Source organism: Dromaius novaehollandiae, chromosome 22, assembly GCF_036370855.1.
Source record: "Dromaius novaehollandiae isolate bDroNov1 chromosome 22, bDroNov1.hap1, whole genome shotgun sequence".
In the NCBI taxonomy this organism is placed as follows: Eukaryota; Metazoa; Chordata; class Aves; order Casuariiformes; family Dromaiidae; genus Dromaius; species Dromaius novaehollandiae.
The window spans coordinates 3,732,224-3,804,312 of NC_088119.1; the positions used below are offsets into that span (position 1 = coordinate 3,732,224).

The following is a 72,089-nucleotide window of genomic DNA, read 5'->3' on the forward strand; positions in this document are numbered from 1 at the left end:
GGGGGTTGGTATTTTCTGTGCATGGGAGTACATGCATGTGCTTCTCCATATGGAGTGTGGCTGACGTGGTTTGACCTGCCTGGTCCCTGCAGCAGGTGTGCTTGCTGAGGCAAGGAGGTATTATGCAAGGGATAGTGGATGTCCTTGCAGGTGCTTTGCTGGAGATAGAAGTCCCTGCCACTGGTTTGAGAAGTGTCTGATGGGGCAATTCACCTCCTGCTGAGCAGAGCAACCCTACAGGTCTGATAACCTCATGTTCTGCAGGCTTTGCTAGGAAGCAGAGAGCTGAGCTTCCCAGAATGGTGCTGCAGAAGGGAGCAGTGACAGCTGTGACAAGGGGCACACTGTATGCAAGGAAGCATGTCAGGGTGGGACAGGAGAAAGCGTGGGGGCGGGTGTGTGGGTGCCTATGCCTGGAGTGCCTGACAGACTGCCAGAGGTAAGGAGGTGTATGCCTTTTTTGGTGAGCTGAAACTCTCATTAAGAGAAGTGTCTACCTGCAGATGTGCAGGATGCCTCTGCATGGATGCCTGCCTGAATGCATAGTTCCACTGGACTTGGAGTATGTTTCTCTTGTGAGAATGTGTTGTATGAACGTAGACCACAGACATTTAGGTAGACAGATAGATGTACAAGCATAAATGCAGAAGATATAGAAAAAAAAAAGTGGTCTATGATTTTGATCCCTGGTCAAGTTTCTGTCTTGTTCTTATGCATCTGAGCCAATATCTAGGAGTAGATCTGAAGAGTGGAATTTCTTCATTAGCAGCTTCTGTTTTTCACTATGTGCCTTGAAACATACTTAAAGATATTCCTTTGCTCCTCAGATCTCAATTTAGAGTTGAGAAGATTTGTTTTCAACAGGTTTTGGAGGTTCAGTGCTGCATGCTGGAGGACTTCTTTTCTGAGTAACAAAATTGACTTTTGTATCTTCAGTCCAGATGCAGAATACTTAAAAAATCATGCACTTCAACTAATTATGGAGTGCTGAACAATTTGATAGCTGAACTATAATTGTTTACTCTAGAGAAGGTAAAATCTATCAGTGTCAGTGATGACATTCAAAAGGCAGGAGGCAACATTCTGTGGCAATGCCTTTTTCTGAAGCTTTTTAGGATGCTAAACAGTTTAGGGTGCTGTGGGGAAAGCAATACGGTTTAGAAAAAGATTCCCTTGATTCAGGAACTTATGCTGCTTTGTTCAGCAGCCTTCCATTATCTGTCTTTTTTTTTTTTTTTTTTTTTTTTTTTTTAATAAACCACAGATATAGAGTAACTCTTACCTGCATTAATGCTTAATGCTTTTGTAACTTTCTAGTTGGTAAACACTTCATTATCAGCTCAGTAACATTGTGAGTCAGCAGGATGCATATCTACTGCTTAGTGGAAAGAGGAAAAGAGCTTTGAATAGAATCCTATTTAAATAGAAGCTACTTTTCTAATAATTTAACTGCATACAAGTTAAAGAGTCTTTCATCCAGTGCTTTTACTGGAAACATATCTGTTTTCCTTTCAATGCCATCAGGGACATGTTAGAAACGTGCTAGATTGTGCTAAACTTCATAACAGCATTTACCGTGGGCAGAAGGATGAGTTAAGGTCTATATGCTTGTGGGACAGCAATGAATATGTTTTGGAAGTGCTAACTGCTCTATGCTTTTACTTTCTTTTGCCCTGGTCTTATCTATTATTTTAACTTGCTAGTTAGATATAATATTCTTAAACCCTGAAGTTATCTCCCAAAGAGCTAGGATACTTATTCACATTGACCTATAAAACATTAATTTGGTTACAGATGTATATTAGCTGTTGTCTCATTAGGTGTCATTTTTCTGCTTGTGTATAGTATTGGCATTGCACAGTGCATGAAGTCGCCACATTTTTCCACCAGACTCTTGAAAGTCTATTACTGGGAAGCACCGCCTGACTCATTTTCCCATTAGACAGAGAATTCCTTTCGGGTATTTGACAAAGAGACAGTACACCGAGCCCCATTTCCACTGGGACGTGTAATGACTTGTAACTGTTTGTGGTGGTGATGGGTGGGGGAGTATTTGAAAATCAGTCCTTAAGCACAGAATACAAAGAACTCCATGTATGACCTAAGCCTGCATGCTCACAACATCTGCCATTGACGACAAGTAATGCATCTTATTTACAATTCTGATCTCAGTGATCATTGCCTACTCTTTACCAAAGCATCTTAGCCTTTGTAGAATTTCTGTTGTAATGTGCACAAAATAAGGAAATAATATTGCTGAGATCCTAAATCTGAAGCCCAGTTTCTCTCTTGGTTAGGTGTCTGGAGTGGTATCTCTGAACCTGTTGCAGAAAATTACAAAATGACTTCGAAAAACCCATTTCCACCATCCTTTTAAAACCGCTCCAAGAGACTCCAGGTAGCATTCAAAACATGTAAATTGTTTGTTTTTATGCAAAACACATTAAGGTAAAAAGAAGTTATTTAAAAATTTTGACTGTGCAAAAACAGTCTTCTAGTGTCATAAAGAGGATACTGCAATAGTGTCCTGCTGTGAGGCCTGGCCAACTGCAGCAAAGATTGTCAGGCAGATGGTAAGAAGTAGAAAGGACAGGACAGCCAGTGCTTTCTAATCTGGCAGTTCCTACCCCCAGTCTACTTAGCTGTGATATTTATTTTGCCAATGAGAAGTTGTCCAGGCAAGTGCTCTACTTACATTATCTGCTGTCCCACCTCTTCTTTCTGAGGGAAATTCCACAATGAAATGACTCCAAATCACCACAAATCATGCCTTTAGTGGTGGCCATGTAAGCTCACAGCCAGTCTTCTACAGATACAGAAGGATATATGAGTACCAGCCAGAGAGATCCTCCACTCTGCTGAGAAGCTGGCAATTTAATTCAATCAGATAGAAAAGTTTAGTAAATGTCTATCATGGTGGCCTTTAGGCTCAGCCTATCATATCTAATGCTATGACACTCTACTTGTCTGGCAGCATGCTGGAATATAACTCTCACAAATTGAATGGGTTATTCTTTGTAGGCTTTGTTTAGCAAAAGTCACCTGGAAGTGGTCTGTGGTGTATTTCTACCTAGGGGATTGAAGATAGGAGAAACTGAGAAAGAGTTGAGAAGACCGAAGAGGAAGTACAGACCTCAGGGTGACGTAAGAGGCTCAAATAGAAGTCACTTTATAGTTCTGCAGCCCTCTAAATACATTATTGCCACTGCTGATGGTAAAATACAGGCTTTGTATTAACCATGGAAGGCTTTGGACTAGGACTTACAAACCTTACTCTGTCCGGACTTGTTCTGGCCTACATGGTGTTGTGTTTTAACGTCTTTAGCTATAACAACAAGTGTCTAACAATCAGGCGACTATTATGCAACTTGTTAGTTTTAGCTAGCATTATGCAGTTGTGTAGTAGTATAATAATTTTGATGTACTTCTGCAAATAATAGGTAGCAATAACAAGCGGTTTTTCTGTGTAGAGTGATCTGTCTATGACACTAGAATGATGATGTAGTGTATTGGAGTACAATGGGATGATAGCAGAGGCCTTGAAAATACAAGAATAGGATGATACCAGAGGCTCTAGAACTATGAATAAATCACCAGTGGTCACTAAAGTAAAGCAACCTTGGGAACTCAGTAAAACTATTTTTAAAGTAACAGAACAAAACCCAAATATCCAGCATACATAAAACACAGCATATATAGTATATTTGGATGAAATCTTGAATTGTGGACCCTTAAAAAAAGAGCAAAGTGCAGTGCATGTTAGCATAAAAAAGTAACACTCAAGCAGACTTTGAAGTGAGGAGAAGAGAAACACCATCATCAATATCAATGATGTCCTCCACCTGCTGATCCCCCACCCACCCTCCAACCTATTCCTGAGGAAATCTGGTACAGCAGAAGGGTTCGTTTTACACCAGAGAAAGATACAAGGTAGTAGGAGTGTCTGTGTGTCTGTGGCAATGTTATCTGTTTTATTATTGAGAGTTTTCAGTGGAATTTTCTTTTGTGTTCTTCCCTGTTTTTTCTGTAATGGTTAGATCTGGACTAATAATAATTATTTGGTTATAATGTTAAGATTTTAATTACACTAATAATAAATTATTGGTTCCACATATAAAATGTGTTTCTGTAGCCCACATAAACTTCATGTGTTGTACTGTAACAGGGAACAGTGTAGAATCACCTGTAACTATGTCCACAAAGGTGGTAGAAAATGGACTTGTAGGTGGATGCAATGACAGAACTCACACACCATAATGAACATCAATTATTTCTCATATGTGGAATGCTGTGATTGAGGAAAAGTCACAGAAAATAAAAGTGAATGTTGATGTAAAAAAGAAAACAGATTCCCATTGCATGTAGAGTTTTCTAATTGGCAATCCATCTTATTTGTATCTAAGAACAGATTCCATCCTCACTTGCATCCCCCCCAATATTATACTGTACATGAAGCTGCAGATCAACACAGTGGTACTTGTGCAATGAACACTTGCACTGAACATTTCACATTTTATTAATTTTGATAAGCTTTTCAGCCACGTAAATGTAGCCATGTATACAGAGTTCCATAGTGCACTTCATTAAAAAATAATAATGTAATAGCAATGATTAAAAAATCCATCTCTTCAGTTGCGAATATGACTATGCTGTCCTTTGCATCATTGCTTCTTGTGGCAGATCTTGTCCATAATCATCCATCTGAAAATCTCCCCGATTGGTCTTTCTTTTAGTGAAGACTCTAAATATAATTTTAGTAGCTATTTCACCATGGCAGTTGCAGTTTTGTTCTATATTTTGGCTGTAGCAACAGAATGAACTACTAAAGCTGGCAAAGACAGGGGGAATTACTAGTTTCTTCTGTTGTGCAAGAAGTTTAGTGATCATTCAGTTAGGATGTCTTGCCTACCTGTTCCCAGGTAGAAGCCAGACTAGGTTGGCCTAGGCTAAGAAATTTGGATTGAATATTCTGCAAGGGAGACAGATAACAGGCTTCCATTTGGCCTTCTTGCATCCTAACTTGAGCTGCAACTTTTGAGCTGAAGAAGCTCAAATATAACCAACAGATAACATAACCAACAGATTTTGGTAGGTGGGGGGGTTGCAGGGGTGCCCTGTGTTGGAAAAAGGCCAAGAGCTGCCCTGTGCCATTCACACCTGGTACCAGTTGGCTCTGAAACAGACGGAAACAACCCACTGCATGCCCAAAAGGGCCACAAAGATGACAGGACTGGAGCATCTGTCACAGGAGGAGAGGCTAAGAGAGCTGGGACTTTTTAGCCTAGAGAAGAGAAAGGGAGATCTTATCAATGTGTATAAGTATCTGATGGGGGAGTAAGGAAGATGGAGCCAGACTTTTCTCCATGCTGCCCAGTGACAGGACAAGAGGAAGTGGACACAAACTGAAACACAGGAAATTTTTTCTGAACATAAGAAAGCACTTTTTTATTGTGAAGGTGGTTGAACACTGGAACAGGTTTTTCAGAGAGGCTGTGGTATCTTCATCTTTGGAGATACTCAAAACTTGACTGGACCTGGTTCTGGACAACCTGCTCTAGGTGACTCTGAACTGGAAGGTTGTTCTAGATGATCTCCAGAGGTGTCTTCCAACCTCCACTATGCTGTGATTCTGTGAAAACTTCAACCAATCAGAGGAGCATATGGTACCTCTGCTCAAATGTATTTAAGGGCAGTAGCCATTAAGGGCAGGAGACACAGGACCAGACAATGAGGATGCACAAAAGGAAAGATCCAAGGATAGAAGGAGGAGACACGTGAGGATGCACATGAGGAGACACAAAAGGAGACACAGAAGATGTGAGGACACTCAAAAGGAAAGACATGAGGAGGCACAAGAGAAGACACAGGAGGAGATATAAGAAGACATACAGAAGGAGATGGAGGAGGCACTCCAAGCCAGAGGAGTGACACCTCTGAGGAGACTGAGGCCTGTGGATAAGCCATGCCAGAACAGAGACACACTTGAAGGGACTTCAACCTATGGAGGACCCATGCTGAAGCAGGGACACCCTTGAAGGGATTGCAGCCCTTGGAGGAACCCATGTCAGAGCAAAGGATCGGTAAGAAGCAACGAGAAGTAGAGGAAAAGAGTAAGAAGCAAGGAGTAATAGAGAGAAACCAATAGGCACTGACCCCAAATTCCTGCATTGCCCATCACCTCACCGAAGGGACTGGAGGGCCTGATTGTAACCTGCAGTGACAACAAGGAGACTAGGAAGGGAGAGAAGAGGTGTTGGACTGAAGTTGATCCTGGGGAAGGGGGAGCAAAGTCACTTGATTGTTTGTCTTCTCATTTTTTCTCAATACCCAAATCAGTAATTAAAAGTTTATGTCAATTGGCAATAAATTAAATTAAGTGAAATTCTCTGAGTCAAGACTGTTTTGCCCATGACAAGTGATGGTGAACACTCATGAAGTTCTTTCATGGGATACCTTAGAGATTATAAGTGATTTACAGGAACATAGAATAATTTAGGATAATAAGTTCCAAGATTTATTCTGGGACACCTATCTCTCTCACAAGCAAAGTAAAATATCGGGAAGATGTCTATTTGTCAAGCTAGTGGAGGAAAGCATATCATTTTGTTTTTTCTGTGGAATCTTGAACCAAAGAGGAAAGGGAACTCTTCTGTATGAATGGCTTCCGTCACTGTAGGAGATGTTCTAATATTGTAGGGTGGGGCTAGGTAGAATTGTCAGGAGGGCATTAAAGAAATAGAGAAAAATGAAAAAAAAATGGAATGAACATTCATTTAGCATAAAAATCAAGATGCCAATAACAAAATCAAGATACCATGAGATAGAAGAAATTCTTTATTTGTTTATGTTAGAAGTTGTTAGGCATGTTAGTAGCGTGAGGAATAAAAAGAGAGTTTGAACTGCTAGTTTATGAGCACAGATTTGATCTAGTTGGTATTACTGAGGTTAGAGAAGGGAGATGGAACGATTTCAGCAGCTGGAATGTAAAAGGATAAAGGGGACAGGAAGATGTCACAATGTCTGTGTGGCCAATGGAGTTGAATAAGCATTTTTAAATGTATAGTCAAACACAGAAAGTGTTATAGCAAGAAATGGAGCTCCAACTATTATTATCTATTCCATTCTATTCTATCATCTATTCTATTATAGTATTATCTATACCTATTATCTATCTCCAGCTAGTATTATCTGTTACTAGGCAGAGGTGGACAAATTGCCAGTATTAATGCTAAGAAGGTAGAAATGCTCAATGATATATCTTTTCTATGGTTGAAAAGAGGCTGGCTTGATTTATTTATACCATGATGATGAAAGAAATCCTATTCCAAGAATATCTCAGAAATATGTGAAAGGACCTAAAATTAAACATTTTAAAATTATCTAGCAAAGGTAATTTGCCTCCAGGAGTTTTGAAGGAGCAGATTGAATGGTTCTTCAAATAAATCTGTAAATTGTTAGGAAATTCACGAGACTTAGAAGCAAACTAGAATGCTAATATTTAAAAAGGTTGAACAAGAGGACGGAGGACTTTGTCATGTTGATACTGATCAAGGACAGAATGAGGTCCAAGACTTTACAAGTAGTTAATAAAATTAATGCCAATCAGCATGTGTCAAGCAGATGAAAGACTTTATCAAACTGATAGTTTGAAACAATAAGTTTGGATATGATAGAAATCATAGTGTTGATATATTTTTGTAAATGATTTAATTTTACACAGGCTTAATTAACGGAATATTAGAAGCTTGATCCCAATAGATTGACTTAGTCCTCCTGAAATAAATGCATGCAGTCTTAGTACAGCAGTAACACAATTTAAGCAACTCAGACAACACCTGGAGCTTCAGGGGCCTTCTGACATGGAAGTAGCTCAGCCAGCAGCTGAACAGGAGATATGAAAGAGATGTGTAACTTTAGACAAAAAAAACCTATGTCTCTGTATCAGTAAACTAAGCAGTACCAGCCTTGGGCTCTGGATTGTAATTGCCCATACTATTAAACTGCCACCAGGGAATAGAGACTACGATATAGCTACACACATTCCCCAACAGTGGAAGTCTTCATGTGACTGTCATTTCTAGGAACTATCCTGATGAATGTACCTCTTAGCAGCTGCAACACCAGATTTACCTCAGGTAGAAGCACGTGTTGTCAAGATCTCAAAAGGGGGATTAAATAGTTACTCAAATTCATAATGCTGAGCAGTCTGAGGGCCTGAGAGGTTTGTTTAGCTCTGCTGTTCCTGCCTGTCTGCCAGCCACTGCTACTGTGACACAGCAAGGACAGCACACCAGCATAAAGTTATTAAGCAGAGTCTTCCATCTCTACAGCAGCTCCAAGCAGCGAAGCAACTGGGGGTGGTGTCCCTTAGAGTTTTCTCAAAGTCCTTATTGTGCCAGCACGTATCTTTTGCCATGTTGTAGTCTAGCACTATTTTGTTTTTACCCTTCTCTCTGAACTGCTTACCACTTCCAGTTAAGCTAGGTAATCATGGTCAGGCATGAGAGACAGTATGAGCCCTTGTGTTGAAATCATACTCAGTAGCACACTCCTGTTACGAGTTTAGAAGTATACTCAAGTGCTTCTCTGGCCAAGTTGTTTCTCTCACATGAGGATCTTTCCTCATGCAGGTCATCGTTTCTGCCTTAAGCTGGTGACTACTCGGTGCTCTGTGTCGGCCATGTGTTTGTCATGCACAGCTGATAAGAGATAATAAGGCAAGGACACAGCTGGGAAAAACAAGACATTTTAATAAAGAGTTAATAGCCAGCACTTGCTTTCGTATCAATATATTACATCTGGGTCTTGATTTTGGCGCTCAAGTCCAATTTCCCTCATTTATCAAAGACTTATGATGCAATAGAGAATTTTTTGAGTGAATGAAAAGGGTGTACAACAGAAGTTTGAAGACAATCAACCTGACCATACACAGTGCTTTTTGGTAGGAATCAATGACCTGATTCTGGAGCAAGACCTGGATGTCTGAATATATATACAGGAAGTTTCTCAACTAGATAATGGCCCAAGCCTACATAATTGATTGATGGATATAAAATGGTCTACTGAAGGCAATTCCTGTTCTGCAACCACATTAACTGTCAAAGATAGACTTTGCTATTATATGTGGATAAAGAAATCAGAATTATTATCTTCCTCTGATAAATTATTTCTTCTGGTAAATTGTGTACCCTCATTCTGGCATAATCAGTTCTAATCAGTTCATAATCGGTTGTCGGGATAAACATTCAAGAGACAGTGTCCTCTACAAACTTGAAAACTTCTTTTTCGGCATCAGTCGGAGTCAGATGAGGTGCAGCTGACAAGGAGTCCAGGAGTGCCTTTGTTTCATTTGGATAGACTGGAATCTGCTTTGATCAGCTTGTTTTCCTAAAGATCACAGTCTGGCATCCAGACTGGTCTGTGATATAGATGGGAAGATGTTTGGTACTTATTACACCAGCAATGAAGACAATCTGCCATGGAAAGATCCTAAGCATTTGTTATTTTGTTGCTGCTGCTTTTGTCTCCTGTTGGCATTATTGCATGTAGACAATTATAGTGTCAGCAGTTTTGGTGTTATTCCTATCATCTACTGACTGTTGCACGACTGTGACTTGTTGTCGAAAAAGAAGTTGTAGAGTATCCTTCATGATGAGGTTGACAGTGGGATGAGCGTCACCTTTCATTGTCTACCTGTGCTCTTCACTTATCAAGCTGATAGATCAGTGGCATCATGCAATGATATGAGCTAATTCTGGTACCAGAAGCTACATAGCCATGCTGCATGGAGCACTAATTTACTCTCAAGCAAAACTGTTCAGGATATATATTCCCTGGAGTATTTTCATGGTCACTGTATTCCAAACATCATCATCGTTTAGATGGCACTTATGGTCCTAGATGCATTGTATTGCATTTGGCAGTATTAAAATTCACTTACCAAGCAGTCTTGATTGTACTGTACTGCTGAATTGCACACATTATTTTTACTTCTCCAGCAATTTTTGTATCATCTGCAAATTTTACTAGCAATTATTTTATATTTTATTCCAGATCCAGAATTATCACTAGAATATTAAAACAGAAGTGATTCAAGAAGAGATACCTATGAGAAGCCCATTAGAAAGCAAAAATCCATTCAATGCCAGAATAAGCATAAATTCATATTCATGTGTATTTTGAGATCTGTTGTACCAGTTTTTAGTCTTTAAAGTATTAGCCACATTCACTTTGTACAATGCCAACTTTTATTATTAACATATCATGTGGGACTAAATTAGTTGCATTACAGACAAATATTTTGGTAAGTTTTAAACCTGGAATACTGTTTGGTAGAAGACAGCCTTTTGGTCTAAGCAGGTATTTTAACTTTAACCAATTCATGAAGCCACTGTCTTCTGCAGAGAGTAGTACAACCTCAATGAAATAAGAGATAAAGGTTCTCTAATCTTGGTCAAGCCTAGCTCTCTTCTTTCAGACCTTCTTCGATGCTCCCATGGTCTTCTGGTTGTGCCATTATCCCCATCACGAGTAAAGTGGGAAATCCTTAGCACAGCGTCACTCACACCTAGTAGCCTGACTCACCTCCTGGCACAGAAGTAAGTGACATAGAACAGTGCAGCCTTTTTTAAGGTTATGGGCAAAGGAACTTGAATATTTCATCCTACCTCTAAGGAGGCATACATACATTGTATGAGCCAAAGTGCTGGGGACTTGGAGTGGGGTAGAAACTGGGACCCTGTTGGCTATGCTGTGGTATTCTTCTCAGGGGATGGAAGGGTCCAGAAGGGCTGCTGCACCCTGATGTGTTTTTATCGAGGTAAATATATTAATGTCTCTAACTAGCTTTACTTTAAAAATCATCAGCTAGAGAAATGAAAGAAAAATAATATTCATTATTCAGCAAAAGTAAAAATAAGTTCAAGGTTGTAATCACTTTCCTCAAATTTCTTCTAATCTAAACATAGAAACATGCTTGTTAATACTTTGTTTTCAATGATCATATTTCTTCTATTTTGGAACTGCTATATAGATCAAATAATTGAACTAGTGCAATATGTCTTAGAACAGAAAAAAGCTATTTTAAAATTGCTTCTATATCAAGTTATTTTAATATTGATAAACTTCTCCTAAAAGGCATGCATGCCATGTAAAGTGTTTTCCCAGTATGGTTTAGTTACTTTATAAGGCAAACTTGTAATCACGTAAAAAGGCCGATTTGAAAACTGTTTTCCAAGAAAATGTGTTTTTTAGTCTTAATTACAATCATAATCAACCATCCTTGATTTGAGGATTGATGGTGCAATAAACCAAATTTCTACACAATTATTAATTTTGCTGCTTAATAAAGCCTGATTTCTGTCCATTGTTCTGTGACCTTTATCTGTTCTTTTCAATATTTTCCCCCTCCTTTTCTTCTATTTTAGCTTCATTTTCTTTTGCTGATACGATCCATGCCATATCAGTGTTCTGCAGTGTCTGTGGGTAGATTGTTGGGATTTTGCTGCCTATAGATTTTTCTCTTCTTTTATTTACACAAACACATTTTTAATTCTTCTAGTTTCTGACTATACCTTCTTCAGAGTTGACAGTTGCCGCATGTGTCACTATTATCCATTCAATTACCTTCCAAAGTCTGATCTTTGATTTCAGCCTGACCACTAATTTTCCAGGCTAATACTTTTGTTAGCTCTGTTATTGCTGTACTTCTTTTGCTTCTTCTAGGTTGGAGTCTTCTGACACTTTCAATGCTTTTTTTGATTTCTTTTCTTCTCTAATCTTCTCCAGAATGACTTTCAACAAGATCTGGCACAAATATGATAGAAAAAAAACTATTTTGTATTTACATTTTCTTTCTGTGGGAAAGTATGTTGATTTTGACTAGTCATCAGATTACTGTGCGGTTTTCTGTATGCTTGTACATAGCAATCAGGGAAGTGATAGCAAATGAACACAAAATATGGTACGCATGGAAGGCATTAGATTTCTTGCTATTTTCCCAGTCATTTGATTCTTTTTCCCACTTACAGCAATGTAAAATTTCCTCTGCTACTGCACACTGCTAATACCTACTCTATTTCCCTGAGATCGGTTTTACTCGCTGTACATGTGGGGTTATGTTAGAAATCTGTTGTTTCACAAACCTTTCTGATGTTTTAATAGCATGTTTAGCACAAGTCACTCTCTCTCTTATGGCCATGGTGTTTAGCATGAATTTCTATGAATGTCACATATGCAAAGCTGTTCTTTCTTCTCCTGTCAGTCTGACCTCCAAACACTCCAGTTTTTCTAGAGAGGTTACAAGAATCTCCAGCCTCGCGTGTTTTTCTAACAGATACCATACTTCCTTGGCATCTGTCTTGAACTGTGCTGGCTCATTCAGTGGCAAGCATAAAATACCATTTTGATATGGAGAGACACTCCATACAATTTAATCAAAAGCAGATTCAAGCATCAAAATATACAGTGGATTGAAAAATGCAAGGTGTAAGAGAAAAAAACTGTATAAAGACCCCCAAAAGCATCTTATACCCAGTTTTTATCCTTTTTTTGTGCAAGCTATCCCAAATGTAAAATTCTAATAAGGTAGCGAATAGAATTATATCCCACTCGTATTACTCCCTTTTATCATTTGTTAGCAGAGCAGTGTTGCCACGTGATTGGCTTTTTTCTGTGTACTAGATTAAAGATATGTCTTTCATATCTGAAAACTATATTACCTACATACATTCTGTATGAAACTGAGTATTTATGAAATAATATTAGCTTAAGTGTCTGGTTTTGTGTAATTAGTGTCATCAAACATTCCAAATGAGCATGTTACTCCAGTGTAACTCTACTAATGAATCTGTATTATGAGTTTAAACTTTCACTATGAAAAAACAAACTTATTAAAGCAAGTGCAGCTTTTTCTTGGGGAAGAAAGAAGTGGAGTCTGATTTATTTCCTTAGCTGAACAGAAAGTAGTTTGGAAATTAATTGTATTGCATTATCAAGTTATTTCAGCTTTGAACCTTTGTTTTACATGAGAAATAAAGAAGGCAAAAAGACAGATAAAGATTTAGCAACAAACAGTTGTCAAAAACTGTCCCATCATTTTGAAAATAACTACTCTGTTTTGAAGTTTATGATCAATACTTTGTCATATATCTTGCAGTGGAAAAAATATTATCCCACAACAAACCTCTCTTCCATTGACATTATCTCTTAATTATATCAGAACAAGAAGGAAGGTGGATTAGCAGACACATTTGAAGTGACTGAGTTCTTTTTCTTGTAAGTTTTATTCTAGATAAATGAAAGCTATTAGTTTGTTTCAGAAATAATTGTGTGTCAAGGACAGAAGAATTTGTAGCAGTCTGTCATCAATCCTTTGTCTCAGAATCAATAAAAATATGGAGCTAGAACCTGTATAATGAACTGTTAGAGGCAGTCGTGAACTGAAGAGCCACAGTAACAGGAAGCAGGAATTGAATCTGAGATCTCTGGATCTAAAGCTTGAACTAAACATATCTGCATGGGCATGTGATTAAGATCTTGGTTTGAATGTGCCACCTTGGCATGCCAGGAAATGCTCCAGATATGTGCACATGGTAGTAATTTTGGTAGTACTTAGATCCCCTTTTAACCTCCTGACATGTACAAAATAAGTTGGAGGCATGCCAAGCACTGCTGTCACCACAGCAAGGCCTAAGCAAGGCTGGTGCAGTAAAGTTTACTATCTCAAATATCTTTCTCAGTTTATAAATTATTTTGTTTTAATATGAAGACTTTATATTGATGTTTAATGATCAGACTTCTTTTCTGACTATGTCCAGGAGATCCCAAACTATGAGAAGTGTCTGCTGGCCTCTGGGAGATATTTCATTATCCTTGGAACAGCTTCCAGAAGAGTCCTGCACCTGCTGGCCAGCATCTGGAAGCTGAAAGTTAGTTTAGTGATTATGAACAATGAACTACTGTGAGCTATTAGCTGCCTTCTCTTGAAGACCTGTAAAGAGAAGGGTTTTAGGTGGAGCAGAAGCCTGATTAACATTGTCATTTATGCACTAGCATATTGGCTAGCAATGGATCTACCATTTCTGAGTGCAGAAGAAGAGTGGCTATTCTCTAGACAGTGCCAAACCCAACTGGAGGTTAATAAAGCATCACAGTTGCTTTATGATTGTTGTAGAAGTCTCCAGAGCTGTAACTGACTTACTATACCTTGTCTGTTCCTGTTTGTTATAATAGCAGAGTTCCAGACATTGAATTATCCAGTTGTACCAGAGCAGTTGATAGCAGCCATTTGCCAAGTAATTCTCTACTGAGCAGTTTTCCAGAACAGGCAAACAGGAGGTGATATTTTTCCCTGAGTTGCACCTGAGTGTTTCCCAGCTGGCATGCTGAATTTCCTGCATGATTTGATCTGCTGCTCTCTTCTTTGCTCTCCTCTGCATGAACATTGGGTGTCTTGATATGCTGGGTAATTGGCTGTGGTGTTGTAAAGGAACAAACAAGAGTAAATAGGAAGTATCCACAGAGAATATTTTACCACTGAAGTGCTGCTGCTGTCCCAGCGTCTGGATCTGATGCAATGCAAGCTATTTTTCCCAAACTCTTCCCAGATATATTGGGCAATATTAACAGCTTTTAGTACCCAATCAGACACAAAAAAAACCCTCCTCATGCTAGAGAGAGGTGTCTGTCTCTCTGCTAGTATCTGTTTCTCCCATTAGACACAAATATTTGAATAAGTACTGAAAGTTCTCTTTTGTGGAATCTGGTCTTCCCTGGAGTAGGAAGAAGCAAAAAGAAAGGTGGATTTCTTGTGAAAGAAGAGAGTCTGATATGAATAATTTCTTGCAGATAATCCAGTAGCCCAATCCAGCAGCAAATGAAATCACTTCCAGCAATCAAATTACACCAACCAGGTAGGAACCACTAAAAAGAGAGAAGTTAAAGTGTACCATGCTATATAGCAAACGAACATTTCTCACTGTGGAAAGTACTGGGCTGGATTTAAATTCATTCTTGAGAATTTAATACATCCGTGGGTGGAAACTTGAATGACTCTGGAAGGACCATTACCAAAAAATCAGTGTAAGTCATTGCTAATTGCAGGGTATTTCACACAGTGTAGCTATTAGGTCTCTCACATTTCCATCTGTTGTTTGTTTAATGTGGCCTGTTGTGTTTGTGCTAAGAGATTAGCAGGTTAACTAGAATGTTAATGTGAGTTGTAGCAGAGCCCAGAGAAAAAGGTGGAAGCTGAGTGTGTGAATGTTAGAAGGAAAATTTACAAAATTTATACAAAATTTACAAATGCTGAAGGAAGCATCCATTGCCTGTGGCTTGCAAAGCGCACTGAGTAGGCAAGGAATACACAGGCATCCCTCATCCACAGAAAGGGTGCTGGGCAGCTAGCCATTTCATTTTCCATTGCCATCTACCTGCCAAACTCTCCTTCCCTGCCTTTTCAGAGAAAACATGCTGTGTGGAAACATCCTGCTGACATACAGTAGCAATAGCCCAACACATCCTTCCCTGATTTTCTGTTTTGTCCTTTTGTAACTGTGTTTTTTTTTAATCTGAGGACAAAGAGAAGCCCCAGAACAGACTAACCCCAAATATTATTTGTAGTTGGCAGCTGCAGTGGGCTCATGGAGAAGTGGAGAAAGGACATGGACTATTGATAGAACCACAGAAAAGAGTAATTGCTACTTAGCAATAGTGATTCATGTATATGCTGCCTTCTTTTCAAGTAAATCCTGTGAGATAAGTTTTTTATTTTTATTTTTATTTTTATTTCTAACCTACCCATCCAAATTGCATTTTTTCACAGCTATGTGGTTCATTCCGGGGGCAGTGATATCTCAGCTGTGATTTATCAAGGCAAATAAGTTCTTCAAAGCTGTAAACAGAATGTGAACTAATTGATGTAAATTTCCAGAAGAAAGTAAAGGAACTACAGGGAATGCATTCTGTGACAAGGTAGAATCACAATGCTGCTTTGATTTAGGTCTGTGACTTCACCAGAGTTGTCTTTGATTTTGGGGAATGTGGCCATATAAAATTCTAGTTTACCATTCCTTAACTGTGATCATCTACTTTCTTTGATGAAAATTTTCAAACAGAAGAATGTAATTCCCCCTTTTTTAGTGCACTTTTAATCAAAACAGTAGCTTCTTCCTTTTCCTCGGTTATTTCTCTGCCTTCATCTGGAAAGTAGTATCAGATAGTATTGGCCAATAACTTATTTTGAAAGTGTTTTTCAGGGATGCAGTATGGGAAACTTTTCAGAGTACAAGCTAAGCATTGCATTTCTAGATACAGATTTTGTTTCTTTAGAAGAAAGGTAAAGAGTGAAGACATATATAAAGTCTGTAAGAGATGACAGAACAAGGTCAGGAGTGTAAAGAATTATGAGAACAATAAGAATCAATTGTTTGTGACTTTTACAGAATTACAGGATTATGAAAAGGTCTTGAGATCTATTTTATTGTCCTCAACTATGTTTGTTCTTTGTAAAGAAGTTTGTCCAATATATTTTAAAGACAGCAAAGGATGAAGACACCACCATATTCTCTCTTACATTAGAATATTTTTCTTAATGTTTGTCTTAACTCTGTCTGTCAGGTATCAGTCTCATTACAACTGTAGTTCCTTCTTTTATATTACATCCTCAGTGGTTCTGAGGAACAGTGTATTTGCTAGCTTGTTTTTGTTAGCTGTCTGTGAACTTGATGATTATCTACTCTATCTTCTCTTCTTCTTTGTAACCAACCCTATTAAGTCCTCCTTTTGTCACAAGTCATGTTTTGTAGCTCCCAGACCTTTGCTTTTCATAGCAGAGGATTTCAGCTGAGGCCTTGCAGAGGCTGAGGAGAATGGAAGGTATATGGCCCACAGCCTGCAGGCTCTAGTGGTGTTTACACAGACACACACACAGAATTACTGAGGTTGGAAAGGACCTCTGGAAATCATCTAGTCCAACCCCCCTGCTCAATCAGGGTCACCTAAAGCACGTTGCCTCTTGTCCTATTGCTGGGCACCACTAAGAGTCTGGCTCCATCCTCCTTTCACCCTCCCTTCAGATACTTATACACACTGATAAATTCCCTGGCCTCCCAGGGCTGAGTAGAGGGATAGGATCACCTCCCTTGACTTGCTGGCAATGCTTTACTCCAAGGATACCTTGCAGGCTGACCAGGACTCCCAGGTCCTTATCCGTAGAGCTGCTTTCCAGCAGGTCAGCCCCCAGCCTGTCCTCGTGCATGGGGTTATTCCTCCATACGTGCAGGACCCTGCACTTCCCTGTACTGAACTTCAGGAGGTTCCTCTTCACCCATTTCTCCAGCCTGTTGAATGGCAGCACAGCCCTCTGGTGTATCAGCCACTCTTCCCAGTTCTGTATCATCAGCAAACTTGCTGAGGGTGCACTCTGCCCCTTCATCCAGGTCACTGATGAATAAGTTGAACAGGACTGGATGCAGCCTAGACCTCTGGGGGACATCACTAGCTAGAGGCCTCCAACTAGACTTCGTGCCACTGATCACAACCCTCAGAGCTCTGCCATTCAGACATTTCTCAATACACTTCACTGTCCACTCATCTAGCCTGCACTTCTTGAACTTGCCTGTGAGGATGTTATAGGAAACAGTGTCAAAAGCCTTACATGACCCTGCGTGGAGTCTGCGTTTTCCAAAGCAAACAGATGCTGTTTGATTCATGCTCAGCAAGTCCTACACTCTAATCCAGGAGAGATTTTCTTTCTAATTGTGCAGATAATCTTGATTATGCAAAATTATATTTATGTTATGCTTGTGATATTTGTGATAGAGATTCCTGTATATCTCATGTTCATTTGGGTTGGGGATGGACTCGCACTTCTAGACTCCAACTTCTATCTTAGTCAGTACCCAAAGATATGATTTATGAAGAAGTTTCTTATTCCTATAGCAGTAAGAGAAAATGTATCCTTACGCTTTTGGTTTGGTACCTATCATCATCCAATAAATACCCTTTTCCTTCTCCAGTCCTTTCCACGCCAAATACATGCTTCCCTGCAGGTCTAAAGCAGAACTTAAGTGGAATCATCCTCCTTAGGGGAATCTTTCTTATGGCTTCATGCAAATCTTCCATGCATGATGACTGCTGCTGCAACCACGCTGGGAATTACCCACTGCAGTGATGTCTGCAGGCTCTTCATTAGGCTTCATTCTTATATTCAGTGCTGTCAGGTTCACAGAAGTGGTAAAAATGGAAACCTGTTGTGCTCATGAGGGTAGCATTATCTCTGTAATCAGTTCTGCTTGCATGCAAAACTGAACGTTCCTGATTTAGATCTGCTATTTAATGAAGATGTGTTTCCAAGAAATGCAACAGTTAGTGATTCAATGGATAGTGAGGCAATTTTTTCCCATAAGAACTAATGTAAAAAGGGAGGATACATGCGGAGATTTGAGAAATACATGCATTTTAGGTACGTAGGAACAGACTACAACCTGAGATTTTTGCCATTTATATCCTGAGAACACTGCCCCCAAAAATGAAATCTCAGCAGTGCAAATGCAGAAAAAAGGCAAAAGGGATACTGCTGCGTAGCCACACACAGGTGGTCTGCACAGTTGTGTCTTACACAGCACTTTACTGAAATATTAAAAATACTGTACTTTAGGCTACTATATCTGTATTCTTACATTTATTTTAACTTAGAGTCCACAAGTGATGGAAGGATGAAGGACATAAAAACAGAGTAATAATAGTGCTTAGCAGAGTAGGGTATTAAATGATCTACAGAGGATCTCTGTAACGAGAGATAGAGAAGAGATGGATAACCAGGTGTTACTGAAGTAGTCAAGCCCCATGTCTTGTTAAAACTTTCTCTTGGCATCATATCCTGCTTTCACTGCTGCCCAGTGGTTTAATTGGTTCTGAAATGGTATCAAAGATGTGTTGGCTTCTCTTAGCTGTACTGAAATCATGCTCAGTTCTATATTCTTTAAAAAAATGCATAAAGGACCATGGATTCTGTCTTTATGGAGATGTCTTTATTTCTCTCCTAATTAGTGTAACATATTGGCTAGGAAAGTAAAGAGAGATGAAAGCTTAGATCTCCAAATTTATGTGGTGGTCATAGGCATAAAATGGGAATGATTTGGAAAAGCGTTATGGACAGCTAGAGAGTGGAGTGATGACTAAGACTGAGCAGATGTAGGGATTTTTTTTTTTTTTGCCCTGCAGGCTGTACAGAATGATTGCAGGAGATGTGAATCTGCAATACAATTCTGGCCTGATCTGTCTGGGTGATATGGCAGATCATGCACTGGATTCTCTAGTCCACGTCCTCTGCCTTGCTAGTGTCCACACTAAAAATCAGATTCAACCACTAGCGATTTTGTGTGGACCCAAGATACCATAAAGCACATTCATGAACCCAGTATCACACTAAACTTCTTGTGCAGTTATGTCCAAGATAAACTCTGGTTTTACTGTGATTTAGACTTCAGAGAAATAGAGTCGTGTGTTCTGACTTTTAGAGGTCCATCCTGATTCAAATACTCATGTAGAGCACCAATGTAAGATTTTTGGCTGGCATACGTAGTTTAAATTCCCTCCCTCCTGTAACCCTGCTACAGTGGCTACAGGATTGTCTTGTCTTGCATTCCTGGATTGGATTTTTCTGTCTCTCAGTTCTGGATTTGAAGAAAATAGCTACTACTTTTAGAGGAATGCCATCAGCCTTGTGTTAAAAGTGATATCTATACATGAGAATAAAATATTTCCAACTTCTATTCCATATTTTATTTAAAAGCTGGCCCTCCTGATCATGAGGGTTCATATAGCGCCTTATGCATTAGGAATCTCTCTTTTTTGCCTTTTCTGGATTTGACCAATAATCTCTCTTCAATTCTTTCTAGATGCAAGAAAAGTCTAAATTTTGGATTCTGACAAATGGTGACTGACAATAGAGAAAAAAAGGAGTAAAAAGGTTTTAAAAGAGAAGATACATCTTGTGGGAAGAGAAGATACATATTGTGGGAAGTAAGTATAAAGTTCATTACATGTTTTGGGAGGGGAGTAGAACAAAATCTGTTCTACTTGTTAAGGATAAAAAATAATGGTTTTGTACAGTGCAGTTTTAGCTATGGTATTTGTATAAAATCATGATACATTCTTCATTCATTATTAGTTGTACAAGGCAGAAGTACAACTTCTTATTGAAATAGTGATGTGTTGGGAACGCTACATTCAAAAAATTACCTGAGAGTCTGTAAGAGGGTGGAAGAAACTGCTTATTGAGCAAATAATTGATTTACTTATAAGGTAGTAAACAATAAAGTTGTGTTAACTAGTAAAGCTGTGTATATACCTCTTTCACCCTTCTCTTTTTCAATATGAACCCTAATTGTATGATTACTGGGTATAGTTAAGTGCCCATACTGGCATGGGGATCCTAACACACTGTTGCAAAGCCTACAGTCCTTATGTGATTTTGTGGGTAATATAATGTGTATATTGGACTTGTTCCAGCTTTGGACTCAGTCCAAGATGCCAAGGTCCAGTCCCTGTGTCCAGAGGGGTTCAGTAGTCCATACTTCCAGACCAAATGTTTTATAATAAATAAGTCAATTTGGGAATGGGGAGACTGGTGGGAATGAGGAGAGGTGAGGGAAATTCCAGGATTGTTTCCCCTCCCCAAAGCAGTGTATTTTAGGTATATTTTCAAAAGGGTACACTACTGCAGTATGGATTTTTTTTTCTTTGATTGTTTTTAGTAATAGTAGTACAACAAAGCATAAACTGCTTCAGTTCGTCAGCTGCAGTTCATCTTAATGTGGAACTGGTGACTGGGAGATGGATGCAAAGAGGAAAAAACATGTTGGGGCTGGTCAGGCGCAAGAAGACATTATCCACTCTGTCAGCTTTTGTGGAGAGAGATAATAATAGATCACTTGGAGTTGTTACTGCAATTCACAAACCTATGCCCAACTTCCCCACAGACAGGAGGACATGATTCCTATATTTGTTATGTGGCTTAATACAGAAGCTTTCAAGCCATTCAGTGCAGAGTCTCTGTGAAATGAGACTACATAAAAAATGATCTATATACTAAGAACAAAACTCCAGCCTGTTCCTGATACAGAAATAGTATGTAGAAAGTATCTAGACTGGACATGCTCAGATGTGTTATTCTACTTAGTGGAGCCTTGAACAATTTCCCAAAATCTGTTTGTGAGAGACCGACTTCTTTTACTTCTTTACTTGTTGCTCCAGTAATAAATGAGATGGCTTCTGTCTCTGTGGGGTAGTTTGCACCCCATTCAACATCAGCCATCCCACAGTAATCGGAAGTTGAAACTGAATCAAACTTGGAGTCAATATATGTGCTCTTCCAGTGGCGTGGTGAAAGTCTACATGAGAAGGACTTATACTGCTATAATTTTTGGACTGATAACTGATATATTTCACACACTTGCTCTTTTTTATACATTTCTTGTGTTACTTGGCTTTTCTTTAAATATGTACTTGAATAGTTCATAGAAAATTAATGGATTTTGCAATGTTGTTTCAGTGGAGTCCTGAAAAATCTGTTGTGCTTTGTCACACTCAAAGTCTTGTCTACAGGTGAAGAGGCAGCTCACCTTTTATATATATACAAATGTGAAGCCCTTCCCTTGCTCCTGTGGGTTCGAAGGTTGGTGGTTTCATTCTGAGGTTATGGTGAGTTGTCAGCATCCGGAGTCCTATGCCAGGAGGAACATAATGTTCGTGTTGACGGTTTTTTATTCTTCACTCTAGAATCCACTTGGCCTCATTTTTGTGTTTGCTAGCACACTTTCACACCTTTTCTCACTCTTCACTGGTCTGCAGCTCCGTGCTTCATCCATGTTTACTGTATATGGTGCCTTTTACGTATGTTAGATACAGCTACTTTTTTCTCTTTGTTACCCATAAAAATCAGTTTTGCCCAGCTGCAGGTCTGCATTTTTTTTATCTGACCATGAACAAGTTGTTCATAGCCATGGGATCTCCAGTGCTAAGCCAGTGCCTCATCTCTTATCATCCCACAGCTTTACTTCATTATGCGACATCCTGTGTCTCCAGTTCTCAAGGCCCCTGCTGTCATACCAGCCTGTATCTCTTTACACTACATCATTATGTTAGAGTCATAAATATCTCATTCTGCATAGAATAACTGCTTGTTACTGCTATCTAAAACTGTGATTGTACCATACAAAGATAAACAAAAGTAAAACAAATTGCCACAAACACCTGGTCAATTAGTGAAATTGCTGTCACAGCTAAACGAAGTGAAGTAAAGCTGCAGGCAGGTCAAGAAAAGTTCAGGCCGAGCAAGCCTGACCAGCCTCAGTCATGAGGTCTTGCAGACTCGGTACAAAGCTTATGGCCTGTTGCTAGCAATACCATATTACAGGGCTACACAGCTACAGCTCTGCAAGCTGGTTAGGAGCTGCTTGGCAGCTTGTCTTGTAAGTCATAAGGGAATGGTTGTCTTTGAGTCAGCTAGCCTATAGTCATCAAAAAGAGGGTTCAAATGGTACTGGAGTCATAGGGAAAAATATGGGTGTAGTTTCTGAGGAAAGCTGGTTTTCCTCTGCAAGAGAAGATAGAAGGAAAGATTCCTTTTTAAAAGAAAAAAGAAAAAGTTTGTGGGAAGTGACTCCCAAAAAGGGCTGACAAGTTCTGATTGCACAATGGCAACAGTAAAGGTCATGGTTGCTTAGGAGGACTGCTCTTCTGTGGCTCTTAACTTTGGGATGTCTTCCAAGTATTTTCACAGGTAGCAGCAGTGCAAAGGATGAGAGGTTTGATGCTATAGGCAGTTGGTGAATTAGGGTTCAAGCTTGAGCAAAGCCGACACTCTCAGATACTCTTCACCTTCTCACTTCCCAACCTGAGAGGTCACCCATCAGCTCCCATTTAGACTCAAAACCAATCACATATGCAAGGTCAATAGTTCAGTTTAAACCCTCCCACAATAGCAAGAACTGTGCTCTTCATGGCAGGAGTATTATCTCCACCTAACAATAGCAGCAATCAATTTATATCTAAAAGGCTATTTCTGTTTCTAGTTCTATTTTTGTTTTCTACTTACTTCCTTTTATCTTTCTCGCAAGAATACTCTTCAGCTTTGTAGGGAAATCAAAAAAACACACAGTATTTCCATTCCTTAAATAGTCTATCTAGACTTACAATGTTCTTTTCTCCTCTCTGTCTTCCCTAAATGCTCGTAATAGTCCCAGTGGCTGATCAGGAAGATAGAGGTGACACACTAGGCTTTCCAGCAGCACTACTGTCCTATTCAGGCAGGACCTGGCAAAGCAAGTCTTTTGTTCCTCGTATACTACTGGAATTCCTGTATCACTCAGAAAAATCAATTTTCTTCCTCTTCAGTACTTTGAGATCTTATATTAAAGCATTCCAGTTTAGGAAGTTACTGCAGTCTCAGAAATTTTGGAATAATTCTGTGCTGTTTTTATCAAAAACATACTGATCAAAACTATACATTTGTCAGAGTTGTTGCCCTCCTACATGTGAGAAATATCAAAGTAGAATGTGAAGCCATTGCTAAATGCTTTACCTAGACAAGGGTAAGGAACCTAAAGGTATTTCAGATTTAGAGATTCATTGTTTCATAACAGCTTGCTGCTGAGAACTGGGGAGGTGAGAACCACAGAAACGACAACATGCTTGTTGAGCGACTTCAGTAAAGTGATTTTTTTTTTTTAATTCTACCACTGTTATATTGTTCACTGCAAGTATATTGAATACTTGAGAAAATTTACTTCCAAAATTCAAAATAGGAGGCAAAGGTCAATCTAAAACCATATCTTACTTAAAGGACTTGCTGTTTAAATAACAGCAAAATAGAAAATTCAGCAATAAAGCTACCAGGTTTCCAAGACGACGAATAGCAATCACAGTCTTTAAACACCATGCCCTGCTGTGAAGTTCCACTCAATATTACTGGTATGGTGTCAGAACTGAACACAGTCAATAATGTGAATCTAAATGTACAAAACATGCATACTGAAGAAGAATTAACCTATAGTGGTATTGGCATACATGAACTTACACCATCTTTTTCCTTGTACCTTTCAAACTCCTACGTACCTGGAATGAAATTTTGAATTCTCTAACTGTAGGAAAGATGCATCTGTACATTTTTGTCATATTCTTATTAAGTTTAGAACCCCTTTCCCCTTGTTTCACAGACAATACACAAAACAAAGCAAATTCATTCAGAGGGCATTATGGACATTTTGCTTGATTCTGTCTCTTAAGAGTTTGTAATGAAATTATCTGTTTACCTTTCAGCTATTGGATATTACTTACTAAGACAAAGAAGTGAGTTTTAGGTCAGATTACATATATTCCCAAGAATTGTATTGCTAGAGAGAAAAGGTGCTATATCCTGTTTAGTCTGAAGGTGAGATAGAGGTATTTTTACTTAATATAGCCAAATGTCTAACTAATCAGTTGAAGAGAAGAGAAAATAGAGACTGGGACTATGACCAAGACTGTCCATGATTTAGACCATTCAACTTTACTATAGTAACATGTGGCCAGAAAATTGATGGGACGCCTGGCACATCATGTATGACTTTATAATTATATAGGGGCATTACTCATACTCATACCATGGTTCCTGTATGGCTGGAAAATAGGTTGGTTTGTGAAACAGAGCTTGCACATTAAAAACAAACAGCGAATCCCCCATCAGAAGAGGGACATTTCTCTGTTTTGCCAGTTTCTTATACTGTGTCCCGTTTAGAAATGACTTCAAGCAGCAAGAGGTTTAAATGCCTCAAGTCAACATAAACCTGTCTGAGGAAAGCAGAATTTTCAGTTACTTCTCTTTGCTCAAAAAGAAGAGGAAAGGGAAAAACTAGAACTGAGGTTGAAAAGGCTGTTACAAGGAGATGTAATACATTCATTGTATCTGTGAAACTTTTAGAAATAATTTTTGACTAGCAGCTATGGCATAGATTGCTAAGGCACTGAACTAGATAGCTTTTAATTTCTTCTTGTCTTCGGTGTTGATTTTAGATCACCAAACACTGATTTGAAAGAAAAAAGATATAAGATAGTATTTTAAATATGATCTTTTGATTTCAGTTGTGAAGTAAGAACCCAACTTCGGTTTATATATAGATAACGTTCTTTTTATCTTAATGATATGCAGTGCAAAAAGTCCTGCAATATTTTAGACAACCAATCTAAAGCTTTGAAAATATCTTCATACACCACTGTGGCGGACAGATGAGTGAACTGTTGCCTTAAACATCTCTTGGTACATAAGGTGCAAGCAAACCATAACCCTGAACAAGCCATCTGTTCCCGGCAGAAACAGGACTGAGCTGCGACCCCTGAAACGATCTCCCTGCGACCACCTGGGACACATCAAGCCTGCGCCGAACCAGGGCACAATCGGGCAGAGACTTTGGGACCTGGACTGTAAATTATTGCTGCTTAGCACAACTTTTATAAAACTTGCTTAGCATGAGTAGCTAAATTCGCTGAAGCCTTAGGCCGCACTCCCTAGTTCAGTGAGAAAGGGCCCCAGAGCTGGTGCAGACTGGAAAGATAAGGGAGTTACAAGCAGTTTGCATTCCTATGCGTCACACTCCAGGAGGGAGGATGTCAAGGCTTTGAAATAAGGCCTGCTTGGGTGCCAGGACCCTGGGAAACAAAGCCTCCCCTCACTGCTGAAACAGTGTTAATTGGGGGGGGGGGGGGTCTGGATTATATCCTCCTCATAAGGACCTTGGAAGATAACACCTACTGTCACTGCTGGGGCAGTGCTAATTGCTGGAACAACACCTGTTTCTCAGGGCCCTGAGAAAGAAGGGCAGAACCTGAGGAATCAAAACACATTTGTCAGCAGAAACCGCAACAGTAAAGATAAGGGAGAAAAGCAGCCTGCCTGGGAACAACGAGGAGACCCAATAGGGAGCAGGAGACCCCAGACCCCAAAATTACTATTGGTCTGAACTACCGCGTGAGGGGTGGGAAACTTCATTTGAAAAAGCTATAATTGCCCAGGGATTTCTTTGTTCGGGGTCCCTCTTCGGGGGCACCCAACTCGAGCTGTAACTACTGCATGCATGTCATTATTTAATTTGCCTTGATTTGGCTCCGAACTTTTCAGCGGGAACCTAGGGTCAGACTCTGCTTGAGTTGTAATTACTGCACACGCATCGCTAAAATTTACACCCAGCGTGAAGAGGACCAGCGGGACGCCACTGGATCCACGGGTGGTGATATCTCTTTCTCTCTCCCCCTTTCCTCGCTCTCTCTTTCTCTCTCTCCTCCCCTTTGCCTTTCCCCACCTTTTCTCCCCACTCCGTGTAAAATAAAGTTAAAAAGTTGTACGATATTTGACCGGTTTTAGCATCTTAATCTCGTCCTTGGGATCGTAACAACCCCCCCCCCCCCCCCCCCCCGATACTGGATCGGGACACATAGCACATTTTTTACTAATACCTGGAATAGAGTTAGCACCTTATATTTCTGGTAATAGCTTCCATTATGATTGATTCAAAACCATTCTTGACAGCTCTGTTCGAGCTTGGTCTCAAGTCCTCAAAGTCTGGTCTGAATCAGTTGTATTCACATCATCAGTATGCACAGAAAAAGGTCTTCCTTCAAGTGTATGAATTGCCACATACTTCATTAAACACAAAATCTGAAAAGAAAGCCTATATGTAGGGAGCATGGAAGATCAGGAACTGTAGTCTCAAGTATAAACACAAACAGACATTTAAAATGGCAATGGTGTTATGCACTTAGCTGATAGTTTCTTTTTTTAAAAAGAAGAGTTTACATTTCTTATAGAGTATTAAACATTTTGAATCATTGTGATATTCTGAGCATGGAACAGATGTCCTGGGCACAATTTTTTTTATTTATTTTATTCTTTTTTTTACCTAGAGAGATTTCTCACTGATAATCTTAGATATTTAACTCAAATGCATAAGCTGTTTCTCGAGCCTCTTTCAAAATCAATGGAAAGATTATAAATGGAGTAAAAATGTTTAGTTAAGTAATCCAGAAGGTTTCAGGAGAGCATTGATGATAATCTCCTGACACAGATGATAGAGGAACCAATGAGGAGAGGTGCTCTGCTGGACCTTGTACTAACAAAAAAGGAAGGGCTGGTTGGAGATGTGAAGGTTGGGGGCAGCCTTGGCTGCAGTGATCATGGGATAGATGGTAGAGTTCAGGATTCTGTGAGGAGACAGCAGGGCAGTAAGTAGGATCACAACCCTGGACTTCAGGAGAGGAGACTTTGGCCTCTGCAGGCACCTGCTTGGAAGAATCCCATGGGTTAGGGCCCTAGAAGGAAGAGGAGTCCAATAGAGATGGTTAACATTCAAGGATCACTTCCTCCAAGCTCAAGAACAGTGCATCCCAATGAGCAAGAAGTCAAGAAAAGGGGGCAGGAGACCTGCATAGATGAACAAGGAGCTCCTGGCAACAATCAAACCGAAGAAGGACGTGTACAGAAGGCAGAAGCAGGGACAGGTAACCTGGGAGCATTATAGGAACATTGTCAGAGCACGCAGGGAGGGCGCTAGAAAGGCCAAGGCCCATTTGGAGTTGAATCTGGCAAGGGATGCCAAGGACACCAAGAAGGGCTTTTTTAGACGCCTCAGTAACAAAACGAAGGCTAGAAAAAATGGGGGCCCGCTACTGAATGGGGCAGGGGCCCTGGTGACACAGGATACAGAGAAGGCAGAGTTCCTGAATGCCTTCTTTGCTTCAGTCCTTACTGCTAAGACCAGCCCTCAGGAATCGCAGGCCCTGGAGACAAGAGAGGAAAGTCTGGAGGAAAGAAGACTTTCCCTTGGTCGAGGAGGATCAGGTTAGAGATCATTTAGGAAGCTGACATCCACAATTCCATGGGCCCTGCAGGGATATACCCACCCCATGAGTGAAGAGAGAGCTGGTGGATGTCACTGCTAGGCCACTCTCAATCATATTTGAAAGGACATGGAGAACAGGAGAAGTGCCTGAGGACTGGAAGAAAGCTAATGCCACTCAAGTCTTCAGAAAGGGCAAGAAGGAGGACCCAGGGAACTACAGGCCAGTCAGCCTCATCTCGATGCCTGGGAAGGTGATGGAACAGCTCATGCTGGAGACCATCTCTAAGCATGTGAAGGATAAAAAGGTGACTGGGAGCAGTCAGCATGGATTCACAAAGGGGAAATCATGCTTAACTAAGCTGATAGCCTTCTCCGATGGAATGACTGGCTGGGTAGATGAAGGGAGAGTAGTGGATGTTGTCTGCCTTGACTTCAGGAAGGCTTTTGACACTGTCTCCCATAACATCCTCCTAGAGGAACTGATGAATTACAGGCTAGATGAGCATACAGTGAGGTGAACTGTGAACTGGCTGAACGTCAGAGCTCAGAGAGTTCTGATCAGTGGCACAGTCTAGTTGGAGGCCTGTAGCTAGTGGTGTCCCCCAGGGGTCAAGTCTGGGTTCAGTACTGTTCTTCATCAATGACCTGGAGGCAGGGACAGAGTGCACCCTCAGCAAGTTTGCAGTTGATACAAAACTGGAGGAAGTGGCTGATACCCCAGAGGTCTGTGCTGCCATTCTGAGGGACCTCAACAGGCTGGAGAGATGGGCAGAGAGGAACCTCATGAAGCTTAACAAAGGGAGTGCAGAGTCCTGCACCTAGGGAGGAATAACCCCATGCACCATTCTAGGCTGGTGTTTGGCCAGCTGGAGAGCAGCTCTGTGGAGAAGGACCTGGAGGTCCTGGGGGACCACAGGTTGACCATGATCCAGGAATGTGCCCTTGTGGCCACGGTGGCCAATGGTATCCTGGCCTGCAGTAGGAAGAGTGTTGCCAACATATCAAAGGGAGGTGATTCTTCCCCTCTACTCAGCCCTGGTGAGGCTACCCCTGGAGTACTGGGTCCAGTTCTGGGCTCCCCAGTACAAGAGAGACATGACACTGCTAGAGAGAGTCCAGCAGAAGGCTACAAAAATGCTGGGCCTGTTCAGCCTGGAGAAGAGAAGACGGAGAGGGGATCTTATCAGTGCGTATAAGTATCTGAAGGGAGATATGCAAAAAGCCGTTTGGACGCAGTCCTGGACAACGTGCTCTAGGTGACCCTGCTTGATCAGGGGGATTGGACTAGTTGATCTCCAGAGGTCCCTTCCCATCTCAACAATTCTGTGATTTTGTGATTCTCTAACTTGGCCTTGGTTTTAGTTTTGAGCCATGAAAAAACTTTAATATTTCTGAATCCAAGGCAAATGCTACCTGAATAAAACTGTGAAGTGATATATCTTGTCTGTTGTGCCTGAATTTCCTCTTGAAAATCATTTTGCATGTCCCAGAAAGAAGTCTGACTGCAAACTTTGTTGGGTCCATTAAGGTCGTTCAGGGTTCCAGGGCCCTCATTTGACCAAGGGTCTGAGTTTAATGACATTGTAGTCATACCACAGTATTAACTATTTACATTATACTTCCTCTATTGATATGTGAGAAAATTTCTCTTCTTTGGAGGATTTTCCATTTCATCATTAAATGTACATCTAAAAGAGTTACGTTTTTAAGTTTAATCATCTGTATTGATGCCTTTTTCTTTCCAGAGAGAATAAGGGAATCTCAGAGAAAATAGATCAGATGCAGACATCTGCATTTTACATGCCTCATACTATCCTGCCCACCATTTTCTGGTCCTAGTAATCGAACAAAGGCAAAGGAAATCTGAAGTTCAGTTTCTATTTTTGCCAAACCTTCCCTTTAAAACTGGAGCAGTCATTTGGCTAAAGATTTCTAAGAAAGGTAAGAGCATAAAACTGCAGAGGAAAAAAAAAAGTAGACATAGGTCAAACTTAGATTTATCAAGCTCCAATTCAATGAATATAATTGGGTGTGTGAGTAGTACAGTTTCACTTGAGAGTGAATCAAGGTCTAGAGCTCCTGATTTTAGTTCATCAGCACTGTTAACTGGCCTTCGTGAGTGAAGTCTCTTCAAGTCTTTAATTGAATACTTAGATGTTTCTTGTGCAAGCAAAGGTCTTCCTCAGGGCAAATCTCACTTCTTTATTTCTGAGGCAATATATGAGTGGATTCAGAAGTGGTACTACTACTGTGTACAAGACTGATACCAACTTGTTAGCATTGTAGGTATACATAACCTTCGGATGGGCATAAGTGAACAGGGTGGTAGAGTAGAACAACACCACTGCAGTCAAGTGGGAGCTGCAGGTAGAAAATGCCTTTTGCCTCCCCTGAGAAGAAGGGATCTTCAACACAGTGAACATGATGCAAATATATGAGGTGACTACAGTACACAGTGGCACCATGATGACCATCAGAGCCAAGATGAAGTCCGCTAGCTCAGCCAAAGAGGAATCACTGCAGGAGATATTCAGTAGAGGTGAAATATCACAGAAATAGTGATTGATTTTGTCTACATTGCAGAACCAGAGCTGACCTCAGCTTGATGAAAGAGGTGATCAAACCGCACATCCAACAGGCAGCTGTCAGGTGAACACGGAATTGATGGTTCATGATGAGTGGATACCGGAGAGGACTGCATATGGCCAAGAAGCGGTCATAGGCCATAACAGCTAAGAGAATGTACTCAGTACAAACAAAAGTCACAAAGAAATATAGCTGTGTCATGCAACCCTGGAATGATATGCGTTTGTCTGGAGAGAGGAAATCTACTAGCATCTTTGGCTCAATGACAGAAACATACCAGATCTCTAAGAAAGACAACTTTCCCAGGAAGAAATACATGGGTTTCTGCAGACTACGGTTAGTTCGGATGATGAAAATGATAATGATATTTTCCAATACAGTTAATGAATAAGCAAGAAAGAAAGCAGAGAAGAGGAGCAGTTGCAGTTCGGCAGAGGTGGGAAATCCCAGGAGAATGAGATACAAAACACTGGTTTCATTCCTGTCACCCATTCTGTAGGGGAAGGATGCACCTTATCCACCTGCAACAAATTAATATGATAAATCCTAACCTAACGTTTAAATTCTAATTGGTTTAAATTCATAACTATATGTTACACCACCACTTAAAGCCCTATAAAAACTCAGAGATTTTGTTGCTAGGCTTTTAGAAATTAATTAGATGAAATTCATCTGCTCAGTTCAGAAATTTTGAGTATAAAAATCTAATCATACTTTTAGCTTATAGTTCATGGCTATTATTCATCTCCTATTCATCTCATTCATCTATTATTCATCCCCTATATTCATCTCATCTGGGACGCATGTCTAAAATAACCCAGATGAATCATGCTATCATATTGTCCATCCTCTCCATAGACTATAAAGAAATACTAGGTCACAAGCTTACATGTAGACATTTATATTATCAGTCTCTTAGTTTCTACATCTGTATTTTGCTAAAATTATGCTAGGTCTATCCCATGAACTGTGAGGTAAATGCCAAGTACTGGAAGTATGTATACAACTGATTTAAAAAAGACTCCAAACACATCTGCCAGACCCTATCAGTGGTTTCCAAGCCTAGCTCTGAACAGATGTATACCTACATACAGCTTATTGACATTCAAAGGTACAACAGAGCATCCCAGATGTAGCATAATTGCAAGTTAATTATAGTTCTGCATCTGGTTTGTTTGTAGCTAACTCAGATCACCTCTTCAAAAGTAAGAATGCCTCAATCTATGTTATTAAAAACAAAACAGTTCTCAACCTTCTGTAGTGGGAGTTCAGGGTAGAATCCACTGCCTTAGCTGATCCTAGAGAGTATGACCCATAGAGAACAGATGAAGCATCGACTGTTGTGCCAGTTGCATGACTTATGCCAATACATAGAAATTGACCACTTTTTTTACCTTCAGTGTCCCATGAGATTTGGCCTGCAAATTACAGGTAGTCTCCCAATGGAAGCAATCACAGAAAGAGGAGGAATGCCATTGTTTTCTTTGTGTTTCCATAGACAGTAGAAGTAATAACTCTGAAGATGGCTAAGGTTTTATCTGAGACACTGAACAACAAAATAACACCAGCTCATGCCTTATGATTTTTATTCACAGATTTCAAAGGATTATATAGGGAAGATTAGAATGTTTGGTTCTGGTTTACAGGGAAAAAAAAAAAAAGAGTAGGGGGTATGGCAGTCATTTACCAAAGATGAAGGTAGAAAAAGATTTAGTGTCCTAAATCTAAATCCAGAGCCTTAACTGGCAGTCATGATTTAAGTAAGTAGTATCTCCTACACTGGAGTTACTCTTACAATCTTCAATAGACACGATATCTATTTTCTTAATATTGCAGTGCAATACAGATATTATATTGCAATGATTCTGTGAATAATATGAAATACATCTATGGGATGGACTGAATTAATTTCTAGAGCTTCCTGATCTATTTTCATTCATGACATTGACCTATGAAAACTCTGTTCAATATCTGAGTGCCTGAATTAAATCCTCTCAGACTTGTAGTACAATTATTAATCAAACTTTGAGATTGAAAATGGTGGTTAACTCATATATATTTAACTGTAGGTCTATGTTAGCTATAGGATGCATTTGTCCCAATTTATGCTAAAATGTAAATATCTGGGATTGGAATCAGTTCGATAAACACAGGTGTCTAGTGCTATTTGAGATATTCTCAAATCTTATCACTGGCTTCCACTTGATACTCCAAAAGAGTGTGGGTCTTCTATAGGCCTAGTGTCATATCTGACAGCTCTGTATGAATGTGTCTGATAGCCTTTAGTGTTTAGGATGACAGTGGACTACTAAATTGTGGGAACTGCACCTGGGGAAAGATTAATCTCAAATGCCTGCAGTATATGTGTCCACACTTGAGAGAGTCCTAAACAGTAGAGACAAAGGAGTCCGGAAAGCAGTTTCAGAAAGCAGTTCATGTATTTGGTCAGCTGGATAGCTATTTGGACTCTACTCATTGTACTAAATTATACAAACAAAATACTTAGCTACCAAACACTTGGCAACCAAAACACTTAGCTCACATGTAGCCATGCAAAATGTAGATTATGTCTGAATCTGCACTGTAGACCACTCAAGTTAGGTGAGATTAATCCCTGTTTTATCATCCAAGGTAGAGTAAAAACCCTGGGTCATATATGTAGATGTTCAGTGACATTCTGGATATCCTAGGGTATCCAAATCATTTCTAATAGAGTGGAAAATACTATGCAATACCTACAGAACATCAGTGCCCCTTTGGAGCAGCAGCTGGAGGCCAGACAGGATCCTGTAAAGTGTATAGTGTATATGGAGGACTTGGCCAAATGAAGTTCAACACGGAAAATGCAAAACTCTGTACTTAAGGCAAAATAACTTCATGCATTGGTCAGGTTGGGAATCCACTATAGCAGCCCTGATAAAAAAAGACCTGAAAGTTATGATGGAGGCCAGCCTGAATAAGAAGTAGTCATCACTCTTACTGCAAATGAGGCAAACTATATTCTGGGCCGCCTTAGAAGTGTGGCCAGCAGATTGATGGAATTCATACCTGGAATTCTGTATTCAGTTTTCTTTTACCCTGGCACAAGGTGAGGGGAGAGAAACTGAAGACGGTCCATCAGGCCTACCAATATGTTCAGCTGTCTTCTAGGGTACAAAGGCTGAGGGCTGGTCTTGTTTGGTAGAATTGGGAGGAGGCTCAGTAGAGGTTAGGAGGAGGCTGTGTTTAAAGTAGATGCCTGCCTTATGATGAGATTAATTCCCCTCTATAAGTGCCTATTTATTACCTGGATTATAAAGGTAACAGAGGGCAACTGGTTTTGATGCAGTTGATTACATGGTAGCCTTCTACAGTGGGCTGGATAAAACCAAAATCTTAAACTTCCCTGTAAGCAAGTCAAAAAGCACTGCCATTTTGGCTGAGTTGAGTAGATTACAACTTGTCTCCTCCTTAATGCATCTAGGATTCTACACAAACACACACACACACACACACACACACACACACACACACACACAAACGGACATGCTTTCAGCAAATCTGGTAAATCTATTGAAAAAATAATCACACTCCATCACAAGAAAGAAGAGAAGACAGTTAACTGTCTTTGCATGCCAATCTTCCAGTAGTAGAAAAGGGTTTCCTCCTTCTAGGTCTTACCCCATTGGTGAGAAATAGACCCTGTCTCTGTTGTTCTTGCTCTAACTCACATATCAAGGTACAAATCACTGACTGTGAATGAAAATCTGAGGTTTGTGACAAACCTCTCTTTTCAGTAGCAAAATATAAAATATTTAGGTATTTTAGATATTCTCTAAATGTGATAACACCACATACAGAGTGTGTTAATAAAATTCCAGGGGGTGCTTAGTGTACTTGTGAGGTGGAGAGATGGAGACTTTTTGTGATACTCTGGTCAAGTAATGCTTTTCACTCAGTCATCCAAGAGGTCAGCAGTTCCTAGGGAGGGAGAAAGAAGCCTTAGGCCTTGGATTGTATCCAAGCTTCAATAATGATTAATTTCACTCCCATAGTATCTACAGTTCCCCATACTCCTTTGCTTTGAAAGCATTGCAAAGTAAACCAGCATTTTCCAAGTGATGGGAGCTGAATTCTCACCCAGTCTCTGGGATGCCATACTAAGCTGTACGAAGCACCCTGCTAGTGTTGGTTCAGCACAGGGGAGTGTTCAAAACTTTTATATAGCTTTGTATACAAAACTTTTATATACTCTTACCAGTAGGAGTCTGCCAGGAGTTTAAGGCTTGCACAGCCTACCATAAGTTTCTTCCTCAGTCAGTACCACTATCGCACCATTTGAGCTGTTGTGTAAACAACCTGTTCCATCTTTAAATTTTACAATTACTCTGAGGTTGATAGGTAAGTGGAAAGTCCACTTAACTCTACGCTTAAGACACCATTCTTTTATTATTTTATTTTTAAAATATGCTGCTTAATCTGACTGTACCTCTTGTGGCATCTGGTGTGTAGAAAACCATTGATTTAATCCTGTTACCATCAGCAATCCAGGTGTGGTGCCTGTAGGGTAAACCTAAACCACCCACTACTTCAACTTCAATCATAATAAATTTCCACCCCTTGGAGGTATGTGTCATGGGTCCAATACAGTCCACTTGCCAAGTACCCCAAAGAACTTTTCCTTCCCTAAAGTTTGCTTGTTGTGGACTTTCGACAAGATACTCTCTCATTTCATTACAAAATCCACAGTTTTTTTACTATATGAGCTGCTTGTTGCTTAGCAATCGGCCAACCCCTTCTTCCTACATGCTGACAGAGGTCATATGCTGCAGTGTGATCAAACCATTCATGCAGTCATTTACCTAGCCATTGATTGCTCAAGGCAGGAGAGAATCCTGCCACATTTATACTGGCTAAGTGGTCAGCCATATTATTCCATTTACCACAGAAGTGGTGTTTTTCTGGTGTGCTGCTATGTGCTCTATACTAACAGGATGGGAGTTAACAATATCATACATTTACTCCCAAAATTTCCTTCCCCGAATATCTTGATTCCCTCTCTGTCAGTTTTTTGCCCAATTTCCTAGCCATTATGTAGCACCAGCCCAAACAGAATAAGAATCTGTGTACACGGTCTGCGCACCATTCGTGAGAGGTAGCACAATGGCATAGAGCTCTGCTAACTGAGCAGAGCCTTCCGTTCACTTGATTACTCTGTGTTCATTACTTACAGACATAGCAGCCGCCTTTCCTTGCCACTCACTCTGTGTTTTGTGAATACTTCTGTTAAAGAAAGTCTCTGACCCTAGGTTTCCCAAAGCAGAGTCTCAGACACGGAGTATCACAAACTCATTTACTATTAGTGGTACAGCGGCAAATGACAGCTTGAGCTGGGTGCCTCTGGAGAGTGACCCCAAACAAAGAAATCCATGGGCAATTATAACTTTTCAGTCTAAGTTGTCCATCCCTCTACCCTCCCACGGTCATCCAGACCAATAGTAATATCCAGGTCTGGGGTCTTCCTGTTCCTTATTGGGTCCCATTGTTGTCTTTAGGCAGGCTGTTTCTTTCCTTATCTTTTCTGTTGCAGCTTCTGCTCATGGATGTGCTTTTGTTCCTTGTTGGGTGCCGTCATTGCCTCTTGAGGTCCGGAGGAGGTAATTCCAGATCACAATAATTAACACTGTCCCAGCAGTGAGAAGAGGCTTTGTTTCTCAAGGTCCTGACACCCTGCACAAGCCTTATTTCAAAGTCTTGACATCCTCCCTTTCAGAGTGTGAGACACAGAAATACAGACTGCTTGTAACATCCTTATCTTTCCAGCTTGAACTGGTTCTGGGCCCTCTTTTACTCAACTAGGTGAAAGCTCATCATGTTATCTGAGTGCGGCCTAAGGCTTCAACAAATTTAGTTACTCATGCTAAGTAAGTTTTATACAAGTTGTGCTAAGTGGCTACTTCTAGACAGCCCCAGTTCAATATTCCTTAACTTCCATCAATAAACCAGACACCATCTGGCTGATGGGTTGAATTCAGGGCCATCTTTGATAGAAGAGCACAGAGGCTCCATGTATTCGATGGGCATTCTTATGCACTCTACAACTTCATAACTTTATTTTCCTTACTTAAATCATATGATGATGGATGCACCCATCTTTGTACAGTGGTTGGAATCCCTGCACAATGAAAGTAAATTTCTCCCTATTTGCCTCTGGTATTGGGATCATAAAAAACATATCCTACACATCTACAGTTGCCATCCACGGAAAGGCACGTTTGTTAAGAGAATTGTCTATACCTGTTATTCTAGGAACAGCTATAGTAAGCAGTTCGGTGGCAGCATTCAGGGCTCTGTAATCTACTGTTTGTCACTACTTGCCATTAGATCTCTTTGCATGCCATACAGGAGCATTGTAAGGGGAATGAGACTTGATAATAATTTCCCGTTCTTCCAGCTGCTTTATCAGTTCAGTAACAGGATAGATGGTGTGATTGGAAGGTGGGAAAAGGAGGGTCGGATACTGGAGAAGAGACACATGCCAGGTTCATGAGGGGTTAAACAGGATAGTTTTAATGAAGGATTTATACTCCAAGCTGCACAGGTAGCCCCAGGAACCACACAGAGGGGTCACTGATGAGAGGCTGCTGTTTGCATGGGCTGGACGCCCAGGCAGGACTCAACTCATTGTATCCTAAGGGCCCCTCAAATCTATTAGAACTGTTTCTTTATCTCAGCTCTGCTAACCTTGGGTAGCTACTGGCTGTGAAGCAGCTAGGCATTGTTGACAAAATGGAATAGGCTTGACTGGCCTTGATGGCTTTTTGGTCAGTGTGTAGAGAGCACACTCTGGGGCTGCTATCATGTAGTCTGCCAGTCACCTGACTCCTCGCCAGATCTTCCACAGATGTTTTCACTACACTCCATCCCCTGACTGATAGAGATGTAGTATTGGTGCCACCAGAGTGTGGATAAGGTTTAGACATGTCTTTCAGGCATTAGCTTAACTAACAGCTAAGGGGTACAAGCAACTAAATTATAGTAAATATATATATATATATAGTAAATTGTAACATATATGCATGCAAAACTAATCAGCCCAGAAGACCAGGAATATAATGAATTTTCCCCATAGTCCTAAATTTGACAGCGATGATGACAGTCACTGCCAGGGGTTTTCCTGTGCTCATTCTTTGGACTTTACACCATGTAGTACTTGAAGCAGGCTGTTTATCTTGTGGATGTTGTGTTTGATGTGTTCACTGCAGTTCCATTGGTGTTCCAGTTATCGTCAGTATACAGGGTTAGGATGCAGAGCAGCAATGTCACAGCTCCACTTGGCATATTCATCAGGTCATGGTTCTCTAGGTGATAGTCTCCTAGAGTGGACATGGATTGGGACACTTTCCCCTTTGATTACTGCCAGGTGGGTGTCTTCTGGCCCATCAGTAACGATTTCCCCTTCTGACTGGGTTTATTTGGATCATGCACCCACACAGCACATGCTGTAGACCCAAAACCACTTGGCTGCTGAGTAGACTGCAAGGAATCTGTTTCCTGGATAGTGGGAAATGCTATCTGCTCACATATCTATTTGGTTTCCCTATGTACATCGCAGGGGTTGGGATCTGGTATAATGGATCGCAACCTTCAGCTCCTCAAGGTAGTTTGATTCCGCCTATCTCGATGTCCATCCCCTCAGAGAGCTAAACTGTTACAGAGCACCATGCAACCACATTACCCTTGAGGTATCGTGATGTGCAACCCCATGCTCACAAGATGACGGCTCTCCAGTTCTAGGGTTCTTTGTTTGTGTGGCAATTGCACATCCCACCCTGCACTCCTGGGCATGGCTTACATGGGGAGGTAGCCTTGAGGGTGCACCTGTTGCACTCTAAACACATGTGGCCATTTGATGGATTCCCCTTTGGAATGAGCATACAGGACACAGCCATGCAGTGGGTAGTCACTGAGGCAGGCAATTGCCTGACAAATGTTTTTACTTCAAACCATGAGGGTACCAGTAGGGAACAATTTGTGCAGTTGCTCTTTAAACAGCCCATTCATTCACTCTATAAATCCTGCCCTTTGCAGATAGTAGGGTATGCGTCTAGGCTATTCCTCGCTCTCCAGCCCAATTTTGAATGCCATTCCCTGTACAATGACTGCCTTGATCACTTTGGATTTCCACTGGGGGACCATATAACCCAGTCAAGTCTTATGCCTTAATGGTGTGAGCCTGGGTAGCTGCAGAGCAAGAGTTGGGGTACAATAGACCAGAGCAGGTATCTACAGAGGTCAGGACAGATGGTATCAGAATATAACTTGTACTGTGGTATAATAACTAGCTTGCTGCATGGTAGGAAAGCAGTCATCTGTAAAAAGCTAATAGGGTGCTTAAACAATGAAAAATCAACTCTATGAAAAGCTTAAGGGTGCCTTGATGCAGTGTCAATTGTGGGCTGAAGGAGGTGGTGTCCCCATTTCCCGTTTCCCTCACGAGTCCACCCACGACTGGCACTTCAATCCATCCATTCCTAAGATACTGTGAGGAGTGAAAAGCAAGGTCGGGAGGACTGTACATCCATTAGACAGAATTAATTTAGCCCTGACCAGGGGATGGTTAGTGACTTGTCCATTAACACCTACAATAGAAATTAGTTTTTGTTAAGTGGAGGCTGCCCTTCATGAATTTCCTTACTTATCATTGAGATTTGGGCTCCTGTGTCAAAAAGGAATGATGCAAAGTAGCAATCAGTAACTGCGACCATCATGTCAAGATTTGAATCCTTAGAAGTGGGAGTAGTGATTGCTAGCAGCTCCACTGAATCAAGCTCCAACCCAAGTTTCCCACATATTCAAAGTCTGGGTTTAGCACTGGTAGATTCGGATACTTCCCCAAGCTCACATTCCTGATGTTCTCTGACTCCCTAGTCATTCCCTTAATGATTTCCTGATGATATCTCCTGATTTGAGTCCCAGAGGATTATCTTGAGTAGTTAATGAGGGAAACCCAGCCAACTGGCATAAAACAAGAGCCAGCACCCCTTTTAACTGACTTGGAGAGACCTCTTTATCTAAACGCAATTTCCATAATTCCTTACATTCAGTAGTGACCGAGAGTGTTCTCCAGTTTCCCCATTTTGCCTCCCCCTTTTGCATAGGGATAGGCCAACTATTTTCTATTACATTTACTTTAGCTGATATTTTCCACTGGCTTTTATTTTTTGCGATATACGGTTCTAACGTATGTTGGAGGACCTCTTGGAAGGTGTTGTCATTTAATCCTGCCTTAACAGCTAAGGCTAATGATTTCAATGCTCCCGCTACTCCCTTTACTATGAGGCCGAGATGTTCTGGCTCACAAATAACCATCCAGGGATTTGGTTCTGCAGGAGGAGGCTGTCTGGCATCTGGGGCAGTGGGTGTTGGTCCTTCCAACTCAGCTAAAAAGACAATTTTCAGCAAGGCAGTTTGTAAACCAGCTGCTGAGTTTCATGGCTACGCACTTTTTTCTCTGTGATCAGTGAGATGTAAAGTGCATCCCCAGTGTAAAGCACAAGTTCATAAAGGACTTGTAATATCAGGCCCTGCAATATCTAACAATATTCCTGGGCCTAAAGCTAATAGAGATTCACCCAGAGTAAGGTGGAGCTGGCTGGCCCCAGCTGTCCAAATTCATGCTAGCCATTCCATGGATATTTCCTCTAGGTTACCTTGACATCTCCCCTCTTTTAATTCTAAGGCAGTAAGCCCTCTAGTAGTTGTTACAGGGGCAGGTGGTTTTGGTGCCCCCATGGGTGTACCCTGTTGTTCAGTCTTGATTACTGGTGCCAAGAGGGCATGAGGGGAGGAATCATCCCCTTCATCATCCAGCCCTGAGGGAAAAAGGTCAGAGTCTGATGGACCCCAGATATCCCCATCCCAATCGTCATCATACATTGCACAGTAGACTTTAACTGAGTCTACTGTAGTGGCTTCCAGTAACCTTCTCCTGCACCCTTTGGCTTCTGCAATTATCTAAGGCTGGAGTTTTGACTCAGGCAATTTATTTTGCATTTCTAAGTGTCTGCATTTTACCTCCCAAGTATTATTTCCATTTTTTTCCTCTTCATTCTCATTTTTCAATCATGTGATCTCCCCTTTAATTTATCAATATTATCTGTGGCTGCTCTGAGACAAGTGCCTAGTCACCAGCACATAACACCTTTTCTTTTTCCCTTTCTTAACTTACAAGAGGCTCTCCGTCAATTAAACTCATGCCAAACTCCTTCAACATTTGTGCAGTGGTTCTCAACTCAGGACAAATCCCACTCAGTGTTTTGCCATCCCTCCTTCTCAAATTTATCTCCCAGTTGTTGCCATTTGCTATTTAGTTTTTCATTCGTGGCCATCACACACACACACACACACACACACACACACACACACACACACACACACTCTACACTCACAGTTAAACAACTGCTCTGATCAGCATGCAAAGCACTTTGTACTTGCCAATAGAATGTGTCTGAGAGAGATACCACTTCTGACACCAATGCCATACAGTGAGATAAATTACATCCTAGCTCTCAGTTGTCTACATCCAGTAGGTCTCCACTGTAGTGGATAAAATAGGCACCTGTGGACAGCGTTTTATTCTGCCTCTCAAAGGAAGTGCCTGAGCTGCTTTATTTACTACAGAGAAAGTGCAGATGTTCAGATCAAATATCAAAAGCGGGGGACACTGATGAAATATCTTCCTCTCAGCACCATCATTCATCTGCATGGGTTTATATGTGGCCGATTATATTCTGTCTTTGGTATTCTGATGTAATGAATGACATTTATTTTCTTTGTTTATTTTTTGTTACTTACGTTGTGTGTTTTTTAAGAAAAGAGTGTCTTGGTCAGGAAAAGCTCTCTGAAGGTGGGTATGTGGGGAAATATTACTCTTGACATGGAAATCAGTTGAGTATGCTCAAAGGAGAGAAGTTTCCATGCTGCTGGCTGACCCATCCAGAAGAAAAGAAAAGAAGCTGGACATGTAAAAGGAGCAAATGGGGGTGGAGCCTGCAGGACAACAAAGATTGCAAAAATGCAGAGAAGAGCAGGGAGTAAACATACAGCCTAGCCTCTGATGTTAGGGATAAAAGGGGGCATATGGGGCAAGACAGGGTTGGTTGAAACCAACATCAGAGAAAGGATCGTCCTGCAGAGAGAGTCTCCTGCAGTGATATACCTGCTTATAAATACACTGTAGTTCTATTCTGTCTAACCCAGATGATTTTGAGACTTCTCATATTAAGAAAAGCTCATAGACCTTATATATATCTTTTAACAAAGTCTAACATTAAAGCTTGAAAGTCCTGTTGTTCTTCTGGAGTGTTTAGTATAAGGAAAAGGTCTAGAAAATCTGTTTCAAACCTGAAACCTAGAGTCCCCCCACATGCAGCAGAACTTTTAAATATATGATGGAATAAAATATGTCCTTGTATCACACCAAATTTAATATTTTTTCAAATGATATGAGAAACTTGGATGTTTACATGTTTTGATTTACTTGCACTATATATGGCTTAGCAATTATTTCCATGATAAGCCTCTTAGAGGTTTTCCATCTAGTAATAATAATAAAAAAGTACATTTGATGATTATGACAGATAGCAAAGCCATTTCTTGGTATTGTATCAAAAAACCCCAAATATGTCTTGCTGAAAAATAAGAAATTCCTGTAGCTTCCTCCCAAGATACTGAAAAAAGTTCATTTTTTTAAAATGTATTTTTAAAGAAAAATACTTTGTTGCTCTTCATAGAAAAAAAAAAAACTTTGCTTGCTTTTCCTGAAAAAAATTTGATTGTTATTAATTAAAATAATGTTCAGCTTTCCTGTGTTTCAAAAACTCAAGAGATTTTTTTTTTCCTGTGAAGAATGTGCCAAGCCAAAACAGAAAAGAGACCTCCATAACATTTGTCATTTTGGATTGTCACTTGTTTTCCTGTGGAGTATTGTTCCCCTAATCCACACTGCATGGGAACCAATGTAGAATGAAATACTTTAGTCTTTTTCCCAGCTAAAACTCCTGAGAATTTCAGTCGTGATATTAATCCAAGTAGAGCTCCAAATAGCAGCATAGATAGGACCTCTAATAGTTCCCATTTCCATTAGTTATCCTAATCCTTCAACACTATCACAGAGCCTTTGGTTCCTCCACACTACCATAACATGGTTCTCATTTTGTAGCACACATACTTTCAACATTAGTTTCTAAATGGCTCTTCACCACCATCTTGTTGTAATACTATAGTAATATATATGGTTCAGGATTGAATGACCTGAGATAGCCAAATAAACTGAGAGCTAGCAACCAGCCCCAACCAATTATAAATGGAATGAACTAGCCACCACTGCCCAAACGACTGAAAGAGGCCTGGCAGCATGTGCATGCTATTGCACAGCAGATGTCCCTCCTAGCAGCTAGTCAGGGAGAGTGTTAAGGAGCCAATGCACAATGCTCCTGCTTATAATCCATTTGAAATCTCCTGAAGCATTCAAGACTGAGATCAATGGACTTAACAATGCCCAGGGATGTCTGGAGACTAATTTTCAGGGACATCTGAAAGTGAAAAAAGGGGCATGGACACCAGATAAAACAGTATTAGAATGGGAAACTCTCCAGCAGCCTAGAGTCTACAGAAAGCAAAGGTCAAGGACTCCCAAGAGGTATGCACTGTGTGACATAGAAACCAGTAAGCATTGTGTGGCAAAGAAACGAGTCAGCACTGGGCAGCAAAGAAGCCATTAAGCACCCGCTGACAAAGAAAACAGTATGTATTGGGCTACAAAGAAACAAGTTTAAGTGCAGAGCGGCAAAGAAAACCAATACACAGTGAGCAGCTAAAATCAGCAAATCCAAACCCAGCTAACCACAGCAGGGGACTCCTGGTCTCCCTGACGTCATGACATCTGTGTGTGTGTGCGTGTGTGCGTGTGTGTGCGTGTGTGTGCGTGTGTGTGTACGCAGGCATGTGTGTAAGGGTAACTACAAAAGGTAACTTACCCTTGAAGTAAGTCTGTGTAAGAACAAGTCCAAGTCCAAGTATAAGAACACTTGGACATGTTCTTCTTGAAGAAGTCATACTCATTTATCCTAAGACATTATTACTGCTAAGATATACAGTATATTACTTGCCATGGCCTGAGTTTAAAATGAATGGGGTAACAGTTCCTGACAGACAATGGAAGGGAAAAAGTGAACAGTCAACCCCAACCTAGGGATAAACTAATAAAACAATAATGGGAGAAACTACCAGAGACTGCAAATAGTGAAAGTGGAGTATTGTGAATCTCCTTAGGGTGAAATATGTTAAAAGATACTGAGAGAGGGCTGCTGGATTACCAGGGGTCATTTGCTAAGAATGAAATTACCATATAAGGTGAAATAAGCAAAACCAAAGCCAATAGTAGAATGGGGGTTAACCACTTATTTGAAGGAGGAAAAGGGAGAAAATGAAATTATGAGGTGTAGCAAATGACATAAGGGCTGTTCTGGGGTCCCTGTTGAGCAGTGCTGCACTTGATCAATGCAGCTTGGCACAGGACAATAAACCTCTGATCATATCATGTGTTTAATTTGCTTACACTGTCAGAGTGATCTGTGGTGCTTTCTCTAGTGTTGGTGAGGGAACTCCCAGTGGGAAGAGAGGACAGACTGAGCTTCCTTAACAGTTAGACTGCCTCTGGTTCAAGAAGGGTGAAATGAGTTTAGAAGGATAGCCATATCCCTCGGTCAACCCTAGACCTGGGAGGAAAGGGAGAGAGTGAGGATTATTATTGCAAAACTCCCTGACCACCTGCACAGATAAAAGAGAGCAGCTTCATCCTGTGTAGCTGGAGCACAACTTGAAGGTGCCACTTGACATTTAAAAAGCAAAGAGGGGCAAGTGAACACTAACATGTACACAGTGAACATTAACATGGTCACTTGACAAGCATGGAGCAGACGAGCGCAGCAGCACTGGTCAAGTGTACTTGAGAGGTTTATTGGTGAGTAGTCAAAAGCCTTTTCAGTTGGTCCTGAGTCAGCAGCACCTGCAATGTAATACAAGCAGAGCCAGATCATTCAAGAAATGACCAGTCATGAACAGTGCAGAAGCCAGTCACTCCCGGCCATCTGACTAGGAGAACAGAATTATTGTTTACAGTAGATAAGAGGCATAAAAATATTTTTTTTTAATTAAAATAATTTTAAGAGAAGCTTTGGTTGAAAAAGAGAGAAGTATATCTGAGGATACAGAATCATAGAATCATTGAGATTGGAGGGTATCTCAAGAGATCATCTAGTGCAGCTAGGGGCCATGTCCAGATTTTGAATATCTCCAAGGATGTAGACTCCACAGTCTCTCTGGGTAACATGTTCCAGTGTTGAGTGTTCTCTTATGTTTAAAAGAAATTTCCTGTATTTCAGTTGTAGTTGCTCCAGTCTGTGCTAGAGAGGAAGATCATTTCTTTTCCATACTCATATGATTTATAGCCATATGGACTCATGTCATCTGCTTTTATGTAGAGAACTCTAACACTAAAGTTAGAATAGCTGTCACCCTAGGCTAGACAAAGTGGAAATGGATTCCCTATGTAGTCAATGAAAGAATACAAGTTCCTCTAGAGAGACATTTCTACCACTAAATTAATATTTAACCACTGCCTAACTTTGTATTTTTGTATAACCTTTAATCTATTGACTACATAGGAGATCTAACAAGTAAGGCAAGTAAATCTGACTCCTAAAGCAGACAGTGTGTACAACTCCTTCTCTTGCCATTAACATGACATTTAACTTTGTCTTTTACTGTTATTACTTCTCCTTAAAGCAAGTCAGTGTGTGTGTGTGTGGGGGGGGCTCATATTCACAGAAAGTCATGAATAAGACTGTGTTTTACTCATACTGATCAGTGCCCAGTAATTCCCAAATTTCAAGAAAAAGAACTTGGAGCATCTTGCTTCAGTTTCTAACACAAACAAGAGTTTTTCATAAAGCGATTTAATCGTAAAATCCAGTTATGGTGTTACTATTTTCTTGTCTATCCAATCTCACTACAAATGCTGATGTTTCTGCAAAGAAAACCTTTTGCTGAACAAAGTCTTTCTGAGAGCATCCTTGATTTCCTGGTTCCTCAGACAGTAAATGATAGGATTGAAGAGAGGAACAACAACAGTATAGAAAGCAGCCACAATTGTGTTTGTGTTGTGATCTAGAAGTGCTTTGGGCCTCACATAGATAAAAATGCTTGTGGCGTAGAAGACAATGACCACTATAAGGTGAGTGGTACAGGTGGAGAAGGCTTTTTGGTAGCCTTGTACAGAGGAAATGTGAAGGACAGTGAAGATAATATATGCATAGGATAGGATTACTACAAACAGAGGGATCAGGAGAATAAATAAGGCAGCCACGAAATCCATAAGGGCAGCTCTTTCCGTGTCTGTGCAGGCTAAGTTCAAGAGAGGAGAAACATCACAGAAGAAATGGTTGATTATATTGGGTCCACAGTATGTCAGCTGAGAGATAAAATATACCTTGCACGCAGAAATGAAAAAAACAGTCAACCAAGATCCTGCGGTGAGGTAGACACAGACAGTGTGTCTTACAATAATGGAGTAATGGAAAGGCTTACAAACAGCAACATAACAGTCGTACGCCATGATTGCCAGGAGAGGGCACTCAGTGTTGCCCAAGCTGAGAAAGAAGTACAGCTGTGTCATGCATCCCATAAAAGAGATGTTCTTTCTCTGTGACACAAAGCTGAGCATTGTCCTGGGGAGTGTGACTGTTACATACCAGATCTCCAGGAAGGACAAATTACTCAGAAAGAAGTACATGGGAATGTGGAGGTTACAGTTTGTCCAGACAGTCAGGATGATGATAATATTTTCTGTTATAACTAAGATATAAGCAATGAGAAACAATACAAAGAAGAAAATCTGCAAGTGAGGATCAGTGGGAAATCCAAGGAGAATAAATGCTTTGACTCTGCTGCTATTGCTCACTTCCATGTCTCCCATGTATCTCTGTAACAACAAAAACATCAACAACTTACTATTAGTGAATACAGTATACTAGAGTACCTCTCTCTCTCTCTCTCCCTCTCTCTCCTCCTCTCTCTTTGTCTGGTTTTATAGTTGCTTTACATTCCTTTTCAGGCTACAGTCAAATTAATATTAGTGTTGATACTGCTATTAACACTAGTTTCGTTAATGATTACGGTATTCAAAGATGCATGCTATTTAGAACAAAATAACATTAATTCAAGAGGATTCTGAATTCTCTGAATGGCATAATGCCTAACTTGTACTTTTCCTCTAGAAAATTATCTACTATTCTCTCTAGAAGTTTTCTAAATTGTGCTATGAACTTATCTGGGGATTTTTGAACAGAATTGCCAGTATGTTGGCCTCCATAAGCATTTCTGAAAATCGCCAAGTATTATCATTACCAATACCAGCATTTGCATAATCCTCATCAATACATTATTACTTAGTAAAGAGGAATCTTGGACAGAGGTTCCTTCTTAATAAAGGTCAGAATTAAAGCTGTAATCATAATCATATTTAAAATAATAAGCATAAATACAACTTCTTTTGCACTGCAGTCCAAGTGTCCAGAAACTGCAGTCTTAATCCAAAATATAATTTGAAAATTCCCTTCATTGTCTCACCATTTCAGATAATTTTTGAGAAACTTTACCAGCTCGTTCCCATTTTGTATAATATATTTCAGTTCTTGTAGAAATAGGGTGCAAGCCTGAATAACTATTGAGAGTTCGAATTCTCTTTCCTGTGACAAGGGCAAGATTCAGTTTGGTAGACATGGACTGTAGTGCCACCTAAAAAATTCCAGGATATGTGAGACATCAAGATGGGGATGGCAGATATTACACAAGGTTTATAGTATCCCCATGCACTTCTGGAACAGCAGCTGGAAGCCAGATGGGGCAGCCAAGAGTGTCTAAAACTCTTGTTTCAATCAACTGAATCATGTCATAAGGGGTTGACTTACTTGCCCATAAACAGTTGTTTACTACCAGTTGAGCTAACATGAGGTACTGGAAATACCAGTGAGCTGCTGGTAGACAACGCAGAACCTATGGGGGAACGTCTGCCCTTCTGAACCAGTAGCTGGAGGCTGTTGACTATGGAAGTTGAGACAGTTAAGGACTGATTCAGTTGTCTAATCATTGACTGCTGTTTGAGGTATCCCAGGCTATCCAACATAAGCACCTTGGGTTGGCATATGCCCTTCTGAAACAATAGTTGGAGGGTGTCATCAAGAATAACTTGAGTAGTACTAGACACCTACGCTTAGGCAACTAAATCTAACTCCCATCTCTCATGAGCACACCTACATGTAGACACAACAATTCAGGACCCTTAATCTGACAGCTGAATCACATTGCTCATGTCTAAGTCTGAAAAAGATACTCTATAATCAGTGGAGAAAAAGAGACACCAGCAAAGGGAAATTCAGCTGACATGTTATGTACCTGGATATGACATGAACAACCCTGAGAATGTTCATGTTTCTCTCTATTAATTAGAAGAGAGACGAGGTTGGCTTTCCCAAAAATAGATGTCTAATTTGTAAAGGCTCTGATGCATGCATTTTTTATTAATACAAATGAATCATGCCAGTAATACCACAAATAATTTTTGGAAAAGGTTTCAGAATTCCCTCATCTTGCCATCTACCAAATTAACATTAAGAATGCATTTAGATCTTGAGTGCATAGCTATAGAAGTTTTCATAGTGCCTTTTGTGATCATATATCCTTTTCCTGAAGGTTATTTGTATGATTCATTAGATTTCTTTTGAACAAAAGGGAAGGGAAGGGAGGGGAAGGGAAGGGAGGGGAAGGGAAGGGAAGGGAAGCCTAACAAAGTATCTTCACTTTTTATATCAAAATTGAAAGATACTGTTGTGATTTTTTCTCTTTCCATGGAAACTCCTAGATTTTCCTTGAGAAATAAAACTTACTTTGCATCTTCTCAATGAAAAGATTTAGCTTCAAACCCATCTTTTTTTCTCAGAATGTTTTTTTACCAGCTTCATTTGCCAATATACTATTCAGCAGACTTTAAAAAAGTGCTATTCATCTTTATGACAAATAACACCAGATTAGTAAATACTTAAAAAATAAATACTTAAATAAATTAGTAAATAGATCAGGAAATTTCACTTACAAATTTGGATCTTTGTATCAACATAGAATGGATTCTTTGAAGTTTAGAGAGAAGGTGACAAAAGATATTTCTCTTTTCTGAGTGCTATGACATCTGTTTATTATTTCTTCCCTTTCCTCAAGACTTAGTCTATGCATTTCATTTCTTCTTCCACAGGGACCAATCAAAGAAACAAATTATTTCTTCTCCAGTCCCTAACCTGGCAATAGTATTTATCATTGAGGTTAAAAACTACCTCAACCCTGAAAACAGAATGTCTGGTCTTTTTCTGGTAGCCAGAAATAGATTAGGTAAATAGGCCTGCGATTCCTGAGGGCTGGTCTTAGCAGTAAGGACTGAAGCAAAGAAGGCATTCAGGAACTCTGCCTTCTCTGTATCCTGTGTCACCAGGGCCCCTGCCCCATTCAGTAGCGGGCCCCCATTTTTTCTAGCCTTCGTTTTGTTACTGAGGCGTCTAAAAAAGCCCTTCTTGGTGTCCTTGGCATCCCTTGCCAGATTCAACTCCAAATGGGCCTTGGCCTTTCTAGCGCCCTCCCTGTGTGCTCTGACAATGTTCCTATAATGCTCCCAGGTTACCTGTCCCTGCTTCTGCCTTCTGTACACGTCCTTCTTCAGTTTGATTGTTGCCAGGAGCTCCTTGTTCATCTATGCAGGTCTCCTGCCCCCTTTTCTTGACTTCTTGCTCATTGGGATGCACTGTTCTTGAGCTTGGAGGAAGTGATCCTTGAATGTTAACCATCTCTATTGGACTCCTCTTCCTTCTAGGGCCCTAACCCATGGGATTCTTCCAAGCAGGTGCCTGCAGAGGCCAAAGTCTCCTCTCCTGAAGTCCAGGGTTGTGATCCTACTTACTGCCCTGCTGTCTCCTCACAGAATCCTGAACTCTACCATCTATCCCATGATCACTGCAGCCAAGGCTGCCCCCAACCTTCACATCTCCAACCAGCCCTTCCTTTTTTGTTAGTACAAGGTCCAGCAGAGCACCTCTCCTCATTGGTTCCTCTATCATCTGTGTCAGGAAGTTATCATCAGTGCTCTCCAAGAACCTTCTGGATTGCTTGTGCCTTGCTGTGTTGTTTCTCCAGCCGATATCAGGGTGGTTGAAGTCCCCCATGAGAACCAGAGCCTGTGATCACGAGGCTCGCATGGCTACACGCTCGTTAGGAAGGACAGGCCAGGAAGGTAAGGTCAGGGAGTCACCCTTCATGTAAGAGAGCAACTGGAATGTATTGAGCTCTGCCTAGGGGTGGATGATGAGCAGGTTGAGAGCTTTAGGGTAAGGATTATAGGGCAGATTAGCATGAGTGGCATTGTTGTTGGCGCTCGCTACAGGCCATCTGATCAGCAAGAGGAAACAGATGAGGCCTTTCACAGACAGCTGGAAGTAGCCACATGATCACAGGCCCTGGTTCTCGTGGGGGACTTTAACTACCCTGATATCTGCTGGAGAACAGAACTTAAATGGGACATACACCAATCCATGGGCCCTGATGGGATGTACCCATGAGTGCTGAGGAAACTGGCGGATGTCATTGCAAAGGTACTCTCTACTATCTTTCAAATGTCAGAGAGATCGGGAGAGGTGCCTGAGGACTGGAATAAAGCACATGCCAGCTCTATCTTTAAAAAGGGCAAGAAGGAGGATCTGAGGAACTACAGGTTAAATGGCCTCACCTTGATCATTGGGAAGATGATAGAGCAGCTAATCCTGAATAGCATTTCCAAAAATGTACAGGACAGGAATGCAATCAGGAGTTGTCAGCATGAATTTATGAAGAGGAAATCATGCTTAACCAGCCTGACAGCCTTTTATGATAAGATGACTGGCTGGGTAGATGAGGGGAGAGCAGTGGATGTTGTCTGCCTTGACTTCAGGAAGGCTTTTGACACTGTCTCTCATAACATCCTCATAGGCAAGCTGATGAAGTATGGGCTGAATGAGCAGACAGCAAGATGGAACAAAAAGTGGCTGAAGTGTGGCACAAAGTCAGGGTGGAGGCCACTCACTAGTCCATACTGGGGCCAATACTATTTAGTATTTTTGTTAATGACTTGGTAAATGTGACTGAATGCACCCTCAGCAAGTTTGCAGATGATACAAAACTGGGAGGAGTGGCTGATATCCCAGAGGTCTGTGCTGCCATTCTGAGGGACCTCAACAGGCTGGAGAGATGGGCAGAGAGGAACCTCATGAAGCTTAACAAAGGGAGTGCAGGGTCCTGCACCTAGGGAGGAATAACTCCATGCATCATTCTAGGCTGGTGTTTGGCCAGCTGAAGAGCAGCTCTGTGGAGAAGGACCTGGAGGTCCTGGGGGACCACAAGTTGACCATGATCCAGCAATGTGCTCTTGTGGCCAAGGTGGCCAATGGTATCCAAGGACAGTAAAATCCTCAGCTGCATTAAGAAGAACATTTTGAGCAGGTTGAGGGAGGTGATCCTTCCCCTCTACTCAGCCCTGGTGAGCCAGCCCCTGGAGTAATGTGTCCAGAGGATGGGACCAGACTCTTTTCAGTGGTGTCTGGTGACAGGACGAGAGGTAATGGGCACAAAGTGAAACACATAAAATTCTGCTTAAACATAAAAAGACTTCTTTATAGTGAGGGTGACTAAGCACTGGAACAGGTTGCCCAGAGAGGTTGTGGAGACTCCATCCTTGCAGATATAGAAAAGCTGTCTGGACAGGGTCCTGGGCAACATTCTCTGGCTTGAGCAGGGGAGTTAGACTAGATGATATCCAGAGTTCCCTTCCTACCCTGATTATTCTATGATTCTGTGATACTGCTTGCACCAATGTGGGAGAGCCTTGCAGTGCTGCAAGAGTAAATACCGTATTTGCGGCATGCCATATACTCGGATACTTTACCATAATTTCTCTGTGCCTGAAGGTCTAGTGTGGTAGGAGGGGTACATGACACTCCTCAAGAATCTGGGGGAAAACAGGATTGAAGAGAAAAAGATTCAAGAAGCAAATTCTGTGGCCAGAAGAGGCACCCCAATGAAGGAACCAGGCCGAGAAGTCACTCAGGAACTAGTCTGCTGGGTAAACAGCCAAACGCAAATTTTTGTGTCTACACTCAGGTGAACACTGGCCCAGTTTTCCCCTGAGTCCCAAGATAGTTTTCTTTTTCTTTTTCTTTTTCTTTTTCTTTTTTTTGGTATTTTTGTTTGTATGTGCTTAGCTCAAAGCATTTGAAATAATGCAGAGTTTGTTGTAACCTTCCAGAATGGGGTTTCTACAGTATGAAACTGAGTGCATGTGCTTCATACCACAACCTCTTGGACATCTCTAAAGTGAGGAGGGAAACGAACTTAAAACAGTCTTATCCTTCCTGTCTCTCTGTGAGGAATAGTCCCTAGTGAGTTTTACCTGAGAGAGAATATTTAGTTCCAAAAGGGAGCCCACAAATGAATTTACATTCCTATAGTACGTATGATACAGGAGGAATCCCAAGTTATTTCACATTATAAGCATCCAGTTTTACCTGTCTTAGGCATCACTCCCTGTTCCCTTGAACAAATGAAACAGAAAGGCTCATATCCATGTGGCTCATAATGGATTACCCTTTAGAGTAACTTCCCACCCTAAGTATCTGTCGCGGATGAGTGGAGAAATACACTTCATTCATAGGAGAGAAGCAGCACTATGTTTTATTTAGGTAAAACAGTGACTTAACAAAGTGCAATTGTAAATAAGGCAATTATTTAATGAGGTTTGATGACAAGGTTCTCTCAGTTATTTACTTTACCGACAAGGTCAACTGAAAGTGTCAGGAAGACCCTCCTGTTGAGTCATGAGGTTCAGAAAGGACCCCCCTTGCTCTCCAAACTACTTCAGAGAGGAGTCTAGCTGCAGCTGGATCCAGTCCTAGTCCCAGACTTGGTCAATGGTTTATTTCTAAGAATTATGTGTAAAGTGTGCAAGGAGACTTAGCCAGCGGTTTATGTCTAAGGGATTATGCGCACAATCAAACAAATATACAACCTAGCAAAGTTTTGCAAAGTTTGCAGAATTTCAGCTTGCTGTTAATCACTTACTCAGGATTTGTCGCGGGTAAGGAATCTCTTGACCTCGAGGAGTAACTCTGAGAGGCGTCTGTGCTCAAGAGGAGTTGCCACAGGGCAGCCTGCTGCCGTGCAGGAGCGCTGGATGGGCTCTGGGCTGCTCCCTATCTTTGGGAGGGGGAGATGCTTGACTCATAGTCGTATTTGGATACTAGACATGCCTTAGCTGGCACATGCTCAATTAGCCCCTGCCTACGTGCTGTTCACCAAGAGGCCAGGTTAAGGGGGAGAGAGCACCTGGGGCGGGGGGGAGGGGGGGGGAAGGGAAGGAGCACGCCGTTACAGTATCTAAGGGGCCATTATAGTTAATGGAGTGCTGGGCAATACGGTCACTGTCAACCGTGGCCAAGGTGAGATACCTAAGTTCTACTGAAATGATTTGAGGTGGCTATGTTTAAGGAACTGAATGCTGCCTTTGTAATTCATTATCTGAATAGCTCTCTAGACACTGTTTTTATATTGATTAGAGCCCAATTTAGTTTCCAGTAGTAATCGTAAGGCAGGAAAGGGATGGTCAGATCTGGCATAGAGAGGCAGGCAAGGCATGTGAGGAGTTAAATAGATTTAATGAAGATTTAATGAAGGACTTGCACTCCAAACTGCACAGGGAGCCCCAGGAACTGCATAGAGAAGACCACTGATGGGAGGCTGCTGGATGCATGGGTCGGATGCCCATGTGGGACTCACTCTGTTGTATCCTAAGGGCCCCTTAAATCTCCTAGAACTATTTCCTTATCTCAGCTGTGCTAACCTTGGGTAGCTACTGGCTGTGAAGCAGCTAGACATTGTTGACAAAATGGAATATGCATGGCTGATCTTGATGGGTTTTTGGTCAGTGTGTAGAGAGCACACTCTGGGGCTGCTATCACATACTCTGCCAGTCACCTAACTCCTCAACAGATCTTCCGCAGATGTTCTCACTACAGCAACATAGATGTCTATTATTATTTTGTGCACCCCAGGGTACCCCAGGGATCTTACAGGGTTGGCAGATATGACTCCAGATCTATGTAAAACTTGTGCCCTTCCGGAATGACAACTAGAGGACAGCCAAGGTATACCAAGTCATCTCAGGTGGCACTAAGCACCCATGAATGTGTGACTGATTCAAGTGCTCAAGCTTCCTTGACGATGCTGGAAGCAGAGTCACCTTGTGCTCTCATTTAGGTTTTAAACTTGGAGCTGAATCCAATCCAGAAAGTTAGGTGAGACAAATCCCAACCTGCTGTGATGAGCTGCAGTCCTATTATCTATTGGTAATTTTAGAGATAAGCACAAAGTAAAACTTATACTCCAAGTGGAATTTTCATAAAATAGCTTGCCAATCAGGAATCAGATAAAGGTTTTACTGAACAGAACCCATGCTGGGCTGAGTCTATGCCATTAGTATGGATCTGTCTCTGTTTCAGTATTAGATGCAATTTCTCCAAGTCTCACGATATAGAGTCCATAGTCATTATCTAGAGAATGTAGGTTAGAGCTCTTCTGCAACAGAAAACTGGCTCTTTCCCCAAATAAAAAAATGCAACAGTACTGTGGTTTTGTCTGTTTGGAGCCAATTGACCTGGATGCAAGGATGAACTATGCCTATCTCCTGTTCTGTTTTCATGGCCCAATACTCCAAAACTAGGTCAGCAGGCCTTGCACCTTCACTTGCCTCATATTGTCCCCTGCACTTTCATGCAGCACAGACACTCACCATGTGGAAGCATAAATATCACAGGCTGTAAGGAAATTCTTGGCTGTGTTATAAAGAAATATGAACTATTAGATAAATCTTTAAAACTATGACAGTATTTCCAGTCTAGTGAAGAGCTACAGGAAGGCAGGAGGACCTCAGAACCTTGTGTTTGGAAATGCAGGAATCTTGCTTGTAGCTGATAGGGACACAAATGCAGTTATATCCCAGGGAGATGTAACCAAAGTCCCTGACAGTTTCATTCAAAGTAAATAAATAAACAATAAACCCTTAAAAGCAGCCTATATTAAGATCTGTGAGAACTGAGGATGTCACATGCAGTTGTGGAACAGATAAGTTGTAGTGAATAGCACACATGATGCACTGGCAGAAGCCCTGGGTATACAGATACAAAAGCCTGTGGAGTAGGTACCAGTCCAGGGATCTCTCCAAATGCTAAGCAGTATTGGCATGGCCAGGTTTGAAAAAACAGGCCTAGCCGTGAACAGTTAGCATATGACACTGTGACATATTTAGCATGAAAACCACAGATCATCCCCGTGGGTAAATGAATTTAGTGTGCAGATGTAAGCAAAGGCAATAGAGGTGTAGCTACTGACACCTAAAATAGACAAAGCACCCAAGCAACTGTGTGTTCATTCATATACAAATTAACAGACAGTGATGACAGCAGAATTTGTAAGAATAGGAAGGGATGCCTGTCCTACAAAAGTTTTTTTTTAAAAAAAAGTAATTTTCTTTACAGTGATGAGGACTTAGAACCTGCAGTTTATTTGGAGTATTTATTTCAACCTTATGTAAGAAGATGGGCTTGTGTCATTCCACTGCAAAGACAATCTTTCCTTCTGCTACTACTCTTTTCTGGGAGGACTGAATCAGCTTCCTAAGCATAGGCATCTTGTAGATTTTTATATTCTGGAGTGCCTGAGACCTCCCCTTCGGTAGGCAGATATGACACAGAAACTATGGAAGAAACACTTCCTGGTGGCATGGCATCTGGAGGCCAGGTGGAATACACAAGGTCATTAAAACATTAGGCATGTGGCTTTAGTTAGGCACATGAATCTCACCTTAGGTGTCAGATATTGCCTGGAACTGGAACTCATTATAAACAGAACAACATTTCGGTTATTTTGTCAAATCCATTGAAATATGGTATATTAGACATGTCTTTTTGTTCCTTGCAGCATCTCTGAGTCAAATGAGTAACTTCGTTGTGCGTGAGCCTAATATTTCATCAAAAAAGAAAGAGCATTTGAAGATAATGGGTAGAAAAGTGATCTCTCTTGAGAGTAAAAGTGACTACATATATCCCTCAGGCTTTTCATTTACCAGCTTTATGATGGTTACAGCTCTGAATTAGTACCTCCTAAATCCTAATCTCAGGTCCTTTCCTTCTAACTCTTATATTCATATTCTGTCTATAAGAGACTATCTTAATGGAGAACAGTGATGGACTGAGGGACCTTGAAGACAGTCTGTGTAACACTGAAAGCTCCTTTAACCTCCCGGTTCCTCAGACAATAAATGAAGGGATTGAGCATGGGAGTTGCAATACTGTACACAATTGATACCAGCTTGTTTAAGTCAAAAGGGTGGATTCTCCTGGGCCGTGCGTACATGAACAAGGTGGCTGAAAAGAAGACAGTGACAACAGTGAGGTGAGAAACACAGGTGGAGAAGGCTTTCTTCCTGCCCTCGATTGTGGGAATGTGCAGGATGGTGCTGATGATGTATATATAGGAGATGATAGTGACAGAGAGCGGAATCAGCAAGATAAGCAAGGCCAGAATGAAATCTACTATTTCAGCCACTGTCATGTCAGCACATGACATATTCAGCAAGGGGCTGATGTCACAGAAGAAATGGTTGATGACATTAGAACCACAGAAAGACAGCTGAGAGATGAAAAATATTTTCAGCATGGAGGCCAGGAAGCCAGTGAGCCAGGAGCATATAGCTAGTTGCATGCAGAGTCAGTGGTTCATGATAACCAGATAGCGCAGGGGGTTGCAGATGGCCACATAACGATCATAGGCCATGACTGCAAGAAGGACACACTCAGTGCAAATAAGGGAGCTGAAGAAGTAAAGCTGAGTCATGCAGCCTACAAAAGATATGTTCTTGCTTTCAACCAGAAAATTCAGGAGCAGCCTGGGGACAGTGACTGAGATGTACCAAGCCTCCAAGAAGGAGAGGTTGCTGAGAAAGAAATACATGGGCTTGTGAAGGTTACAGTTCATCTTTATCAGGATAATGATGAGTATATTTGCCAAGATTGTCAGCATGTAGGCCACTAGGAATATCACAAAGAGCAACATCTGAAGCTCCATAATTGTCAGGAATCCCAAGAGGATGAATTCCTGGAAATTTGTGCTGTTTTCCTGCTTCATGGCAAGGGGTATAGCATCAAGCTTCAGAGGAAAAGTAAAGAGAATAAAAGAGAATGTGTAAGATTTCTCAAAACAAAGAAATGGACAAACTGCAGAAGAAGAAAAAAATATATAGTAGGTTAAAAAGAAAGGAAAAATGAGAAAGAATGATAAAAAGAAAAAAAACATGAGAGGGAGAAAAAAGAACAACATTATTACATTCAGATTATATACTGTTTTGAAGATATACAAACACACATAGGAAGGTATTTTGATATATGGTTCATAAATAGAAAACTAGGTTATTGCTGAAATGCATAGGAGTCAGGCATCTAAAGAGAGATCAGGCTCTTTGGGGGTATGTACTACAAAAATCCATGTTTTAAAATAAGCCATTATATTTTGCATTTTCTAGGTAGTTTTTTTGAAGGGACACATAACAGCTGGATGCCCAGGTCTCTCTGAGTTTTAAGACATTTTGGATATCCAGAATGCATCTGCGTGACTTAGGTAACTGGGCTCAGTTTTGCAAAGTCAAGACATTCCCATGCCGTCTGCAGAGCAGAGTTCAGTCCCACTATATTTGCCTCGCATATAAAGCCTGAGATATTTACCAAAAGAGATATGTACTTCCAGAGAACAATATGTATCATTCTAAATAAAGCTCTTGGAGAAGATGTAGAACTTTTTGAAAGAATGTATTTTCTCAGTCTGTGTCTCTTTCCCCTTGACACACGCAATTTTCTCTTTCCATTTCTACATCTACCAACCTTTTACATAATTTTACTTGAGCCTATTTTCACATATAATTCTCAATATCTACAAATCAAGCTGAAAAGATAAAAAAAACAACTACCAAAGTGGAGAGTGCATACTTCTCTCCTTTAACTGCACCATCCTCTCATCTCTCAAGATAAGAAAAACATTTTTATCTTGATTTAAAGTTCTACTCATGTAATATTGCATGTTATGTTAAACAAACAAACAAACAGAACCCCTCACACACAAATATCATTAGGAAAAAAGAACATGATAAAACAGGTTTTCTTTTCTGTAATGGAAGATTTTTTTCTCTACATAAAATATTTCTTTGACACAGGAACTCCAGTCTACAAATAATTCACTTAAAACCTTTTGTAGCTTCAGAAGCAGTAATATAAACCATGATTGAAGACTTATAACCTGCAAACTCATATAGCTTTATAACCATATTGCTATAAGTTTTTATTACCAAGAGGAATGCCACGTACCAGAAAATCAGAAAATTAATTCTGGAATCTTCCACGGGGGGGTGGGGGGTGGGGGGGAAGTAAGACTTGGTAAAACAGAAATGAAGAGAACATGAATTGCAGCATTTTCTCTTAGTCAGTGCAAAATATATTATTAACCATTCTTTTTTCTCTATGCGACATGTTTTCAGTCCTTCATATCCTGGCCAACATTAGTTCTATCTACAAAACTGGGGATATGTAAGTGTTTTAAATTTCAAAATATGCATCTTACGCTTCAGCAAATTCTCTAAGTAAATAATTGCAAGAGAGTAATAATGATTCTCCTAAGTGAAATATCATGCTTGCGTTTTTGTCTCTCTTGAACTGGAGTATATAGCTGAACTGCCTCAAAATGAAAAGGCTGTTTTGAAAAGCTAGAATCTGTCTGCTGAAATTTAGATAGGTGCAGTTTAGTTATCTAATACACAACTGAGTTTGTTATCTTTATGGAGAATAGAGACATATACAAGCAGTTACAAGTATGATTGCTCTCATCTAAAGAAAAAGGTCTAAAATAGCTCAGCTGGATCATTATAGCCGTGTCTATTTCTCTCTTGCTTGACTCTGAAGTGAATGTCAACAGTCAGCTCAGATGTCTAAATCTGTTGCTCATTGTAGGTCAGCTATGCTGTAAACGTTCAAATGTCAGTGGATTAATTCCTTCATGGAGGGAGGTTACTATCCTACAAAAGTTCCTGAAGAAGGATAACAGTGAAAAGTTTTCTTCTCTTCTTACCTTCACACCAGTTCTGCAGTTCTCTGGTCACACTCATGGACTGTTTAATTAAAACTACATAACCCAAATCCAGTAGCTGTAGTAGTTCTGAAAAGCGCGCAGATGTGGTTGCTTCTTAGCTGTTTGTAAAAAAGTAGTGCAGTCTAAGATAATTACTCATGGGATCTCAGTGTTTACTTTGTATAACTGATGTACCCAAGAAGGAAATTCATGAAGGTTAATTTCGGCTTTTTGAGGCTCTCTCTGCAGCACCTGCAGGGAGTGAATCAAAGCAATAATATAACTTAGCTGCTATCAGTCATTTTCTAGAGATGACTATTCCTCATTACCTGCTAATGGTTCTTCTTATGATCAAACCGCCAACAAAGGTGCCGTAGGAAGCTACCGAGAACTATGTAGCATGAACCTTTTTCTGAGTACTTATTTGTGATTGTGCCTGCATAATCAAATCAAATTCTTTGCAAGACCTTCATCTTTCTGGAGAGAAGGCAGAATATGCTAACACATCTGAAATACCAGTAGACATCTATATTTATGTAAGGAAAACCTATTCTTGCAAAAGACCCAGCTTGTCTGTTACTCCATAACCTCTTGGGATTTTTTTTTTTTTTTTTTTTTTTTTGAGCGGATATCTTCTGTTTCGCCGAACAAAGTAGATCCCCTTTAGGCCAGGCCAAAATGCTAGTTTGTTCTAATTAATGTTCACCATAGGTAGTATGGACAAGCACAAATAGTTTCTCTGGCCTGCAAATTCCTCAAGCACTGTATGATCAGTCTGTGTTCCTTCATACTCCTTCACAGGCTATACAGCATATAACACCATGTTATAAAATCATCACTCAGACAAGTTTATTACAAGTCTGTCATTATTTGGGCATTTGAAACAGAAAAAAATACCAAGGAAAAGGAATTCCTCAGAACCACATGGAGTCCATGGAGCCCATGGTGCCTTGTAATATGAACATAATCAGTCATCAGGCTACAACTGTGCAGGATGGATGTCAAAGATGAATCCCAGAAGACAAGGGATGTAAAAGGTCTGGAGGAAATCTAGTAATCAATGGAGTGAGCTGGATGCATCCAGAAGTTAATTCTGTACATGTATTAGAGTTATTTGACAACCTTCCTGAAATTTAAAATCTGAGTTCTTAATATTCATTTAAAATTCCACAGACACATTTATGGGTTATATTCTTCAGATTTGAGATGAAGATCTATTTTGTTTACTCAGAGAATGAAATTCACACAGTCTATAAAAAAGCTGGGTTTAGTGTGGTTTTTGTGTGCCTGTAAATTAGTCATCCAGGCTTCCCTCATCAATGGAGAGAATCAGGATCACCAGGGAATGTTTCATTCCACCTATCACTGATATGTCATCTGAGGATGGGATCAGTCAGTCTCTGGAGGTACCTATTCTTCTCCTTAATTGTAGAAATAATCTAGACAATTAGCTTAGATTAGTTACCCAGTTTTATGATGGCTATATTAGGTGAGATGACTCCTATCCTTAGCAGAAGTTTAATGCCTCTGTTGATTTGGCAAGAAAAGTAAATTTTATCAAAGACCAGATTAGGCAATTAAAGTACGTGACTACAGTAGCTCAAAGTCACCTGGGAGTGCAAGTCACTCTAGCCTAAGCATAAAGATCATAAAGATTCTACTAAATCTAACCTTTGTGGATGGATGCCATCTTGCCTGTAGACATCTACATATAAGCTAGTCAGCTGGGCTCCCTGATAAATAATAGAGAAAAACAGGAATCACTAACAAAACTCATCTGCTGCGAAACCAAGATGCCATCTGTAGGATGAAAGAAGTTACATCCTAGTAGTGTCTGTTTTTGTGTGTTGACTGCAGAGAGTCTAGGAACCCAGCTCAGATAAGTACATAGCCCAAGACATTTAGCTGTAAAATACAGGTATAGAAAATGTTGAAACTGCCTTTGTGGACTGAGTATACTTGGGAGAAAACTGAGGTTGTTTTGCCATTGTGAACTGACCCGAGATAGCTCAGAACTAACATCCTTCAGAATGGAGCAGTGAAGACCACAGTATAAATTGTGTGTCCCAAAGCCAGCATAATTGTTTTCTGCATGTGATCTTCAAATTATTCGAAACTGTGAAAAATAATGATTATGTGCCATACTCCAGTCATGTTGTTATAGCACAATACGGATGGTATGTATTATGATGTCGGGGGAGGGGTATGAAGTCATGTGTTTTCCTGGAATAAAGGTTCAAATTTGTTTTTGTCCACATATATTTTAAATTATTTCTACTTTTGAACGAGTAACAGTGCTAGTCACTGCTATTCTAAACAGAAAAGTTATGCCTAAAAGGTAAAGGGGGCTGCTATTCAACTAGTTTTAACAGCTTATTTGTGCTTAGAAGCTTCGCCTGCATCTAACAATACAAAATAAGCATCAGAAAAGATATTGTCAAATGTCAGATTATAGTTAAACAAAGATTAAAATACCAACCATCATGAAAACATCAAAGTAGGAAACTCCTGAAACAGCATTCATGCCACACAAGACTTTCCGTAAAGTGTCTTTCACCTTCTATTTCCTCAAGCAGTAAATGAATGGGTTAAGTACTGGAGTAACTAGTGCAGTCAATAGTCCACTCAGTGCAGGACACATGTACTTGCATTATCTGGAGCAGTCAGTCTCTGCAGATACACCTTGCAGGCAGTAGAGAGAGATCAAAAAATCTAATGAGTGGCTCATCTTAGGTCAGGGTTTTAAGGTGAAATGGACTTCATTCTGCAAGTACTTCCTTTTTACCCATTGTCTACAGACTGAATCTAAACCATCATCAACCTAGATTGGAAGTGTAGGATTCTCTTGCCAGAGTATTGTTACCTGGTGCCAACTGTAATTGCTCCAGGGTACCTGATGCAGCCATTTGGAGTGCCATAAATGGCACAAGAACTATGGAACTCCTGTATTCATCTGCAGAAATATCCAGAGGCCAGACAGGATCATCTGCAAAACCTAAAGTGATCTTAGAGGTATTTGTGAATATTCAGATCTTACCTATATATTTTGGATGGCTATGGCGAGCTTCGCTTCCACATATATATGCCAAAATGTAGTTGTCTCCCTGTGAACTACTGTGTTAAAGCTACATTATAGTTAATAGTGATCTAGTCAATGGAATCAAGAGAGTTTAGACAGCTGCACAGCTCACCTTGCCATGAATACCTACATTTTCTCAGCCAAATAGATCTCTAGATTCTACTGACTGTCCTGACTAGTTTCTTGGTTCAGTTGTGCACTGCTAGGCTTCCAGTGCCATATGGAATGCCCTCAGATGTCTGAGAAATTGAAAAAAAGCTATCAGGTATGACACAAGAATTACAGGAGATCTGTGTCCTTCTAGAGCAGCAGCAGGAAGTCAAGTGAAAGACTCATGAACATTTGAAATGGTACTCTGTATTCTGCTTTGGTGAACCAAATCAAGTGCTAGGTCTCTATGACTCTAAAAGAAACTTAGGTATTGAGGAGAAGGTTCAGTTGTCTAAAAGGGGTTTTTAGTTTCATTTTAGACTGCTATATTATTTACTCTTCACTGTGGTTTCCAGAGATTGTATGTTTCCGGTAGGTACTGTCATATCTGTCAGTGCATGAAGGCATATTCATTAATCTAGTGACCTCAGACTACACTAGCTGCTAGTGTTGAGTTAGTTGAACTCTCATATAGTTATTTACTGATGTAATATCAGGTGTGATAGGTAATCCCACCCCTAGAGATAAACGAAATGATTTTCTATCATTACAGAACTTCTCAAAAATGTTCTTTCACTTCTCTTCCTCATATAAATATCTGCTAAAAGAAATACCATTGCAAGACATTTTTTTTGTTTCCGTATGTCCAAAAAAAATATGGGGACTGTTCTGTAGGTCACCTCAGTGGGATTTTTTTATAGCATGACAAGAAGCAGTTTGATGTCCTGGGGCATGGCATGAGAGAGTCTGAGGATCCAAGATGTGCTGAGGTATTGTTGGAAGATTTTATAGCATGCAGAGTACAACCTGATCTTGTCTCCTCCATAGTGCCAAATAGAACAACTCCCTGGAGCAAGCCATTTGTAAAATCACTTTGGAGTTCATCATTTATAAGTTAGATGTCTTACTCCAGCCAGGAGTACAGGATTGAAATGATTTGCATGCAGAGAGTAAGTAGAGGATAAGCACCCAGTAGAGTTTGAATTATAGAACTGTTTTGCTGTTAGGATATTCGGTCTGGTTTAATTGGCCAATACATTAGGATCTACTGACATTTTATACGAGTTAAGGTACCTCTAACTGCTGGCCATAGCCTCATGTGCATATTTAGACATCGAAGAGCACTGCATCATCAAGACATCTTGAGCATAAGGTGCATGTATGCCAGACTACGTGAGAGGGAGTGTGGTCAGCAGAGAAGTGGAAGCTATTATTTCCTCTAGATGGTGCTGGTGAGGCTGCGCTTGGACTATTGTGTCCAGTGTTGGGCTCCCCCAGTTCAAAGATAATGTGGATAAACTCAGGAGGTTTCTACTAAGGCCTAGTAAGATGGTGAGGTGTGTCCTAGAGTGCATATACTATGGCAAGAGGTTGAGGTAATTGGGCTTATTTAATATGGTAAACAGGAGGCTATGGGGTAATCTAGCAGAAGACTACAGTTACACAGAGAGTAATGCAAAACTATTCTTGGCCATGGCAGATACTATTGCAAGGGACAAAGAAAGCAACTTGCTACTGAGGAGTTGCAAATTGGACATTAGGAGAAACTTCTTCACTGGGAAGGCAGCACAGCACTGGAACAGATTACCCATAAAAGTTATAGCATCTCTGTCCTTGGAAGTTTCCAACTCTCAGCTAGACAAAACCACCAGTAACATGACCTAGAGACAGAGATAGTTGTGCTGTGAATGGATTAGGGATATTCAAAGGTCCCTGACAAACAACTTTTTTTGAGTCTATGATTCTATGATCCCAAATGGCAGCAAACATCTCTGTGTGGAGAACTGAACCGAGCTCCGGTTGTCTAAATAAATTTGAGCTGAACGGGTATCTAAACGCCATTGAATGTATTGCCTAGATGTCCATGAAGTGTAATGGGAATATAGACACCTAGGTCATAGGTAGAAACCTACTCAGCAGAGAGCTAGAGTGAGATTCAGTTGCTCAAACATCAGTGTCTATAGACACTTAAGATGTCACAGACTTTTCCACCTGGCATCCAAATCAAAGAACCATAGAAAAATTTAGTTGGAGGAATGGAGTCTGACCTCAGAGGTCTTTAGTTCATCCTCTAGCATGTATTTCACAGTCAAGTCAGGTTGTTCAGGGCCTTGTCTAGTCAAGCTTTGAGAATCTCAAAGGATGGAGATTTTCAGAGCCTCCCTGGAATTCTGCTGCAGTGCTTAGTCACTCTGATGGTGGTTTTTGCTTGTTTGTTTGTTTGCAATATCTATTCTGAATTTAACTTGTTGGAACTTGAGCCTTTGCTTCTTCTCTTTTCAGCTGTGCACATCTAAGAATAGCGTGGCTCCATCTTCTCTGTAATTCCCTTCAAATAGCGGCAGACTGCAATTAAGTCCCTCCTTAGCCTTTTCTTCTCCATGCTTAAAAAATTAGCTCCCTCAGCCTCCCCTTTTATACAGTGTGCCCCAGCCCCTTTACAATATTGGCAACCCTCTGCTGGACTCTGTACAGGTTGTCTCTCTTGCAGTAGGAAACCCAAAACTGGACACAAGTTTCACAACTGCCAAATAGAGAGGAAGGACATTTTCCCTGGACCTGCTGCTTACATGCTTGCTAATATAGTGCAGGATGCAGTTGGCATTCTTCACTGAAGCGACACACTGCTACCTCATGTTAACTTTTTGTCTGCCAGGACCTCCAGTTGAAGTCCCTCATGAGAACCAGGGACTGTAGCAGGCCTCATCTACTTCCTCTTCCTGATAAGGTGGCCTGTAGCAAACACCTACAACAATGTCACCATGTTAATCTGCCCTTTAATCCTTACTCATAAGCTCTCAACCTGCTCATCATCCACTTGTGGGCAGGGAACACTGCTAGTATACTGCTAGTTCCTGGCCTCCAACTAGACTTTATGCCACTGATCAGAACCCTCTGAGCTCAGTCCTTTGGCCAATTCTTAATCCACCTTGCTGTCTGTTCATCTAGCCTGTACTTCATCAGCTTGCCTATGAGGATGTTATGGGAGACAGTGTCAAAAGCCTTGCTGAAGTCAAGGCAGACAACATCCACTTCTCTCCCCTCATCTACGCAGGCAGCCGTTCCATCATTGAAGGCTATCAGGTTGATATACAGAAAATGCCCTATTCAAGACATTTCTAGTTTGCTGTTAGCTCATAAGTGCATGCAACTTTGACAGAAAGGTTGCTTCACTTATTTGTGCATTATTTTCTGCATATGTAAAAGGGAGTGATTGTACTGGCCTTTGGAAATGACTTGGGGTTCTACAGAGAAAGTTCTATCTAAGCATTAAATATCATAGCACTGTAGATATGAAAGAACCATTCAGATGGGAGATCCAGCTCTCGCCAGGTGTCTACAATCTCAAAGTGACATTCAGCACTAAGACTGAGATACCCACATTCAGGAGACTGTACTGCAAGTGTTCACATGTGAGCTAGGTGGCTGAACTCCTATTACACTCAACAGGGACACATTTAGTAGAAAGAAGAGAGTCTAGAAAGTGTGTAAGAATGTTGCCTTGGTAGTTGTCTAGTTGCAGGGCTAATCTCAAACTGATTCTCACCCTAAAATATGGGTGTCTTCATTTGCGAGCTCCTTTACTTATTCAATGGCTACAGTAAAGCAGTTGTATCCCAGCCACTTACGTATGTCTACACATTCACTTCAATTTTGTGCAGTTAGAAAAGCCACTTGGCAGAGAAGTTAAGTCTTTATTACCTTGATTGTATGTCTTCTTAGATGTAGAAGGTAAATAAGTGTAAGCCAGGCAGACAGGGAGTTTTGGTTACAATAAGAACTGAAAGTCAAAGTTGCCACAGCTTTTTTTGTTTGTTTGTTTGTTTGTTTTTTAATGGGAGGAAGTTCCTTCAGAGATCAGAATTCTCAGAGAATTCTCAGTTTAGCTCAAATTTTATTTTGAAGTATAGGCAAATAAAAGTTATAAAGGAACAGTGAAGCACTCCAGAAGGGAGCATAGATAAGTTTTCAGGCGGGAGTGTATCCTCATTGTCAAATAACTTCGATTTCTGACTCAGTCCAAGGAAGCCTTAGTTAGTCCATTAAACATGCCTTTATGCCTTCATGCTGAGTTACAGAATATGCAGCTCACACACTCTGTTTCATGCAATGGAAACAACACTCTATTGGGCTGTAACACAACCTTGTAACTGCTTCAGACAGAAACCTCAAAGAGCCACAAAGACACCATGGTGAGCCCAGAGGAGGCCTGGGGGAAATATTATGTAACGTGGATGCAGCAACCAACTTTATAGGGGACTAATCCTGTCCATTGTGGAGCTGAGTAACTTTGTACCAATTGGTCTGGGAACCATGGATCACTCTGTGGGGGCATGTATTAGTAGCATAGTTGTAGACATTGTATTCTTTCTATTGATTGACTCACTCACGATATACTGCCCATAGCTGGCACAATGGATAAACATTTAGAGTTGTAGCAAATGGAATTTAAGTCACAAATAATCAGCTTTTGTCATCAGACAAAAGTAACAAGCTGAAATTCAGAAAAGATGGGTGTTATTTCCAAGTCTGATTGTGACCCATCAGTTCCCACACCCTCCGTCTGCTTCCCAGTGCCCTGTTTAATCACATAGTTCAATAATTCTTCTTCTAGGTTGTAAATAGGAACAATACAGGTGCAACAAAAGAATTCTGCAAGATATGCATTCATTTTACATGTGAGCACTTGACTCCAATTTTATACCCTATTTTTTTCACTACCTTTCCCTTGCCTCTTCTTTAGCCTACTGCTTTTAATTATTTCTCTTCTGCTTTCTGTCTCCTACCAATAGAACATAGGAGTGAGCCTCTCCTCGCTTCATTGTAGGCATGTAGAACATAGAAATCTATACCTAACCTCATGCTCTGTTTCTTTTAATAGTTAAAGGGGAGGAATTAGCATTTATAGTGCTTAGTCATATCATTTTCAGTTCTATCATTTTCAGGTAGACAAATGAAGTAGGTCACATGAAGACTCTCTAGAGTTCTCTAATTTTCTCTATCAAGAATAAATGTAGTCTAGACGAATAGCTCACTGTGTAAAGTTAGGCGTAAGAACCTTACTTTGAGTTACTGACTGATCCTAGGTTACTGGGGTCTAACAGCAAATACCAAAAGGCAGCAGATAACACAAGGTTCTCTTTCTCAGTCCAATCTTTCCTTCATTATTTGTGATCCACTCTAAAATCAGTTGCTACTCATTTAATTACTGGGATGTTATTCATCTCACGTAATTGCATACTTTTGATACAATCTGAATGGAACATATTGGCACCAACAGAACATATTCATCTTACATAAGACTGGAATAATTCTTGGGAGGCACCTCTCTTTTCCTCCGATAAATGTGGAGAAAGTCTCAATAAGTCTGCTATCTTAGGCAGCCATTAGCTCTGATGAATTTAGGCCGCTAGACCCTGAAGAGGAAATCAAACCTCTACTTGCATTTTCTTTAAAGTTTCATCAGAATGAAGGCATCTAAATTTAGGTGTTAACCAAGTTGTTTGTTTAGACTTCCTTTATAATAAATGGAGAGAAATAAGAACCTTGTAAGACGTACAACTTTTAAAGGTCCCCCCCACACACATAATTCAATTAACTATGTCCTAGAAACAGCTATTTCTCTCCTGTGACTACAACAGGTACCTTAAAGACTAATGATGTTGCAGATGTGTGCATTACAGCTAGGGCAAATAACTCTTATCCCAAATGCCTATATTCTAGAAGAATCTCCCCATTAGAAATCGAGGTAGTCACCTGCTTCCTCATCAGAAGTCCCAGTACTGCAATGTTAGAGAATAAATGGTTTCTGTGAGTTTCTTGCTGCTTCCCCATTACTCAGGAAACAATGCTCCCACACAGCCTAAATTGGGTGGAGGCCCACACTTTGGCCCTGAGCACAGCTACTGATGCATGGTTGGCATACAGAAATGATTTGCTGTGCTGATACTGATTCAGGTGTGTGAGAAGAGATGAAGCAGAGGAGGAAGAGAACAAGAGCTGATGAAGTGGAAGGCTCAAAAGAACCACAGGTGAGTGCTATGTCTATATGCTGTAGTTCCCATGCTGTAGCTAGGAACTAATGCAGGTGGCAAGAGCTGAAACAGGTGATCAAGAGCATCTGGACAGGGAATGCTACAAAGTATTGTCAGAGAGTTGTCACAAAGGAAGATCTGGCAGAATCACAGTTGCAAACACCCACAGGAAGGATGGGGAAGAGAGCCTGACATAGAGAAGGCAGAGAAAGGGACTGAGACTTTGGACAAAAGAGAGAACAGCAGAGGTAAGAGACACAGAAGAAAACCCAAGGAACTAAGAACAAAAAGAAGAGAGAAGAGAGAGAGAGAGGAAGAGGGGAAGAGAGAGGGGGGAGGAGAGGAGAGTGAGGAGGAGGGGGGAGCAAGGGAGGGGGGTGAGGAGGAGGGGGGAGTGAGGGGGGAGCAAGGGAGGGAGGGAGGGAGAGGGAAGAGGGGAAGGAGGGGGGAGAGGGTTGGAGAGAGAGGGTAGTTCTTGGATTCTAAAACAGAGCAAGTTCATGTTCAAGCCTGGTTTGCCCCAGGGATGGACTATAGAAGGTTATAAAGGATGGGCCACACAAGGAATACATGTGCTGCAGACAGCTTCCTGACAAAGGTTAGTGGGGCAGTGTGGCTGAAGCAACCTAATGAATTGAGTTAGTATAGTGAAGCCAAAGTAATAAAATCAGTTAAGGTGAACAGGACAAGCTAGACTGAATTTTGTGAAGTAGAATAGCTGACAGAAGTTTTTCAGTATGAATAGACCCATTTGAATCATATTAGAATGCATAGACCAGGCTCAAATAATGAGATAATACCAGCAAACTAGGCAAGGGCAGTGCTGTAACACTGTTTTTTAAGCCTTTCCTCTCTGCAGGACTTAATCCTCTGCTGCTGTCCGATTTCTTAGCCATACTGTCTCTGCACTACTGTAAAACCAGTTTAACATGTGACAACTGACACATCAGGAGGCATGGCAGGGCAAGCCTCTCACTCTCACTGTTTAGTAGAGGTGAACAAAGACCCCTTCCACAGGTTCTACAGTCCCAGTTTACTGCAATGTCCTCTCTGATGGCTGACTAATCTCCTCTGTCTGTGGCTGCTCATTCTAGGCAGCTTCCCTGTCCAGTGTGTATGGGGACTGGACACAAATTTCTCACCACCCTCAGAACAAGGAATGAACACATGATGCACAGAGAAGACCTGTGTCAGTCACTGGGAATAAGGAGTAACCAAATACTCTGCCTTAGGAGCTGGGATTGTATTAAGGTATGAAAATTTGGCTAATCTTGAAAAATCAGAGCTCCATCCAAATTACTTCCTTGTGCTAAGGTTAAACCTGGTCAGGATAGAAGGTTAATGGTAGTGGACCATGGCAAACTGGACTGTGTCTACATTGACAGAATAGATTACACTATTATTGCAGGGTGGCTGAATCAGCCTTAAGCATCAGATGAGCATGAATGGAGATGGCTGCGATACACTATCAACGCAGGTGGAAGAGACGGGATTAGTAAATTAAGGTGGATCAAACAGGCTGACATGCTAGGATAGTCTGGGTGGAATGGGCCAGGCTAGAGAGAAAGTATAGTGGTATAGGTCAGACACAGGGCCATGATGGATGGCACAGGGCAGGTGATGTTGGTCAGCATAACTGGAACATTAGGTTAGATTTAACTGAGTAATACAAGAAGTGGTGCAATATGGCTGGACCATGCCAAGAGTAAAATGAAGTAAGATGACCTTTATGATAACTGTTACTTGCTGCCAACTGACTTCAGGACTCAGGACCACCTTCAGACCTGCTTAACTCACAACATCCAGTCCAAAAGAAAGCTTGATGCTGCACATGACTAATTACTAGGACATAGCATGAGTTCTTCATGGACCACGTAAGCCTCTCTTACATGGTGTATATTCTCTGTCTTGCAGTGGAAGCTCTCGTTCTCCACAGTAACAGCCTGTAACACATTTTATGTTCTGGAAACAGACTTCCATCACATCAGCAGCAAACTGAAAACTGGCATGGACTATATATGGGTAATTAAATTAGACTAATCTTACAGCTTCTGGTCTCTACAGGGCTTTTCTCTCCTTCCATCTGAATTCCTGGCCATACCCTGTGATGCCTTCAAAGCTGCTTAGCTTTAACATCAGTTTATTAAGACTTCTGTGATCATTTCTGCATCTCATAGCAATAAACCAAAGGAAGTTGGGAGTGGATGGGTTATCTCATAAAACTAATACATATACAGTGTATACATCTCTAAGCTAATCAGCTAGACTGTATTCCTCGTATGTGAAGATAAATAATCACTACTGAAATGTGAGTTTGAGGCCTGTGTTAAATATGTAATTTAGAAAGTTGTCTATCATAAGGAAGATGTATCTGTTTCTGCATATATTAAGGGATTTTACACAGTGAGTTCAGATAAAAATGTACAGTTCATATAGCTAAAGTAGGGTAAAAGCAAGTCTGCGTCTGTAAGTATTTTTATTATTATTGATACTTATTCTTTATTAAAATTTCATATGCTCCAGGGTCAGTAATATTTTTTCCACATAAAAATAATAAATCTTGAATAAAAATTGTAAAGCTTTTTCAGAACCCCCCGCACTATTTTTGTATGTTTTATTTTAATTCTGTTTTAAGTGAATAACTTTGTATAAATAAAGTAGGAATTTTCTGTGAGAGGCTTTCATTTATTCAGAAATTTTGTTTGTATTGGAAAAAAACAAATTTATCTTGATTGTATTTATGTTATTGTAATAATCACTCCTGTGTCTCAGCATCACCAGTTTGCCAACTTTAATTAAGCTGCATGTTTTCATATAAACACCCTCATTCTCAACATTAGAAATGATAAATAGAGTTGTTTAGTCGTAAGAAGGATCTGTAAAAACATTTGAGACCACAGTGCCAGCAAACCTCAGCATTGGCAGGATATGTGCAGCATGCCATGTCACTGAGGTGTCGTCATTCATATGAAAAGAAAAATCTGTCCTGATTTGAAGACTTCATCATTTCATATGAAGTACGTACCAGCAAAGGAAAGATGGATGCAAAACGAGGACACCAGAAGCATATCAAAATATTCATGAAACATCACAAATGCTGAGCTTCCTGTAGGAAGAAATGCAGGATTTTTTGTAGAGATTTTTTTAAGAAGGAAAAAATTGACCAAACAATTGTTCTAATTCAGTGTATGCAAAAATCAGTGTCACGCATCAGAGCCAGAGTCTTTCTGAGGGTTGACTCTTTTAACTATTCTTATGCCTTCTTTGCATAACTGTTTGATATTTTAAGGGTCCTTGGTTTCAAAGACTCAGAATGCTTTTCTCACATCTACAATACTTTGGATGATATCATAGTACAGAGAGGCCTCAATAATTAAAAAAAAAAAACAAAAACAAAAACAAAACTTCTGCAGTTTAACAGTTCCTCAGTAACACCGGAAAATATGTTTTTCCTCCAGGTGAAACACTCAGAAGAACTGAGACAACGGAATGTGACCTACATAAACAAATTTAATCTTAGCTTTTCCAGCCATTCTCAACTGGAAATTATATTATACACCTACAGTACAAATGTCACTCAGATTGTCTGTATAGTCTTGGTAGAGAAAAGGGGAATGGTTCATCCTCAGTATATTCAGTTTTTCCTTTAGGATAAAACCCAGTCTTTATTTTATTTTCTTCCCTTCTTTCCTTCTTTCTTTCCTTCTTTCTCCTGTCCTGTTCTGTCCTGTCCTGTAGAAACTGGGCTAAATATCAGAAAAGTACTGGGGAGTGTCAGTTGTATTCTCTGAGTATTGCTTCCACAGTTATGGATATGGAAACACCCACCACCAGGAATGCCAGTATTTTCAAATGCAGTTCACACTGTTTGAAAAGACCTGAGATATTCTGCCTAGCATGCAGCTGCTGCTGCAGTCCACTGCTGGAATGAAGACTCTTAACTTGGGAATCAAGTGATATTTTAAATGCTGTCTGGTATCAGTCATCTGTACAGTTGGGTAGGTGTGCCCCAGGAATTATGTAAGACAC

General features: G+C 40.6%; 2 protein-coding genes and 1 pseudogene across 2 annotated transcripts; all 3 read right to left on the reverse strand.

The window, feature by feature from the left end:
* Positions 1–30,025: 30,025 nt before the first annotated feature.
* LOC135330580 (olfactory receptor 6Y1-like) lies at positions 30,026–30,953 on the reverse strand (annotated as a pseudogene).
* Positions 30,954–45,513: 14,560 nt separating this feature from the next.
* Positions 45,514–46,470, reverse strand: LOC135330581 (olfactory receptor 226-like). Its single transcript, XM_064524492.1, has one exon. It carries the CDS (start codon positions 46,468–46,470, stop codon positions 45,514–45,516), a length of 957 nt encoding a protein of 318 aa, XP_064380562.1.
* Positions 46,471–55,853: 9,383 nt separating this feature from the next.
* On the reverse strand, positions 55,854–56,810 carry LOC112995219 (olfactory receptor 6B1-like). Its single transcript, XM_026120071.2, is given in 1 exon segment — positions 55,854–56,810. A coding segment is annotated over 1 exon segment (957 nt).
* Between the last annotated feature and the right edge of the window lie 15,279 nt (positions 56,811–72,089).

Coding starts and splice junctions, on each gene's coding strand:
- LOC135330581 (XM_064524492.1), bottom strand. CDS start 46,470: ATGGAAGTGAGCAATAGCAGCAGAGTCAAAGCATTTATTCTCCTTGGA.